The sequence below is a fragment of the Staurois parvus genome, unplaced genomic scaffold (assembly GCF_062004578.1).
Source record: "Staurois parvus isolate SC_StPar_1 unplaced genomic scaffold, SC_StPar_1.0 ptg000450l, whole genome shotgun sequence".
NCBI classification, from domain to species: Eukaryota; Metazoa; Chordata; class Amphibia; order Anura; family Ranidae; genus Staurois; species Staurois parvus.
Genome location: NW_028318246.1, coordinates 2,617,218 through 2,689,306, shown reverse-complemented (window position 1 = coordinate 2,689,306; position 72,089 = coordinate 2,617,218).

Genomic DNA, 72,089 nt, shown 5'->3' with positions numbered 1-72,089 from the left:
ATGGGGATGCCAATTCTGGTGGCCTGGGAGGCCTCAAGGGAGTCTCTTTATTTTCAGGGATTTCCCCAATGCCATGGGTTATAACCCTCTCTTACTCAATCCAAAATGAAAAAAAAAAAACATTTGTTTATAGTTCTGCTTTAAGAAAAGCAAAAACAGGGCGCACTCTGTTCGTGCATTATCGTGGTGAATTCGGAGTTTATTAAAATGCATAACAATTGCATACTCACAAACCAAAGGAGATCAAAACAGAGACAAAGAGTCAGTGGTGGCGGTCTTAAATGATGGGAGACCCTTGATGAAGTAGGCTGACGCATTTCAGGAGATATATTCCCTTCTTCAGAGCTAAGATATAGGCCTGCTACTCCTGAATTTATGAGCTCATATGCACCTCATAAATGCAGGAGTAGCAGGCCTATATTTTCGCTCTGAAGAAGGGAGTGCGTCTCCCAAAACGCGTCAGCCTACTTCAACAAGAGTCTCCCATCATTTGGGACAATCACCACTGACTCTTTGTCTCTGTTTTGATCTCCTTTGGTTTGTGAGTATGCGCTTTTATGCATTTTAATAAACTTGTGATTCACCATGGTAATGCTCGAAGAGAGTACGTCCTGTTTTTGCTTTTCTTCACCAGTACCAACTTTTCCTGAACTTTCAAAGGCCACACCTCAGTGAATGACAGTCACAGTACCCCTAGTCAGCATGAAGATTTGAGCATGAAGATGCAAATCCCACTGGAAGGGAGACTCTCTGTATAAGCCTAATGCGTTTCTAAGGGAGATCCCTTCTTCCTCAGAGCCAACGTGATAGAGATTGCCCACTTCTATATATATATGACATTTGTGTAAACACTCACTCCCATATGGGCTGGATATGTTTTGACATATCCAGCTCATAAGAGAGTGCTTACACAAATGTTATATATATATATATATATATATGTGTGTAAGAGGGCAATCTCTATCATGTTGGCTCTGAGGAAGAAGGGATCTCCCTTCGAAATGCATCAGTCTTATACAGAGAATCTCCCTTCCAGTAGGATTCGCATGCTACTTGAACTCTTGTGATCTACTCTTGGACATTACATACTTTTTATATTGCCACATTTGAGTATACATCTTATTTTAATAAAATCAATTTTATCGCTGAGGTAACACGCAAAGTTGGTGAGCTTTCTTTTGTTCTTATTTGCATGCTGTGCAGTGTGTTTGCATTATACGTATGATTGTTATTGTTAGCTGTCATATGGGTGGCATGAAACAAAAGATAGTACATTTGTTTGCCCAAATTTAAAAAAACTGTGAAATGTTACTCCAATAAATGGAGTAACATGCCTGACAATGGGGTCCTGCGTGGCTCTGAAACATTCCACTTGTTCCTTTGTGATGTGATCTTTCTGCAATAAAAGCCTTTTGGATGACATTTGGAGATCCTTGATGTGCTGGCGAATATGTGCATTTAATCCAATAAATGAAACAGTTTTAGCAGCATATCTCAACATCAGTACAGAGGCTGCCACAGAAGGAGTAAACATCTTACATTATTCTACATACTGAGCTAGGGGACATCATGGAGAAATATGAGCTTCTGCTCAATTATTAGCTTCCTAAAGGCTAGTGAAAAAATCTATTGAGCTGGATTCTCAACCTTGTGGGGAACATCACTGCATATTTTAGACCTAAATTTATTTTATTTAATTTTTTCATTGATTGGGCTTGTGCTTTTTTAGTTGTTTAAAAAATCAAAATGTGTCTGTATTCCTCTTTTTCCCTGGCCTTTCTTAGAATAATAACCCTGAGGTTTAACAGTAGAACATAGGTGGAGCACCAGGGGGTGATGGTCTATTTCAGGAGTTTCCATACTTTCTAAACAAATGGCCACTTTACTATCATTCAGACTTTAGGGGGGTGGACTGTGGCCAGCAGAAATAGAACATTTTTCTGGTATCAGCGGGAGTAAACAGTGTCCCATCTTTGGTATTAGGGAGAGGAAGAGTGTCCAATTGTTGATGTCAGTGGGAGGAATTATGCCCCATTGTTGGTGTCAGTAGGCAGAATAGTGTCTCATATCAGTGGGATGAATATTACCCCAAGGGCCAGATAAAGGCAAGCAAAGGTCTGAATCTGGCCCTGGACCACAGTTTGAAGACCTCTGGTCTAGTTAGTACTCAATAGGTCTGGCCATCTACAAAGTAAGCTGAATAAACTCCTGCTTCTGAGTAGACAGCTAATTTCAACTCTGGCAAGTGTTCAGAAAAAAGAAAAAGAATTGGTTCTTTTGTTATTCTAAATGTGATTTCAAAAGAATTTAGTACTATATGAATTATGTGAAAACCCGTCAAAGTCTGGTTTCAGCTTGCTTAAAGGATATCTAAACTCAAGAACAAAATTTTTTAAAATTGCAGCTTACCAGTCCTTACATGTGGTTCCTGCACTCCATAGTTCCATAGTTAATCTGGCTTAAAAAAGACAAAAGTCCATCCAGTTCAACCATTAAAAAAAAAAAGTTATAATTGTGACGGAACATGGCGCCCGGCCCCTGCCCTTCTCACCAATTCGTGACCAAAGGACCAGCGGATCTCACACCACGCTGTCACTTGTGTAACAATGCCACTCTCAGCTGCACCCTGCACAAAGATTTTCCAGTTCGCAGGACCACAATCTATGTGCTAGCAGCCTGAGAGCGATTGTTAATGGGTTAGGTTAATTACACACTTAACCCTTCACACTGCCACCACCACCACCTTTTTACAGAGAAGGAGGAAACTCACAAATCCTAGCAATAACACTATGATATTAGCATAAGGGTCTGCAACACACACTGTCACCACAGACAGGTATATTCAGAGGGTTATTACATACAGTAGCACTCTTCAAGAGACAGGGATTCTTTAGTTTGCATTAAAAGCTTTAGAGACAGTTTCAACACTTTTCAAACTAGGATTTATTACTAAAAAGGTCAAAATGGTGCAATTAAAATATTTACAGAAAAATATGTTACAAAGACATAAACAGAACAATAAAGCAACAGAGAAATAAAATAAAGGAATTAAGAAGGCAAAATACTTGCAAAGTCTTGGTTTAGCAGAGTCCAATTGTCCGAGCAAAAATGTTGCCTTGGCGCTCAAGTCCGTTAAGGTGTTTCTTGATTGATGTTAAACGAGTGCTCTCCATCACCAGGCCTGTCAGTCCTTTTCTATGATAATAAAGGGGTGTTACCTGAGAACAACTGACCAATCACCCGATTTAGGGGATGGGTTCTAGGAGGTCACCATGTTTATGACCAAGTCCCAACTACAATTTCATACTAATACTAATAACTTTCAGTATGTGCAGGTGGTATTCTAGCAACTGGCAGATTAATATTCAGAATTATATTTCAAACCCAGGGATACCAAACACAGTGTACCTTTGTCACCCAGGATGGAAGAGACTGCATTCTTCCCTTTCCTATGTGCTAACATAGTCATGTAGGACCTTGTTTGGCTCAGCATGAAATGATCTATCCAAACATATACCTAATATTAATGTGCTCAGTTCCTGTTGAATGTTATGAATTGTTGAATAGACATTTATGGCATGCTCTGCATTCCTAGCTCTAATGGCCTAACAAGTCATGTGTGACAGCTGACTGGGTTATTGTTTTACGATAGGGCAGACGAAAGTGTCTTTGCAAAATAGACATCATGCCAAGATTAATTATCAGTTTACAGCTCTGGAGCTGGCATCTATTTGTGTTTTATTTAAGATAAGAGGCTCTTCTGAAGTCCGTTACAACTTACAGCTTACAACTTACAAATTCCATTTCAAGAGGAGGGAGGAGGGGTGAAAGATGATTGTTCATGAAACACAAAATGGCTGAGACCTTAACAAGATGGCTGTCATGTACAGTTTCCATGTCTCTATTGCGCATAATCGTTACAATAATCCTATACCCACAGTTGATCCAGAGGAAGGCAAATAACCTAAGAAAGCATGATTCAATTTGCTTCTGCAGGGAAAAAATTCCTTCCTGATCCCCTGAGAGGCAATCGGATATTCCCTGGATCAACTTTACCTATAAATGTTAGTATCCAGTTATATTATGTGTATCTAAGAAAGAATCCAGGCCTTTTTTTAAAGCAATCCACTGAGCTGGCCAGAACCAACTCTTGAGGGAGACTATTCCACATTTTCACAGCTCTCACTCGTTAATTTTCTTATTTCAGGCTAAGTATCTTTTCTGGAAAAGTACATGTTGATCTTGACTGAAACTTTCTCTGCACTGAACTGATACCTCAGACAATGTTATCAGCATTCGCAGCTATGAACAAAAGACCACTTATGTAAAAGAAATGAGAAGATAGAGAACTTTTTATAGCTGTTGTCTAAATCAGGAGATCAGGCAATGATGACAATTAGAGATGAGCGAAGAAATGAAAAATTCGATTCGACTGATTCGGCGAATTCGTGGACAATATTCGATTCGAGTCGAATAAATTCGCTGTGAATTTAACTTAAAAAAGGGTGTTTCTAGGCTTCAGAGAGACTTAATATTAGTGCAGAACACTGTACCTTTAATTTAAATGCCCTTGGAGTCTGCTGGGGAAGAGAAATAATACTGTCTGTCAGTATGACATGCAGATGAGTGCCGTCGATCTTAGAATCACTGCACACTTCACTCCTTTGGCCAGTCACGGGGCCAAAACCAGTGTTTGGAGCCACAGTGTGGCGGTGGAGGCAGCAGCAATGGGAGGCCATACAGCAACCTATGACAAAATGTAAACCAGCAGGAGCGTGAGGAGACCTGAAAGTGGCACATGGCAGAGTGGGAGCAATGGGAGGCGGTACAGGGACCCAGGTCACACTGTGGGCCCAGCAGCAGCGTGACCAGGCGGTACGGGGGCCCATGGCCGATATGGGGCTTGGTGGCACCTATGGAAGGCCTGTAATCTGCCAGCAACCTATGACAAAATGGACAACCGCAGGAGTGTGAGGAGATTTCAAAGTGGCACATGGCAGAGTGGAAGCAATGGGAGGCCGTACAGGGACCCAGGTCACACTGTGGGACCAGCATCAGCGTGAACAGGCGGTACGGGGGCCCATGGCCGATTTGACCTCATTCATCCCATAGTCCTGCCGACTCACGAATAGCGTGGCCTCCTCAAAGGGCCTGAGCAAGCGCAGGTGTCACACATGAGCTGACAATGGCTGACATCTAAGTTACACAGGGAGTACCTTTATCCGCTTTTAACATCAGGAAATCTGTGATGGCCTTTAGCTGTTCGTAAAGGCGGTCTAACATATGTAGGGTTGAATTACACCTTGTTGCAACGTCACAGCATGAGGAGTCGGTACGGGGGCCCATGGCAGATTACATGTCTGGCAGCAGCAATGGGAGGCCCGTAATCTGCCAGCACCCTATGTCAAAAAATTTAACACACCAGCAGTGTGAAGAGACCTGAAAGTGGCACATGGCAGCAGAGTGTGGCGATGGAGACAGCAGCAATGGGAGGCCGTACAGGGACCCATGACAGACTCTAGACTTGGCAGCAGCATGAGGAGGCGGTATATAGGGGCCCATGGCAGATTAGGGGCCTGGCAGCAGCTATGTGAGGCCCGTAATCTGCCTGCACCCTATGTCAAAAAATTTAACACACCAGCAGTGTGAAGAGACCTGAAAGTGGCACATGGCAGCAGAGTGTGGCGATGGAGACAGCAGCAATGGGAGGCCGTACAGGGACCCATGAGAGACTCTGGACTTGGCAGCAGCATGAGGAGGCGGTATATAGGGGCCCATGGCAGATTAGGGGCCTGGCAGCAGCTATGTGAGGCCCGTAATCTGCCTGCACCCTATGTCAAAAAATTAAACACACCAGCAGTGTGAAGAGACCTGAAAGTGGCACATGGCAGCAGAGTGTGGCGATGGAGACAGCAGCAATGGGAGGCCGTACAGGGACCCATGAGAGACTCTAGACTTGGCAGCAGCATGAGGAGGCGGTATATAGGGGCCCATGGCAGATTAGGGGCCTGGCAGCAGCTATGTGAGGCCCGTAATCTGCCTGCACCCTATGTCAAAAAATTAAACACACCAGCAGTGTGAAGAGACCTGAAAGTGGCACATGGCAGAGTGTGGCGATGGAGACAGCAGCAATGGGAGGCCGTACAGGGACCCATGACAGACTCTAGACTTGGCAGCAGCATGAGGAGGCGGTATATAGGGGCCCATGGCAGATTAGGGGCCTGGCAGCAGCTATGTGAGGCCCGTAATCTGCCTGCACCCTATGTCAAAAAATTAAACACACCAGCAGTGTGAAGAGACCTGAAAGTGGCACATGGCAGCAGAGTGTGGCGATGGAGACAGCAGCAATGGGAGGCCGTACAGGGACCCATGAGAGACTCTAGACTTGGCAGCAGCATGAGGAGGCGGTATATAGGGGCCCATGGCAGATTAGGGGCCTGGCAGCAGCTATGTGAGGCCCGTAATCTGCCTGCACCCTATGTCAAAAAATTTAACACACCAGCAGTGTGAAGAGACCTGAAAGTGGCACATGGCAGCAGAGTGTGGCGATGGAGACAGCAGCAATGGGAGGCCGTACAGGGACCCATGACAGACTCTAGACTTGGCAGCAGCATGAGGAGGCGGTATATAGGGGCCCATGGCAGATTAGGGGCCTGGCAGCAGCTATGTGAGGCCCGTAATCTGCCTGCACCCTATGTCAAAAAATTAAACACACCAGCAGTGTGAAGAGACCTGAAAGTGGCACATGGCAGCAGAGTGTGGCGATGGAGACAGCAGCAATGGGAGGCCGTACAGGGACCCATGAGAGACTCTAGACTTGGCAGCAGCATGAGGAGGCGGTATATAGGGGCCCATGGCAGATTAGGGGCCTGGCAGCAGCTATGTGAGGCCCGTAATCTGCCTGCACCCTATGTCAAAAAATTTAACACACCAGCAGTGTGAAGAGACCTGAAAGTGGCACATGGCAGCAGAGTGTGGCGATGGAGACAGCAGCAATGGGAGGCCGTACAGGGACCCATGAGAGACTCTAGACTTGGCAGCAGCATGAGGAGGCGGTATATAGGGGCCCATGGCAGATTAGGGGCCTGGCAGCAGCTATGTGAGGCCCGTAATCTGCCTGCACCCTATGTCAAAAAATTAAACACACCAGCAGTGTGAAGAGACCTGAAAGTGGCACATGGCAGCAGAGTGTGGCGATGGAGACAGCAGCAATGGGAGGCCGTACAGGGACCCATGAGAGACTCTAGACTTGGCAGCAGCATGAGGAGGCGGTATATAGGGGCCCATGGCAGATTAGGGGCCTGGCAGCAGCTATGTGAGGCCCGTAATCTGCCTGCACCCTATGTCAAAAAATTTAACACACCAGCAGTGTGAAGAGACCTGAAAGTGGCACATGGCAGCAGAGTGTGGCGATGGAGACAGCAGCAATGGGAGGCCGTACAGGGACCCATGAGAGACTCTGGACTTGGCAGCAGCATGAGGAGGCGGTATATAGGGGCCCATGGCAGATTAGGGGCCTGGCAGCAGCTATGTGAGGCCCGTAATCTGCCTGCACCCTATGTCAAAAAATTAAACACACCAGCAGTGTGAAGAGACCTGAAAGTGGCACATGGCAGCAGAGTGTGGCGATGGAGACAGCAGCAATGGGAGGCCGTACAGGGACCCATGAGAGACTCTGGACTTGGCAGCAGCATGAGGAGGCGGTATATAGGGGCCCATGGCAGATTAGGGGCCTGGCAGCAGCTATGTGAGGCCCGTAATCTGCCTGCACCCTATGTCAAAAAATTTAACACACCAGCAGTGTGAAGAGACCTGAAAGTGGCACATGGCAGCAGAGTGTGGCGATGGAGACAGCAGCAATGGGAGGCCGTACAGGGACCCATGACAGACTCTAGACTTGGCAGCAGCATGAGGAGGCGGTATATAGGGGCCCATGGCAGATTAGGGGCCTGGCAGCAGCTATGTGAGGCCCGTAATCTGCCTGCACCCTATGTCAAAAAATTTAACACACCAGCAGTGTGAAGAGACCTGAAAGTGGCACATGGCAGAGTGTGGCGATGGAGACAGCAGCAATGGGAGGCCGTACAGGGACCCATGAGAGACTCTAGACTTGGCAGCAGCATGAGGAGGCGGTATATAGGGGCCCATGGCAGATTAGGGGCCTGGCAGCAGCTATGTGAGGCCCGTAATCTGCCTGCACCCTATGTCAAAAAATTTAACACACCAGCAGTGTGAAGAGACCTGAAAGTGGCACATGGCAGCAGAGTGTGGCGATGGAGACAGCAGCAATGGGAGGCCGTACAGGGACCCATGAGAGACTCTGGACTTGGCAGCAGCATGAGGAGGCGGTATATAGGGGCCCATGGCAGATTAGGGGCCTGGCAGCAGCTATGTGAGGCCCGTAATCTGCCTGCACCCTATGTCAAAAAATTTAACACACCAGCAGTGTGAAGAGACCTGAAAGTGGCACATGGCAGCAGAGTGTGGCGATGGAGACAGCAGCAATGGGAGGCCGTACAGGGACCCATGAGAGACTCTAGACTTGGCAGCAGCATGAGGAGGCGGTATATAGGGGCCCATGGCAGATTAGGGGCCTGGCAGCAGCTATGTGAGGCCCGTAATCTGCCTGCACCCTATGTCAAAAAATTTAACACACCAGCAGTGTGAAGAGACCTGAAAGTGGCACATGGCAGAGTGTGGCGATGGAGACAGCAGCAATGGGAGGCCGTACAGGGACCCATGACAGACTCTAGACTTGGCAGCAGCATGAGGAGGCGGTATATAGGGGCCCATGGCAGATTAGGGGCCTGGCAGCAGCTATGTGAGGCCCGTAATCTGCCTGCACCCTATGTCAAAAAATTTAACACACCAGCAGTGTGAAGAGACCTGAAAGTGGCACATGGCAGCAGAGTGTGGCGATGGAGACAGCAGCAATGGGAGGCCGTACAGGGACCCATGAGAGACTCTGGACTTGGCAGCAGCATGAGGAGGCGGTATATAGGGGCCCATGGCAGATTAGGGGCCTGGCAGCAGCTATGTGAGGCCCGTAATCTGCCTGCACCCTATGTCAAAAAATTTAACACACCAGCAGTGTGAAGAGACCTGAAAGTGGCACATGGCAGCAGAGTGTGGCGATGGAGACAGCAGCAATGGGAGGCCGTACAGGGACCCATGACAGACTCTAGACTTGGCAGCAGCATGAGGAGGCGGTATATAGGGGCCCATGGCAGATTAGGGGCCTGGCAGCAGCTATGTGAGGCCCGTAATCTGCCTGCACCCTATGTCAAAAAATTTAACACACCAGCAGTGTGAAGAGACCTGAAAGTGGCACATGGCAGAGTGTGGCGATGGAGACAGCAGCAATGGGAGGCCGTACAGGGACCCATGACAGACTCTAGACTTGGCAGCAGCATGAGGAGGCGGTATATAGGGGCCCATGGCAGATTAGGGGCCTGGCAGCAGCTATGTGAGGCCCGTAATCTGCCTGCACCCTATGTCAAAAAATTTAACACACCAGCAGTGTGAAGAGACCTGAAAGTGGCACATGGCAGCAGAGTGTGGCGATGGAGACAGCAGCAATGGGAGGCCGTACAGGGACCCATGAGAGACTCTGGACTTGGCAGCAGCATGAGGAGGCGGTATATAGGGGCCCATGGCAGATTAGGGGCCTGGCAGCAGCTATGTGAGGCCCGTAATCTGCCTGCACCCTATGTCAAAAAATTAAACACACCAGCAGTGTGAAGAGACCTGAAAGTGGCACATGGCAGCAGAGTGTGGCGATGGAGACAGCAGCAATGGGAGGCCGTACAGGGACCCATGAGAGACTCTAGACTTGGCAGCAGCATGAGGAGGCGGTATATAGGGGCCCATGGCAGATTAGGGGCCTGGCAGCAGCTATGTGAGGCCCGTAATCTGCCTGCACCCTATGTCAAAAAATTTAACACACCAGCAGTGTGAAGAGACCTGAAAGTGGCACATGGCAGAGTGTGGCGATGGAGACAGCAGCAATGGGAGGCCGTACAGGGACCCATGACAGACTCTAGACTTGGCAGCAGCATGAGGAGGCGGTATATAGGGGCCCATGGCAGATTAGGGGCCTGGCAGCAGCTATGTGAGGCCCGTAATCTGCCTGCACCCTATGTCAAAAAATTTAACACACCAGCAGTGTGAAGAGACCTGAAAGTGGCACATGGCAGCAGAGTGTGGCGATGGAGACAGCAGCAATGGGAGGCCGTACAGGGACCCATGAGAGACTCTGGACTTGGCAGCAGCATGAGGAGGCGGTATATAGGGGCCCATGGCAGATTAGGGGCCTGGCAGCAGCTATGTGAGGCCCGTAATCTGCCTGCACCCTATGTCAAAAAATTAAACACACCAGCAGTGTGAAGAGACCTGAAAGTGGCACATGGCAGCAGAGTGTGGCGATGGAGACAGCAGCAATGGGAGGCCGTACAGGGACCCATGAGAGACTCTAGACTTGGCAGCAGCATGAGGAGGCGGTATATAGGGGCCCATGGCAGATTAGGGGCCTGGCAGCAGCTATGTGAGGCCCGTAATCTGCCTGCACCCTATGTCAAAAAATTTAACACACCAGCAGTGTGAAGAGACCTGAAAGTGGCACATGGCAGAGTGTGGCGATGGAGACAGCAGCAATGGGAGGCCGTACAGGGACCCATGAGAGACTCTAGACTTGGCAGCAGCATGAGGAGGCGGTATATAGGGGCCCATGGCAGATTAGGGGCCTGGCAGCAGCTATGTGAGGCCCGTAATCTGCCTGCACCCTATGTCAAAAAATTTAACACACCAGCAGTGTGAAGAGACCTGAAAGTGGCACATGGCAGCAGAGTGTGGCGATGGAGACAGCAGCAATGGGAGGCCGTACAGGGACCCATGAGAGACTCTGGACTTGGCAGCAGCATGAGGAGGCGGTATATAGGGGCCCATGGCAGATTAGGGGCCTGGCAGCAGCTATGTGAGGCCCGTAATCTGCCTGCACCCTATGTCAAAAAATTTAACACACCAGCAGTGTGAAGAGACCTGAAAGTGGCACATGGCAGAGTGTGGCGATGGAGACAGCAGCAATGGGAGGCCGTACAGGGACCCATGACAGACTCTAGACTTGGCAGCAGCATGAGGAGGCGGTATATAGGGGCCCATGGCAGATTAGGGGCCTGGCAGCAGCTATGTGAGGCCCGTAATCTGCCTGCACCCTATGTCAAAAAATTTAACACACCAGCAGTGTGAAGAGACCTGAAAGTGGCACATGGCAGCAGAGTGTGGCGATGGAGACAGCAGCAATGGGAGGCCGTACAGGGACCCATGAGAGACTCTGGACTTGGCAGCAGCATGAGGAGGCGGTATATAGGGGCCCATGGCAGATTAGGGGCCTGGCAGCAGCTATGGGAGGCCCGTAATCTGCCTGCACCCTATGTCAAAAAATTAAACACACCAGCAGTGTGAAGAGACCTGAAAGTGGCACATGGCAGCAGAGTGTGGCGATGGAGACAGCAGCAATGGGAGGCCGTACAGGGACCCATGAGAGACTCTAGACTTGGCAGCAGCATGAGGAGGCGGTATATAGGGGCCCATGGCAGATTAGGGGCCTGGCAGCAGCTATGTGAGGCCCGTAATCTGCCTGCACCCTATGTCAAAAAATTAAACACACCAGCAGTGTGAAGAGACCTGAAAGTGGCACATGGCAGAGTGTGGCGATGGAGACAGCAGCAATGGGAGGCCGTACAGGGACCCATGACAGACTCTAGACTTGGCAGCAGCATGAGGAGGCGGTATATAGGGGCCCATGGCAGATTAGGGGCCTGGCAGCAGCTATGTGAGGCCCGTAATCTGCCTGCACCCTATGTCAAAAAATTTAACACACCAGCAGTGTGAAGAGACGTGAAAGTGGCACATGGCAGCAGAGTGTGGCGATGGAGACAGCAGCAATGGGAGGCCGTACAGGGACCCATGAGAGACTCTGGACCTGGCAGCAGCATGAGGAAGCGGTATATAGGGGCCTATGGCAGATTAGGGGCCTGGCAGCAGCTATAGGAGGCCCATAATCTGCCAGCACCCTATGTCAAAAAATTCAACACACCAGCAGTGTGTGAGGAGACCTCAAAGTGGCACATGTTTGAGGCATGATTCATGGCGGATTTAGTCAGTTGTGTCAGGAACTGGTGGTTTGAAATCCAGACTAATCCACGCCTGATTCATTTTCACAAACGTGAGTCTCTCCACACTTTGGGTGGACAGTCGTGTCCTCCGCGGAGTTACAATACCTCCTGCCGCACTAAACACGCGCTCCGATGCCACGCTACTGGCCGGGCATGACAGCCTTTCAAGGGCAAATTCAGCTAGTTGGGGCCAAAGGTCAAGTTTCGTTGCCCAGTAGTCAAGGGGATTGTCTACCTCGGTTGGCAGGGTGCTGTCCAAGTAGGCCCAAGCCTGTTGTTTGAGCTCCTGCTCCAGGTCCACCTGATGCTGCTGCTGCTGCTGCGGCTGGTTAGTAGTTTCCTCACTGCGCTGGTGAAGAAAGCTACTCATCATCGACTGCAGACTGAGGCAGCCACTGCTGGTGGAGCTGCCACTGCTCCTACCACCCCACCCCTCCCCTGCTGCCATGCCAGCGGAACGCGAGCGCACAGGGCCCACAGTGTCTGAGGATGGACGTTGGCGCACAAAGGCAGAGACCAACTGACTACATAGGTGGTTTTTATAGTACGTAATTTTGGCCTCCCTCTCAGCAGGTGTGAAAAAGGCCACCATTTTGGACCGGTAGCGAGGGTCCAACAAGGTGGACAGCCAAAAGTCATCCCTCTGTCTGATGGTTATTATTCGGCTGTCGCTACGCAAGCAACCGAGCATGCTATGGGCCATTTGTGCCAAGGAATGCGAGGGACTCCCTGCCTCCATCTCCACAGCATACTGCCACGGTGCGTCTGGGTCCTCTGTCTCCTCCTCCTCCTCCTCTACCAGATGCTCCTGCTCCTCCACTCCTGTCCGCTGAGTGGAAAAACCACCCATTTCACTCAATAATTCCTGAGCACAAATGTCCTCCTCTACCTCCTCCTCTTCTTCCTGTCCTGCCCCCACAGGGGTCATGTGGCATTGACATCTGTGCGCCACGTCTACCGCACCCTGACCAGCCATTGTTAACAGCATTTGTTCCAGGACGTGCAACAGAGGAATGACGTCGTTCATCCCATAGTCCTGCCGACTCACGAATAGCGTGGCCTCCTCAAAGGGCCTGAGCAAGCGGCAGGTGTCACGCATGAGCTGCCAATGGCTGACATCTAAGTTACACAGGGGAGTACCTTTATCCGCTTGTAACATCAGGAAATCGGTGATGGCCTTTCGCTGCTCGTAAAGGCGGTCTAACATGTGTAGGGTTGAATTCCACCTTGTTGCAACGTCGCAGATCAGGCGATGCTGTGGAATTCCGTTCTGCCGCTGCAGCTCAATGAGGGTGTTCTTTGCGGTGTAGGAATGGCTGAAATGCATGCACAGTTTACGTGACATTTTAAGGATGTCTTGCAGTGGGATGGTGGATTTTAGGAACCGCTTGACAACCAGATTGAACACGTGAGCCATGCATGGCGCATGGCACAACCTTCCTTGACGCAGAGCAGACACCATGTTCTTTCCGTTGTCAGTCAACATGGTTCCGATTTTTAGTTTGCGCGGAGACAGCCATCTGTCGATTTCTCTGTTCATTACACTCAGCAGTTCCTCCCCTGTGTGACTACGTTCGCCAAGGCATACCAGGTGCAGCACAGCGTGACACCGTTGCGCCCTGCACATGTGATATGCCGGTCGGGTAATGGGACTTGGCACGGGGGTGGCGGCTGAGGACACGGCGGAAAAAGAGGTGGTAGAGGCGGACATGCTTGCTGGACCAAGGACGTGCAAACGTGGAGGCAAAAGCGTCGTGACCTGTCCAAGTTGCTGGTGCGGCTGTGCCGGCACCACGTTCACCCAGTGGGCCGTAAATGACATGTACTGTCCCTGACCGTAGTTACAGCTCCACACGTCGGCGCTGCCGTGCACTTTGGCAGAGACCGACATGCTCAAAGACTGGCCCACCATCTCTTCTACATGTGAATGCAGGGCTGGCACTGCCTTTTGGGCAAAGAAATGACGGCTTGGCACTCTCCACCGCGGCGCGGCACAAGCCATCATTTCTCGGAAAGGTGCTGAGTCCACCAGTTGGAAAGGGAGGGACTGCAGCACCAGCAACTTGGACAGGAGGACGTTCAGCTTTTGCACCGTCGGGTGCGTGCTCGCAAACTGTTGTCTCTTGGATACGGATTCCAAGAAAGACTGTTGACGGAATCCGAGAAGAGGAGTAGCAGGAGAAGGAGCATCTGAACGAGCGGAAGATGCCAATGAGCGACAACTCCCCTCAGCAGAGGTGTTGGAGCCTTGACTGGCTGATAGAGGGCGATTGACGACGTCGGGTGACGGAGCAAGTAACGGAGCGGGTGATGGAGCGGGGGCTGGGGCTGGCAGAACCGCCGTATGTTTATCACGGTTTTCCCAGGCCACCGAATGGTGACGCTGCATATGCTGACGCAACGCTGTAGTCCCAACATGGGCCCCCTGGCCACGCTTGCATTTCTGGCCACATAGTCGACATACGGCTACGTTTACTTCCTCGGGCGGCTTGAGGAAAAATTGCCACACCACCGAGTAGGAAACTTTGCCCCCGCTACTCTTCACTGGCTGACTGCTACTTCCTCCGTGCGCACCGGCACCACTACTGGCCGTGGTGGTAGGCTGCAGTGGAGCTGGTGCTCTACTCCGTGGACGTTTGGCTCCACTGACACTGATGCGACCCTGCTGCTGTCTCCTGGGCAACCCACCGACTGTTTTGCTCGCTGCCAAGCTGCCACCCTCTTCTCCTGATGATGTGGAAGAAATTGCCTGATGACGACGAGGCTGCCAAGTGCGATCAACCTCCTCATCATCAAGTAGGGTCTCCGCCTCACTACTAGCCCCCTCGGCTGCGTCTGGGTCAGGAGACAGACCTGTCTCTAGACCGGCTACCGAGCCACTCTCCTCGCCAGTACTTGTTCGCTTGGCTGCTGAAAAGGCCGATGTCTCCCCCCGTTCCTGACCGCCCTCTGTTAGCTCTTCCTCACTGTACAGTGGGGCTGAGCCCACAGCATGCGATACTTCGCTTGGTGAGGGAACAGCAAAGGACAGGGGCAGGTAGAGGACACGTGATTTCAGTGGGCTTGGTCCCGGGCCATGCCAACTAACGGTTGTGTCTGACGTACCCACCGACCGTTGGCTGTAGGTGTCAGAGGTGACCTGGGAAGAGGAAGACGACCGAGCCAACCAATCAATGACGGCAGGGTTGTCGGTGGAGACACGACCGCTGGATGACACCGGGAGCACTGGCCTCTGGCTGCGAATACTGCTGCCTCGACCCCTTCCTCTGCTGCCACGTCTGCTCGCTCCTAAAACATTGCCTCCTCTGCCACTCCTCTGCATGTTGTCTGACATACTATTTAATTCAACGATTAGGTGTCCCTGAGTAACAATTCTCTGGCACTCAGTAACAATTCTGTCTGTCCCTGAGTAACAATTCTCTGGCACTCAGTAACAATTCTGTCTGTCCCTGAGTATGAATTCTGTGGCCCTGAGTAACAATTCTGTGTCTGTGCGAGTAACAATTCTGTGTCTGTGCAAGTAACAATTTTGTGTCTGTGCGAGTAACAATTCTCTGGCACTCAGTAACAATTCTGTCTGTCCCTGAGTAACAATTCTCTGGCACTCAGTAACAATTCTGTCTGTCCCTGAGTATGAATTCTGTGGCCCTGAGTAACAATTCTGTGTCTGTGCGAGTAACAATTCTGTGTCTGTGCAAGTAACAATTTTGTGTCTGTGCGAGTAACAATTCTCTGGCACTCAGTAACAATTCTGTCTGTCCCTGAGTAACAATTCTTTGGCACTCAGTAACAATTCTGTCTGTCCCTGAGTAACAATTCTCTGGCACTCAGTAACAATTCTGTCTGTCTCTGAGTAACAATTCTCTGGCACTCAGTAACAATTCTGTCTGTCCCTGAGTAACAATTCTCTGGCACTCAGTAACAATTCTGTCTGTCCCTGAGTAACAATTCTCTGGCACTCAGTAACAATTCTGTGTCTGTGCGAGTAACAATTCTGTGTCTGTGCAAGTAACAATTTTGTGTCTGTGCGAGTAACAATTCTCTGGCACTCAGTAACAATTCTGTCTGTCCCTGAGTAACAATTCTCTGGCACTCAGTAACAATTCTGTCTGTCCCTGAGTAACAATTCTCTGGCACTCAGTAACAATTCTGTCTGTCCCTGAGTAACAATTCTCTGGCACTCAGTAACAATTCTGTCTGTCCCTGAGTAACAATTCTCTGGCACTCAGTAACAATTCTGTCTGTCCCTGAGTAACAATTCTCTGGCACTCAGTAACAATTCTGTGTCTGTGCGAGTAACAATTCTGTGTCTGTGCAAGTAACAATTTTGTGTCTGTGCGAGTAACAATTCTCTGGCACTCAGTAACAATTCTGTCTGTCCCTGAGTAACAATTCTCTGGCACTCAGTAACAATTCTGTCTGTCCCTGAGTAACAATTCTCTGGCACTCAGTAACAATTCTTTCTGTCCCTGAGTAACAATTCTCTGGCACTCAGTAACAATTCTGTCTGTCCCTGAGTATGAATTCTGTGGCCCTGAGTAACAATTCTGTGTCTGTGCGAGTAACAATTCTGTGTCTGTGCAAGTAACAATTTTGTGTCTGTGCGAGTAACAATTCTCTGGCACTCAGTAACAATTCTGTCTGTCCCTGAGTAACAATTCTCTGGCACTCAGTAACAATTCTGTCTGTCCCTAAGTAACAATTCTCTGGCACTCAGTAACAATTCTGTCTGTCCCTGAGTATGAATTCTGTGGCCCTGAGTAACAATTCTGTGTCTGTGCGAGTAACAATTCTGTGTCTGTGCAAGTAACAATTTTGTGTCTGTGCGAGTAACAATTCTCTGGCACTCAGTAACAATTCTGTCTGTCCCTGAGTAACAATTCTCTGGCACTCAGTAACAATTCTGTCTGTCCCTGAGTAACAATTCTCTGGCACTCAGTAACAATTCTGTCTATCCCTGAGTATGAATTCTGTGGCCCTGAGTAACAATTCTGTGTCTGTGCGAGTAACAATTCTGTGTCTGTGCAAGTAACAATTTTGTGTCTGTGCGAGTAACAATTCTCTGGCACTCAGTAACAATTCTGTCTGTCCCTGAGTAACAATTCTCTGGCACTCAGTAACAATTCTGTCTGTCCCTGAGTAACAATTCTCTGGCACTCAGTAACAATTCTGTCTGTCCCTGAGTAACAATTCTCTGGCACTCAGTAACAATTCTGTCTGTCCCTGAGTAACAATTCTCTGGCACTCAGTAACAATTCTGTCTGTCCCTGAGTATGAATTCTGTGGCCCTGAGTAACAATTCTGTGTCTGTGCGAGTAACAATTCTGTGTCTGTGCAAGTAACAATTTTGTGTCTGTGCGAGTAACAATTCTCTGGCACTCAGTAACAATTCTGTCTGTCCCTGAGTAACAATTCTCTGGCACTCAGTAACAATTCTGTCTGTCCCTGAGTAACAATTCTCTGGCACTCAGTAACAATTCTGTCTGTCCCTGAGTATGAATTCTGTGGCCCTGAGTAACAATTCTGTGTCTGTGCGAGTAACAATTCTGTGTCTGTGCAAGTAACAATTTTGTGTCTGTGCGAGTAACAATTCTCTGGCACTCAGTAACAATTCTGTCTGTCCCTGAGTAACAATTCTCTGGCACTCAGTAACAATTCTGTCTGTCCCTGAGTAACAATTCTCTGGCACTCAGTAACAATTCTGTCTGTCCCTGAGTAACAATTCTCTGGCACTCAGTAACAATTCTGTCTGTCCCTGAGTAACAATTCTCTGGCACTCAGTAACAATTCTGTCTGTCCCTGAGTAACAATTCTCTGGCACTCAGTAACAATTCTGTGTCTGTGCGAGTAACAATTCTGTGTCTGTGCAAGTAACAATTTTGTGTCTGTGCGAGTAACAATTCTCTGGCACTCAGTAACAATTCTGTCTGTCCCTGAGTAACAATTCTCTGGCACTCAGTAACAATTCTGTCTGTCCCTGAGTAACAATTCTCTGGCACTCAGTAACAATTCTGTCTGTCCCTGAGTAACAATTCTCTGGCACTCAGTAACAATTCTGTCTGTCCCTGAGTATGAATTCTGTGGCCCTGAGTAACAATTCTGTGTCTGTGCGAGTAACAATTCTGTGTCTGTGCAAGTAACAATTTTGTGTCTGTGCGAGTAACAATTCTCTGGCACTCAGTAACAATTCTGTCTGTCCCTGAGTAACAATTCTCTGGCACTCAGTAACAATTCTGTCTGTCCCTAAGTAACAATTCTCTGGCACTCAGTAACAATTCTGTCTGTCCCTGAGTATGAATTCTGTGGCCCTGAGTAACAATTCTGTGTCTGTGCGAGTAACAATTCTGTGTCTGTGCAAGTAACAATTTTGTGTCTGTGCGAGTAACAATTCTCTGGCACTCAGTAACAATTCTGTCTGTCCCTGAGTAACAATTCTCTGGCACTCAGTAACAATTCTGTCTGTCCCTGAGTAACAATTCTCTGGCACTCAGTAACAATTCTGTCTATCCCTGAGTATGAATTCTGTGGCCCTGAGTAACAATTCTGTGTCTGTGCGAGTAACAATTCTGTGTCTGTGCAAGTAACAATTTTGTGTCTGTGCGAGTAACAATTCTCTGGCACTCAGTAACAATTCTGTCTGTCCCTGAGTAACAATTCTCTGGCACTCAGTAACAATTCTGTCTGTCCCTGAGTAACAATTCTCTGGCACTCAGTAACAATTCTGTCTGTCCCTGAGTAACAATTCTCTGGCACTCAGTAACAATTCTGTCTGTCCCTGAGTAACAATTCTCTGGCACTCAGTAACAATTCTGTCTGTCCCTGAGTATGAATTCTGTGGCCCTGAGTAACAATTCTGTGTCTGTGCGAGTAACAATTCTGTGTCTGTGCAAGTAACAATTTTGTGTCTGTGCGAGTAACAATTCTCTGGCACTCAGTAACAATTCTGTCTGTCCCTGAGTAACAATTCTCTGGCACTCAGTAACAATTCTGTCTGTCCCTGAGTAACAATTCTCTGGCACTCAGTAACAATTCTGTCTGTCCCTGAGTATGAATTCTGTGGCCCTGAGTAAAAATTCTGTGTCTGTGCGAGTAACAATTCTGTGTCTGTGCAAGTAACAATTTTGTGTCTGTGCGAGTAACAATTCTCTGGCACTCAGTAACAATTCTGTCTGTCCCTGAGTAACAATTCTCTGGCACTCAGTAACAATTCTGTCTGTCCCTGAGTAACAATTCTCTGGCACTCAGTAACAATTCTGTCTGTCCCTGAGTAACAATTCTCTGGCACTCAGTAACAATTCTGTCTGTCCCTGAGTAACAATTCTCTGGCACTCAGTAACAATTCTGTCTGTCCCTGAGTAACAATTCTGTCTGTCCCTGAGAATGAATTCTGTGGCCCTGAGTAAGAATTCTCTGGCACTCAGTAACAATTCTGTCTGTCCCTGAGTAACAATTCTCTGGCACTCAGTAACAATTCTGTCTGTCCCTGAGTAAAAATTCTGTGGCCCTAATAACGTTTCTGTGGCCCTAAGTAACAATTCTCTGGCACTGAGTAACAATTCTGTCTGTCCCTGAGTATGAATTCTGTGGCCCTAACTAGCGTTTCTTTGTCCCTAAATAACGATTCTGTGGCCCTCATTAACAAGTCTGTGTCCCTGAGTAATGGTTCTCTGTCCCTAAGTAACTTCTCTCTGTCCCCAATTCTCGTTTCTGTGGCCCTAACTCTGTCCCTGTCCCTAGTACAGAGCGGTCTGCCTCTGTTCAATGACTGCAGGCAAATGAAGATTTCCAAAATGGCCGCTATATATACCTCGACCATTACACAGTGCTGGCTGGCTGGCTGCTGATTGGCTGATGCGATCACATGTCGTTGAGGAATGCATTATGGGGCAGCGCGCCTTGTCTGCGCGCCTTCCCCGACATCCCCGCTCCGTCGCCGCACATGTCAGCCGCCATTTTCGGAAAAATTTCGATTCGCGCGTCCGAATTAGGCTGTTTTTCGGATTCGGCACGAATCGAAATTTTTCCGATATTCGACTCGAATTCCACTTCGGATACTTCGATTCGCTCATCTCTAATGACAATGCTGCTCTTGTACAAATGCAGTTAAACTGCTTGAAAACGTCTGACATGAAATATGAACAAAGTATACATCTGTATACTGTGTGCTTGCCTCAATCCAGAGCACTAAGCGTAATTTCTCTCTGCTGCCTCGATCATTTTTTCCTGACACCAAGAGGTAAAAAGTTGACAGGGGAGGGAACTTCAGCACACAGGCTGTGATTGACAATCTCAGCTTTATTTTTGTGTGCTGTGTGAAGAAAGTGTTTCCCTTTCCTCCACTCAGGTCTCAGCTCTCTTCACTGCGTAATTTCATCTCTCTACCCCCTGATTTCTAAAAGCTTAAGCAAGCTGTATAAATGCTGAACTTTGAACAGCTGTAGAGTACTGAAAGCTGCAGATAAACAGGTACAACTTATGTAGGAAGATTTGTTTCATCTCTGTGTATCACCTGAGGCCTGTTGCTTCCCTCAGTATATTTATTATTTATTTTTATTTCAGGTACTTATATAGCGCTGTCAATTTATGCAGTGCTTTACATGCATGTGTTATACATTCACATCAGTCCCTAACCCTCAAGAGGTGTACAATCTAAGGTCCCTAATTCACATTCATACATACACATACAAGGGCCAGTTTGGACATGAGCTATTTAGCCTACCAGCATGCCTTTGGAGTGTGGGAGGAGGCCAGGGTGCCCAGGGGAGGCCCATGCGGGCACAGGGGGGGCATGCGGACTCCAGGTGCCATGCAGGGGTGCTAACCATTAAGCCACTGTACTGCCCCATATATGTAGGGGTTGACCCTAGGGCAGGAAGTTGGCAGGATCACCAGGGACAGACAAGGAGAAAAAAAAACTAGAATAAAGCTAATGCAGCCACCAAATCTAAGGACAGATAAGCTACAATATATTCATTTTAAGTTTTTAGGTTTAAATATGCTTTAAAGGCTTCAAGAAAGCTATTATATTGACTAAAGCTTTGGAAAAGTTTTGTAGAACTTTTATGTACAGGTTGCTAAAGCCAATTTGAACCAAGCCTCTCTATGGCAGTCAGGGTTTTGTTGTAAACTAACTTTCTTGGATTCTTTATCTATTTCCTTGAAGAAACCAATAGGGGGCAGCCACACTGCAATTTCAACTTCACCAACAATCATTGTCTGGAGAAATGTATAAAGAATAAATCAGTAAAAATCAGGAGTCCACTGTGCTAACAATGTAAGTGCAAAGATCTCCCCGCTAAGCTAATGTGTTCTGACTAGGGAACTGCCTCCCCCCTCCCCAGAACACACAGGTCAGCGCTCGCAGCCATTGGCTGAAGTCGGATGCTGCCAGCTTTTGTCGGACAGACTGCTGTACACACTGGCCAGATATTCTGCCTGTGTATACCAGCCTTAAGTGCAGAGCAGTGAATAGGGCAGAGACATCTTCCTGAGTCTTGACCCACTCCGCCTCTCCGTACAGTGCAGTACTGTGTAGTCCGGGTGTCGGCAACCCGCGGCTCTTTTTCACCTTTGCTCCGGAGCACACTGCCCACCAGGTGACAGGCAATAGGGTTGCCGTAGCTCAGTGGTCGGCAAGCCGCGGCTCTTTACACATTTTAATGCGGCTCTTCTGTGTGCCGGGCGCCCGCTCCCCTCCCTCCTCTCGGGCGGCCGCCCCAAAAGTCAGGACTCTGCAGCTAGCCCAGCAATGGGCAAACTACAGCCCGGCGGACCTTTTAATCCGGCCCGCGGAGCGTGGCAAACATTGGCTGTCAGGATGTAGGCAGGGCAGCGTGACGAACTCCTCTCCTCTCACAGTCCGCCCTGAAGACCGGAACGGCGCGGGAACACTCCGAGAGGAACGCGCGGAGCAAAGGTAAGTGAATTGACACAATATGGGGAATGAATTACTATAGGGGGGATGAATTACTATAAGGGGGATGAATTACTATATGGGGGATGAATTACTATGGGGGATGAATTACTATATGGGGGATGAATTACTATGGGGGATGAATTACTATATGGGGGATGAATTACTATGGGGGATGAATTACTATATGGGGGATTAATTACTATGGGGGATGAATTACTATGTGGGGGATGAATTACTATGGGGGATGAATTACTATATGAGGGATGAATTACTATAAGGGGGATGAATTACTATATGGGGGATTAATTACTATATGGGGGATGAATTACTATGGGGGATGAATTACTATATGGGGGATGAATTACTATGGGGGGTGAATTACTATATGGGGGATGAATTACTATGGGGGATGAATTACTATATGGGGGATTAATTACTATGAGGGATGAATTACTATGTGGGGGATGAATTACTATGGGGGATGAATTACTATATGAGGGATGAATTACTATAAGGGGGATGAATTACTATATGGGGGATGAATTACTATGGGGGATGAATTACTATATGGGGGATGAATTACTATGGGGGATGAATTACTATATGGGGGATGAATTACTATGGGGGATGAATTACTATGTGGGGGATGAATTACTATGGGGGATGAATTACTATATGGGGGATTAATTACTATGGGGGATGAATTACTATATGGGGGATGAATTACTATATGGGGGATGAATTACTATGGGGGATGAATTACTATATGGGGGATGAATTACTATGGGGGATGAATTACTATATGGGGGATGAATTACTATGGGGGATGAATTACTATATGGGGGATGAATTACTATGGGGGATGAATTACTATGGGGGATGAATTACTATATGGGGGATGTATTTTCAGTTTTAAAAATGTGGCTCTCAAAATAAATTTAAATCGTGGTTTTGGCGAGATTTGGCTCAGTTGAAAAAAAAGGTTGCCCACCACTGACCTAAGGCTATGATTGTGATTATGACGATACACTGTGGCCCTGATTAACCCTTTGCTTACTGGGCCCTTAAACCCCCTTCATGACCAGAGCGCTTTTTGCAATATATGCAGTGTCGGATTTGTTTTAAATGTTGCAATGGTTTTGCGGCTCCCAGTCTTTTTTTCCCTCTCGGAAACGGGTCCAAGTGGCTTTTTATGTCTTAAAGGTTGCAGACCCCTGGTGTAGTCAAACAGTTCACTCGGCAGTATGGTGCAGGTACATTAATCTGCAGTTTTAAAAAATGATATACTGTTTGTGTGTGTATGCGTTTATATGTACTGTATGTATGTGTGTGTATGTGAGCTTATGTATGTATGTGTGTTTATGTACTATATGTACAGTAAGGTCCATATATATTTGGACACAGGCACAATATTACATTTTTCAGATATTTACCAAAATTTATTCAAGCTATAGTTATATAATGGATATGGTCTGAAAATACACACTCTCAGGTTTAATTTGAGGGTATGTACATCCAAATTGGTGGAAGGGTTTAGGAATTATAGCTCTTAAAGTGTTACTAAACCCAGGACCCTGCATTCACTATATCAGGTCTCCCACAGTACACAGAACATGGAAATACAATTATTTTAGTAAATATAAACTGCTAAATACCTTTTCTCATCAGCAGTTAGAGCAGTCTTGTGACTTCTATCTACAGTTGTGGCCAAAATTATTCAACCCCCAATGCTGTAAAGGGGTTTAGGGACTATAGTGTACATTTGGAATTGTATTCAGAATCAAATCCTACAAGGACGTTGTAACTACCCAAATGCAACTAAAATGACATCAATTGTTTATGTAATACAGTAGTAAATGGTTCTTATGTGGTTTCTTCATTGCCACAATTATTCAACCCCTTAAAGACTACCACTCTGAAGAACAGAGGTTCATACAGGTGCTTTCCATCAGGTATTGAAAACACCTGTGGATGTCACCGAGCAGCAATCAAGCATAATAAGCACCAATTAGGCAGCTTTAAAATGACTGTGATACTCAGCTCCTTCTAGACATTTACTGGTGTGGTTACAAACATGGTGAAGGCAAGAGAATGGTCCAGGAAGACAAGAGAAGAGGTGATTTCTCTTCACAGGAAGGGCAATGGCTATAAGAAGATTGCAAAGATGTTGAACATACCAAGAGACACCTTAGGAAGCATCATTCGCAAATTCAAGGCAAAGGGCACTGTTGAAACGCTACCTGGTCGTGGCAGAAAGAAGATGCTGACTTCGACTGCTGTGCGCTACCTGAAGCGTAGAGTGGAGAGAAGTCCCCGTGTGACTGCTGAGGAACTGAGAAAAGATTTGTCAGATGTGGGTACAGAAGTTTCAGCCCAGACAATAAGACGCACACTGCGTAATGAAGGCCTCCGTGCCAGAACTCCCAGGCGTACCCCCTTGCTGTCTCCAAAGAATAAGAAGAGTCGACTGCAGTATGCCAAAAGCCATGTGGACAAACCACAAAAGTTGTGGGATAGTGTTCTGTGGACTGATGAAACAAAATTAGAACTGTTTGGGCCCATGGATCAACGCTATGTTTGGAGGAGGAAGAACAAGGCCTATGATGAAAAGAACACCTTGCCTACTGTGAAGCATGGTGGAGGGTCAATCATGCTTTGGGGCTGTTTTGCTTCTGCAGGTACAGGGAAGCTTCAGCGTGTGCAAGGTACCATGAATTCTCTTCAGTACCAGGAGATATTGGATGGAAACGTGATGCAGTCCGTCACACACCTGAGGCTTGGGAGACGTTGGACCTTTCAACAGGACAATGATCCCAAGCATACCTCCAAGTCCACTAGAGCATGGTTGCAGAGGAAAGGCTGGAACATTTTGGAGTGGCCATCGCAGTCACCAGACTTAAATCCGATTGAGAACCTCTGGTGGGACTTAAAGAAAGCAGTTGCAGTGCGCAAGCCTAAGAATGTGACTGAACTGGAGGCCTTTGCCCATGAAGAATGGGCGAAGATACCCGTAGATCGCTGCAAGACACTTGTGTCAAGCTATGCTTCACGTTTAAAAGCTGTTATAACTGTAAAAGGATGCTGTACTAAGTACTAAGATTGAATGTCACTTGGGGGTTGAATAAAACTGATAATGCTGTGAGCACAGAAAAGACATTTGTGGTTATTTCATTATAACTGTTATGTTATATTTGTCTGACCTACAAGTGCCTCTTTAATGTAAATGTAAGCAAGATGACTGAATGATCAAAAGCAATGTCAAACTGGCCAAAACACTCAATTTCAGTGGGGGTTGAATAATTTTGGCCACAACTGTATGTGCAGCAGAGCACTAGTTAAGGCTTGTAGGAGGAGTTTTCTTTCTTCTCTAAGAGGATGCAAATCCCCTGACCTCTGTTTGGACAGTGTTTATTTATTGGCCCTGTGCTGATCACATGCACTCTCCCAAGAAAAAAAAAAAATCTCTATCAATGCACACTAAACTGAGCATGTGCATGTATACAGTTCAGTCTGGAGATAAGAGGTGGTCCCTTGAAAAAGGGGATGAGCAGAGAAGAAAGGATCAGACAGTCTTTTTACACAATTAACCCCTTAGGTTCCACAGTGAGTATACAAGCATGTGTTACTGCATATAGAGATTGATTTTACTGTTGTGGGTTCAGTAACACTTTAAGAGTAGCCTACCTCCCCCCCCCCCTTTTTCAAGGGACCAATAGTAATTGGACAATTGAATCAAAAGCTGTTTCATGGCCAGGTGTGGGCTACTCCTTCTTTATTTCTTCATCAATTAAGCAGGTAAAAGGTCTGGAGTTGATTCTAAGTGTGGTATTTGCATTTGGAATCTATTGCTGTGAACCTACATCATGCATTTCAAAGTGAAACAGGCCATTGTAAGGCTTCAAAAATGAAACAAATCCATCAAAGAGATAGCAGCAACATTAGGAGTGGCCAAATCAACAGTTTTGGTACATTCTGAGGAAAGAAGAACGCACTGGTGAGCTCAGCAACATAAAAAGGCATGGACGTCCATGGAAGACAACATAATCGCAGGATCCTCTCTATGGTAAAGAAAAACCCATTCACAAAATCCAAACAAGTGAAGGACACTCTCCAGGAGGTGGGCGTATCATTGTCAAAGTCTACAATCAAGAGAATACTTCATGAGAGCAAATACAGAGGGTTCACCACAAGGTGCAAACCATTCATAAGCTTGACGAATAGAAAAGCCAGATTAGACTTTGCCAAAAAACATCTAAAAAAGCCAGACCAGTTTTGGAAAAGCATTCTTTGGACAGATGAAAGATTAATCTGTACCAGAATGACAGGAAGAAAAAAGCGTGGGGAAGGCTTGGAACAGCTCATGATCCAAACCACACAATGTCATCTGTAAAACATGGTGGAGGCAGTGTGATGGCATGGGCATGCATGGCTTCCAGTGGCACTGGATCATTGGTGTTTATTGATGATGTGACAGAAGACAGAAGCAGCCGGATGAATTCTGCAGTGTTTAGAGTAATACTGTCAGCCCAAATTCAGCCAAATGCAGTGAAGTTGATTGGACGGCGCTTCACACTACAGATGGACAATGATCCAAAACACACTGCTAAAGCAACCCAGGAGCTTTTGAAAGAAAAGAAGTGGAATATTCTGCAATGGCTGAGTCAATCACCTGATCTCAACCCAGTTGAGCATGCATTTATTATTATTATTATTATTATTATTATTACTATTATTATACAGGATTTATATAGCGCCAACAGTTTGCTCAGCACTTTACAATATAAAGGGAGACAATACAGCAACAATACAGTTCAATGCAACAGGGACAGGAGGGCCCTGCTCCTTGGAGCTTACAATCTAGGAGATTTCACTTGCTGAAGGCAAAACTAAAGGCAGAAAGACCCACAAACAAAGAACAACTGAAGACAGCTGCAGTTTGAGTCTGGCAAAGCATCAGAAAGAGGAAACCCAGTCTTTGGTAATGTCCATGGGTTCCAGAATTCAAGCAGTCATTGCCAGTAAAGGATTCTCAACAAAATATTAAAAATGAACATTTTATTTATGATTATATTCATTTCTCCATTTACATTTGAGCCCCTGAAAATGGAGGGACTGTGTATAAAAACAGTTGCAGTTCCTAAAATTTGTACTTGATATTTATGTTCAATCCCTTGAATTAAAGCTGAAAGTCTGCACTTCAAATTCATTTGGATTGTTTTGTTTTAATTCATGCTGGTGGCATACAGAGCCTCAAGTATGAAAATTGTGCCTGTGTCCAAATATATATGGACCTAACTGTATGTGTGTGTATGTATGTCACTTTTAATCCTGACACTTAATCCTGTACAATAAGAACTGCTTATTTAGGGTTTGTTCACTATAGTAGTAGGGACTGGAACTCCTCTTCCATACTTGGTTTTGGTTTGGTTTTAAGCCTGGGTTCACACCGATGTGGTCCGGAATTTGCAGCGTTTTCTGTGTGAATTCTGGATCGGATCAGAATCGCACCCCATTCATGCGAACCACTGGTGTGGTATGTTAAGTTAACAACTCCCTGAAATCGGTCTGCAAAACGCAGTGAGATGTGCAGAACAGGGGCGGACTGTCCATTTGGAAACTCGGGCACTGCCCGAGGGCCCGGGGTCAGTAGGGGGCCCCATGAGATGCCCCTGGTTCCTTTTTCATAGGCTTTTTTGAGTTTGGGCAAGGACATATGGGCCCCATAATCCCCTATTGCCCGGGGGCCCCATGAGTTGTCAGTCTGTCCCTGGTGCAGAATCAAATGGCATAGTTGTGAATACCAATGCGATCCGATTCTAGTGCGGACCCAAAAAAGGGTCCTGCCCCTTTTTTGTGCGGATGCGGTGCGATTTGAGCCATACATAATGTATGGCTCAAATTGCACCGCACACAAATCGCACAGGATTTGCACAGGAATGTGGTGTGGTTCCTGTGCGAATCACATGCGATGTACTGCACTGCATGAGTGTGAACCTAGCCTCAGAGGCATTTGACAGATAGTGAGGAGCAAATACTAAATACAGCACCACTGTGCCATAACTACGGTTGCAGCACAGCCTTATTCACCTTAATGGATCACGATCAGGGGCGGACTGACCATTTGGAAACTCGGGCACTGCCCGAGGGCCCGGGGTCAGTAGGGGGCCCCATGTGATGCCCCTGGTACCTTTTTCATAGGCTTTTTTGAGTTTGGGCAAGGACAAAAGGGGCCCCATGATCCCTTATTGCCCGGGGGCCCCATGAGTTGTCAGTCCTCCCCTGGTCACGATCCGCAAGTGGCAGCGCCTGATGAATGCATCAGGGAGCATAATTCCTACTGTGGCCACAACATTGTATGACCCCAGCCAATTGAGGGGGAGTTGGATAGTGGTAAATATATGGCTACCATGTGTTTTTTATTGCCGCCCAACTTCAGGGGTGAATGAGTCCTTAGACTGGGGTGCCTAGAAGCAGAAAATAGTGACAACACTATAAATAGACATGCTTCTATTGGCAGAACGTGCATGTTTATTGATCAAGCAGGAGCACGCAGTGCCTTTCTTATAATAGTGGGGAAGCTAGCCAGTCTTCTGCAGAGGTTCTAGACATGCTTGTTTTTCTTGACCCAGCTCTAAATGGCCAGGTCGGCTTGTGTCTATAGGATGCTTTATGCATTGCCTTGGATATGCAACTGCTATACGTAAAGAAGTATGGAAAACTCAATTGCATTCAGGAAGCCAAGCATTTTTTTTTTAATTTCTAGTAACTAACTGCATGGGAAATAAATTAAACACATAACAAGAACAAAAAATGCAAATTACTGAATATGTTCATTTGTATGAACAGAATAATAAATTACCGTAAATGCAATACATATCCTTACTTAGACTAGGGTAGATGCACTTTTAGACACACAGGCCAGCATTTCAATTTTTTTTCCCAAACATTTTGTTTGGCAGCATTTGCATTGATAATGTATTCCCTTTTCATGATCAAGGCAGATGCAACAGCCACGCCACAGAGGGGAAGAATAGTGCATAATAAATGTGGCACCCAGATTTAGTACCGCCTTCTTAACTCAGAGATGCAGAATATGATGCCACTTTATAAATAAAATATAAAAGTTTCACCCCAGTATCATATACAAAGTAATGTAAAATGCATATCTGCTGAAAACGTGCAGTCTCTGTATATACACGTAATAAAGCACAGCTCTATGATCTGCATCTCTGGCTCTGGAGGATTATTAACTTTTACACTGGCCATAAAATTTATTTATCACTCCAATAATTAGCTTGGTGTCAGGAATCTCTCCTCTGCTGTTAGGATGTTCTTTAAATGATGTATTTTTAATTTAATGAGCCATGCAGGTCTCTTCATTACTGCGGAATTGATTTGAGCACTTCATTTTTATAATCCAGTTTTAAGAATCTCAATAGTGTTTATCTTTGTAGTTACTCAGTGATGTAACTTTATGTAATATGACAGTCTGATTTCCTCGGCACAGTTTTACAACAACCCGGTTAGGTTAACTCTGGAGCGTTATTCCTTTATAAACACATAGAAAACTAAAGGAGATGCATGTCAAAGCAGACACTAAAAGATACCCACATGGAAGAAAAATATATTTTAAATATATTTTTTAAATATTCTTCCCAAATTTATTGACATATATGCATGTATATACTGTATGTTGAAATGCATTCTTTATATATTACAAAATATATGAAAAATGTTTTTAAAATACATTCACAAAAACACTGTATGTCTTTGAAAATACATTCAATTTATAATTTTTGGAATGCATTGTAAGGCATATGTAAAAATATGTTAAAATGACTTTTTTATATGTTAAAAATATTTTTCATATATCTTGGAACATATAAAAAATAAATTTCAGCATACAGTATATATATATATATATATATATATATATATATAAATATATTGAATACGGCCAAAATTGTAGTACTTCAAATATATGTCAATATATTTGGGAAGAATATTTTTTAAAGTATATTTCAAATATATTTTTCTTCCATGTGGGTAGTGACATCTTCATTTGCAATATTCTTTTATGATTACATATATGTCTTTAAAGGAGGACAATCACCTACATCAGAAGATCAGCCAGTCATATTGAATTATATTAAAATTGTTAAAGTAGATCTAAAGGTTACATTTTTTTTGGTCTTTAAAATAATAAACATATCATACTTACCTGCTCTGTGTTATGGGTTTGCACAGGGCAGCCCCGATCCTCCTCTTCTCGGGTCCCCTGCCAGCACTTCTGGTCCCTCCCCCTTACCAACTACCCTCAGAGCAAGCTGGTTGCCCTGGGGACACTCACGCGTGCTCGCTCCTGAGCCAGATTTGTTTGTCTATGGGAAATACAGAGCATGGCTTAGTCCTGCCCCCCGCTCCTTCCTTGCTGACTGTGATTGACAGCTGTCGGAGCCAATGTGTCTCAGCCATTGAGGAGACAGAGACCCAGGAGAGCTGATGCTCTCGTGCACATCACTGGATCAAGATCAGGCTCAGGTAAGTGTTAGGAGGGCTGAGGGGGGAGCTGCACACTGAATGTTTTTTACATCCTATGCAAGAAAGTAAAAAAAAATTCACCCTTTACAACCACTTTAGATGCACTCACCAGTATTTAAAATGTTCCACAATCAGTCAGCTGTTAAGGTGTCTGTAGATATCACATTGCCTGTTTATGAACTGTTACAGGGAATTGACCATATGTATTTGAGCACTCTGAAATGTGTACAGGCAATCTTTGGACTCTGTAATCTTGGGGAACGCATTACTGAAATGGGGGTTTTCAGCTTTTCTCTGATATTCAAGAATTAGAGCAATTGTTTAGTTTCTCACCAGATCAAAGAGATCTTGCAGAGCTGAGGAGGGTCATAGCAAGAGCAACTCAAAAAGACATGTGAGGCAGGGTAAAGCACAAACAGTATCTCCCAGAAGTGAGTACACCCCTCATGTTTGTAAATATTTTATTATATCTTTTCATGTGACAACACTGAAGAAATGACACTTTGCTACAATGTAAAGAAGTGGGTGTACAGCTTGTATAACAGTGTAAATTTGCTGTCTCCTCAAAATAACTCAACACACAGCCATTAATGTCTAAACCGCTGGCAACAAAAGTGAGTACAACCCTAAGTGAAAATGTCCAAATTGGGCCCAATTAGCCATTTTCCCTCCTAGGTGTCATATGACTCCTTAGTGTTATAAGATCTCAGGTGTGAATTTTGTGTCGCCCCTAATATTTTCCAGCACTGCTTTAACCCTCTTGGGCATGGAGTTCATCAGAGCTTCACAGGTTGCCACTGGAGTCCTCTTCCACTCCTCCATGATGACATCACAGAGCTGTTGGATGTTAGAGACCTTGTGCTCCTCCACTTTCCATTTGAGGATGCCCCACAGATGCTCAATAGGGTTTATGTCTAGAGACATGCTTGGTCAGTCCATCACCTTTACCCTCAGCTTCTTTAGCAAGGCAGCGTTCACCTTGGAGGTGTGTTTGGAGTCATTATCATGTTGAAATACTGCCCTGCGGCCCAGTCTCTGAAGGGAGGGGATTATGCTCTGCTTCAGTATGTCACAGTACATGTTGGCATTCATGGTTTCCTCAATGAACTGTAGCTCCCCAGTGCTGGTAGCACTCATGCAGCCCCAGATCATGACACTCTCACCACTCCCACCACCATTCTTGACTGTAGGCAAAACACACTTGACTTTGTAATCCTCACCTGGTTGCCGCCACACACGCTTGACACCATCTGAACCCAATAGGTTTATCTTGGTCTCATCAGACCACAGGACATGGTTCCAGTAATCAAAGTCCTTGGTCTGCTTGTCTTCAGCAAACTGTTTACTGGCTTTCTTGTGCATCATCTTTAGAAGAGGCTTCCTTCTGGGACGACAGCCATGAAAACCAATTTGATGCAATGTGCGGAGTATGGTCTGACCACTGACAAGCTGACCCCCCACCCCTTCAACCTCTGCAGCAATGCTGGCAGCACTCATACGTCTATTTCCCAAAGACAACCTCTGGATATGATGCTGAGCACGTGCACTCAACCTCTTTGGTCGACCATGGTGAGGCCTGTTCTGAGTGGAACCTGTCCTGTTAAACCGCTGTATGGTCTTGGCCACTGTGCCAATCTTCTTATAGCCTAGGCCATCTTTATGTAGAACAATAATTCTTTTTATCAGATCCTCAGAGAGTTCTTTGCCATGAGGTGCCATGTTGAACTTCCAGTGACCAGTATGAGAGAGTGAGAGCGATAACAGCAAATTTAATGCACCTGATCCCCATTCACACCTGAGACCTTGTAATACTAACAAGTCACATGTTACCCAGGAAGGGAAAATGACTAATTGGGCCCAATTTGGACATTTTCACTTAGGGGTACCTTTGTTGCCAGCAGTTTAGACATTAATGGCTGTGTATTGAGTTATTTTGAGGGGACATCAAGCTGTACACTCACTACTTTACATTGTAGCAAAGTGTCATTTCTTCAGTGTTGTCACATGAAAAGATATAATAAACTATTTACAAAAATGTGAGGGGTGTACTCACTTCTGAGAGATACTGTGTGTGCTGAATAAGCAGAATGCAGCATGAGGTGAGCAGCAGGGTACAGACATTGCACTGGATGACAACTGTTATAAGCATGGAAGTAGAGATGATTCTGTCAAGTGTTAGTTTAGTGGACCAGTCAAGCTGCAATTGACAGGTTTTCTGTGCCAAACATACTCCCCCAACACAGTAGCAGTGCATCTGTCATCAGATAAGTATCAAAGAAGCATTATAGATTGACACACACTGTCGAAATTTTGCATCTGTCACTTGTACGAGGCGTTTCCTCTGTTGTTCTTTTGGAACTGAATGCTAACACTGAGCAGCAATATTGTAATATGTTGAAATGTATGCCAAACAGCCAAGAATTTGTGACCTTATTGTTTGATGATTTCAGTAAATTAACAGGGGCAGACCCATACAGCCTGCCTACAGTGAGCCTGTACAACTTTGATCACTGAATTTTCCTAAATGCTCACTTTTGTCCTTCCACCATAAGGATGCAAGGAGTTGTCAATTCTGTATGCAAACATAAATGCCAAATTAACACAAATGTGCATGTTTATGAACATAATCATTCAGTGATTGATTGGATCTTCCAACTGTTCAACTGTATAGTTACAATTGGTTTCTGTAACATGCGTAAACTGTTTTTGTGTCTTCCCTAGTTCACGGGCATTTACTGATGGGTATTAACCATTTCAGCTTCCATACCTGTATATACCATATGGACCAGAGCAATTTTTACATTCCTCTATGGGCATGCTTATATGGTGATAACTTTTTGATTACTTAAAGTGTTACTAAACCCACAACAGTAAAATCAGTCCGTATATGCAGTAAAGCATGCTTGTTATACTCACTGTGGAGTCTAAGGAGTTAATCCTCTGCATTGTGTAAATGTTTGATCCTTTCTTCTCTGCCCCTCCTCTTGTTGAAATGTCCACCTGATACAGACTGAATCCTTAGTCACATGCACAAGGTCAGTTTGGTGTGTATTGCTAGAGAGGTTGTTTTTTTTTCCTGGGAGAGGCATAAATTACACATCTAATTTCCTGTCTACCTATCACATTTTAGGAGGCCCAGACGTACCTCCTAAACACCCACAAAATGACCATTTTGGAAAGCAGACAACCCAAGGTACTTACCTGGAGGCATGTTGAATCTTTTGAAGATTTTATTTTTTTCCACAAGGTTTTGTAAAATAATGAAAAAAAATATTTTAAGTTGCTATTTTAAAGGGATATTTATCATACAGAGAATTACACCCCAAAAACACATTCTGTTTCTCCACCTGAGTATAAGTATACCATATATATTAAAGTGTTACTAAATCCACAACAGTAAAATCAGTCTGTATATGCAGTAAAGAATGCTTGTTATACTCACTGTGGAACTTAAGGGGTTATTCCTCTGCATTGTGTAAAAAGGCTGTTTGATCCTGACTTCTCTGCCCCTGCTCTTGTTGAAATGTCCACCTGATACAGACTGAATCCGTAGTCACATGCACATGCTCAGTTTGGTGTGTATTCTAGAGAGGTTTTTTTTTCTTGGGAGCGTGCATGTGATTAGCACAGGGCCAATCAGCTCTGTCCACACAGAGGGCCAGGACTTTCACATCCTCTTAGAGCACAAAGAAACCTCCTCCTACAAGCTTTAACCAGTGCTCTGCTGAAGTCACAAGACTGCTCTAACTGCTGATGAGAAAAGGTATTTAGCAGTCTATATTTACTAAAATAATTGCATTGCCATGTTGTGTGTACTGTGCGAGAGCAGATACAGTGGGGCAAAAACGTATTTAGTCAGCCACCAATTGTGCAAGTTCTCCCACTTAAAAAGATGAGAGAGGCCTGTAATTGGCATCATAGATAGACCTCAACTATGAGAGACAAAATGAGAAAAAAATCCAGACAATCACATTGGCTGATTTGGAAAGAATTTATTTGCAAATTATGGTAAAAAATAAGTATTTGGTCAATATCAAAAGTTCATCTTAAAACTTTGTTATATATCCTTTGTTGGCAATGACAGAGGTCAAACGTTTCCTGTAAGTCTTCACAAGGTTGGCACACACTGTTGCTGGTATGCTGGCCCATTCCTCCATGCAGATCTCCTCTAGAGTAGTGATGTTTTGGGGCTGTCGCTGGGCAACACGGACTTTCAACTTCCTTCAAAGGTTTTCTATGGGGTTTAGATCTGGAGACTGGCAAGGCCACTCCAGGACCTTGAAATGCTTCTTACGAAGCCACTCCTTCGTTGCCCGGGCAGTATGTTTGGGGTCATTGTCATGTTGGAAGACCCAGCCACGTTTCATCTTCAATGCCCTTGCTGATGGAAGGAGGTTTGCATTCAAAATCTCACGATACATGGCCCCATTCATTCTGTCCTGTACATGGATCAGTCGTCCTGGTCCCTTTGCAGAGAAACAGCCCCAAAGCATGATGTTGCCACCCCCATGCTTCACAGTAGGTATGGTGTTCTTTGGATGCAACTCAGCATTCTCTCTTCTCCAAACACGACGAGTTGTGTTTCTACCAAACAGTTCTATTTTGGTTTCATCTGACCATATGACATTCTCCCAATCCTCTTCTGGATCATCCAAATGTTCTCTAGCAAACTTCAGATGGGCCCGGACATGTACTGGATTAAGCAGGGGGACACGTCTGGCACTGCAGGATCTGAGTCCCTGGCAGCGTAGTGTGTTCCTGATGGTAGCCTTTGTTACGTCGGTCCCAGCTCTCTGCAGGTCATTCACTAGGTCCTCCCATGTGGTCCTGGGATTTTTGCTCACCATTCTTGTGATCAATTTGACCCCACAGGGTGAGATCTTGCGTGGAGCCCCAGATCGAGGGACATTATCAGTGGTCTTGTATGTCTTCCATTTTCTAATTATTGCTCACACAGTTGATTTGTTCACACCAAACTGCTTGCCTATTGCAGATTCAATCTTCCCAGCCTGGTGCAGGTCTACAATTTTGTTTCTGGTGTCCTTCGACAGCTCTTTGGTCTTCACCACAGTGGAGTTTGGAGCGTGACTGTTTGAGGTTGTGGACAGGTGTCTTTTATACTGATAACAAGTTCAAACAGGTGCCATTGATACAGGTAATGAGTACAGGACAGATGAGCCTCTTAAAGAAGAAGGTACAGGTCTGTGAGAGCCAGAAATCTTGCTTGTTTGTAGGTGACCAAATACTTATTTTCCACCATAATTTGCAAATAAATTCTTTCCAAATCAGCCAATGTGATTGTCTGGATTTTTTTCTCATTTTGTCTCTCATAGTTGAGGTCTACCTATGATGCCAATTACAGGCCTCTCTCATCTTTTTAGGTGGGAGAACTTGCACAATGGGGGGCTGACTAAATACTTTTCTGCCCCACTGTATAGTGAATGCAGGGTCCGGGGTTTAGTAACACTTTAAGATAACAAAGAAATACAAACATAATTGGGGGAAGTTTTACAATTTACTTTCACATTTCACCATCCTGTTCAGTGCAGGGTTTACAACTGATTTTATTTTTTGTCTGAGGCTCTTATTTCTCTTGTATTATTTATTCATTTGTTATCTAAGATGTTTATGTTCTTATTCTATGCAGCCAAGTATTATACTCTTTATTTGTATTTTGTAATGTTCTTCTGGTTCCTACTGACAAGTTTTATTTTGTCTATTTTATTTTATTTTATCTTCTAAGTCATTGTTTTTCTGTAGATTTTTTCTGAAATCTAACAAAGAGTGTTTTTAAAACAAAGCAAAAGAATGATGAAAGTTCCATTTACATAAACTCACACAAACAATACTGTATCGGGAAAGGCGGGGTTCTGCTCTTCATCGTGTTCTCCATACATTTTATGCATGACTGCACTTACTTAGTAATTAAATGTTTTCTGATGTTGGATCTTGTCTATATCATCTCTGTAGAAATATATATATATTTTTTAATATCTACAGTTAGCTGTGGAAATAGAGCTACAAATAAAAACAGATACACCTTTGTAGGCCCAATGGCCTATGGTATACATGTCATACAACTGTGTCATTATGCTATGGAAATGGATGGGGACTTTTTCCCACAATGTACCATTAAGATCATAGTATTCCATGCAAAAAAGTTATTTATACTTTTAAATGCTCAGTTTTAGAGTTGTCCCTTGATATTGACAGCTTTGCCTGGTTCTTCTTTGTCACTATCCCCACTTAAACTGTATGTCAAGTGAAAACCTTTTTTTCTATTTTTTCATATAGTGGGGGGGGGGGGGGATTAAAAATCCTTTTGTGTCCTACTGACAATGGTTTTCACCAGGAAGTAAGAAAAATATTTGGCAGAAAAACATGCAGAAATACAAATCAATCTGATAGGGGTTTCCCTACTTTTCTAAGATAGCATTTTTCCTGTACGGTAAAATGTTGACAAAGACAGCAAGTAAAGACTAATCACTCTAACAGAGCCCTAGATAGCATTTCTAACTCTTCCCTCCTTCATCCAAAACTAAGGAAAAAAGATTTGGCTGGACATACACTTTAATGTAATACCCCTATAAATATAGGGATTAAGACTTTTACTGAGTTACTAAAGGCCCTTCTGGTGTGAATTTTCTATTAGTGTATGATCAGTAACTACATTGGCAATAAATATAATTGATTCTCAAGGAAGTAGAGGTCCCACAAAGCAACTCCATATTTTTACTCAACACAGCAGCAATTCCCTAACTTTGACTCCTGTCCAGTGGGGATATTGCTAGAGTTTCATACTCAAACTTTAAGGCAAGCTGCCAGAATTGGCCCCATTGGCTCCAATCACAGCCAGTAGGTCAATGAGGAGAGAGTGGGGATGGGGACGAGCCAAAGCTCTATATATTTCCCTGAGGGCACTGCTAAAGTGGGAGGAGCCAGGAGCGCCAATGGGGGACCTGAAAAGAAGAGGAATCAGGGCTCCTCTGTGCAAATCCACTCCACAGAGCAGGTAATTATAGACATGCTTGTTATTTAAAAAAAGGAAGCTTTTGTGTCACTTTAAGCAGCAATGAGTAATTTAATTGATGGGGTTTCACACTAGCTTGCATTCTGGAGCCATAAAGTTACCAAGATTCCCATACATAATCAATAATCAATTGTTTAATTGATGGAGGCTTATACAAAATTCTTTATTAAGCTGAAAACTCAGAATCGTAGGTTATATCCTAATAGGAATGAACACTGTAATTTGTAACCACTTGTAAATGGATAACAAAATACTGTGAATGTTTAAGGATACATGCACATGTTATCTTTTATTTGCTTGGTCTTGGTGTCTGGCTGACTCCTAGCTTAACTTATATCAGTATTTTCAAGGCTCAACGAGGCCATTAGGCAAAAAGTCCACTGTAACAAATATGCAGTTTTATAAAACTAATCATGCCTTATCTATTCCCTAAGTGGATGAGGAAACTTTCCTATAAAATACATAACTAGCATGTAAGATGTAATGCAGATGTTAGTTCAGGTTATGTAAGTAGTTTGATCTATACCGTTTACCACTTGTAATAACATTGTGCTCCCTCAACATCAAAAATATATTAATTATTAATTTAGGAAAATCTTTCATTTTAAGAAGAACTTTGATCTAACAGAAAAAGTATTGTTGCTGAGAAAGGGGATGATGATAAAGTTGCTGAATGTAATAATTTAACACATTTAGCTACTTTACTTGCAGTTGGAGATAAGTTCCTATGTAGCACAGGGCTTAATATCGTGAGATGGAGTATGTCACCAGTTTTTTCAATTGATCGGTGGTTAGTTTTGGTGCCAAAGGTGCTTAGCAGAGTTTTTCTTGAATGCTTGAGTTAGATATGAGCAAGCATTGTTACACTGTCTATATATATAGAGATTATGGCTACAGGCCCACGAAGCAGAAGCACATTTACTTCCTTTTTTTAAATTACTTCTGATGGGGAACAACAAAAATGGAAGAAATAACACCAGGCTTTGAAGTCTGTACTTTTACTGATGTTTTTGTGATCATCAAGTGTCCAGTTTTGATGTATATTAAGACCTACGTTGACCATAAAATGACTAAAAAAGCTGTCCAAAATGTAAAGATAACAGTACTCAGTATCAGTGTGATCTTAGGTCCCAACATTTGTGATGTTACATTCATTACAACAATAACAATGCTGACTGCTATGTTCAGTACTCAATGTAAGAATATTTGGTATTATGTAACACCTACTGTATATGGAATATATGGTCTGCTATATGATACAGTAGTAGAATTGAAAAATCTAAATGTAAAGTAAAATAGTAAATAAACACACAACACCATGATAAAGTCATTTAATGAAAACAAAATGCCCTGCAATGTAAACAATCATCAAATACTAGTTCAGTGATGTAGTAGATGCAAGTCAATCATGATGAAGGATGCCTGCTGAGATGATCAGACCCCGACAGACTTTCACTGCAAATTACATTTCCCCAGACTGCAGATGGCTGTAAACAAAGGGTGGGCGTGGTGGCTGATGTGTTTGTCCAAATATGGTCATATTTAGTCAATTATGTCACCCGGGATCCCCCCCTCAATACAGAAGACTGTAGGTGCCTCCAGAGGCACCAGTTTTGTATTAACACACATTCATCTAAAGGACCAACTTCTCCCAAAGCTGGTATTTCAGTAGCAGTTAGTTAAAACATCTCTCAAAGACTCTAGCAGTAAGATTTCCCAGTACTAGTTTGAGATGTTACAGCTTCCATAAAGCTGTAATAGCATTGTCATGCTCTTGCATCTGGACTTCCTAATTTATTTAATAATAATTAATATTCAGCCCCTTTACTCTTATACCCCTAACTAGCATCTAGTGAAACCAATTGCCTTCAGAAGTCACCTAATTAGTAGAGTCCACCTGTGTGTAATTTATTCTCAGTATAAATACAGCTGTTCTGTGAAGCCCTCTGTTCTGTGAAGGTTTGTTAAAGACGATTAGTGAACAAACAGTATCATGAAGGCCAAGGAACACACCAGACAGGTCAAAGTTAAAGTTGTGGAGAAGTTTAAAACAGGGTTAGGTCTTAGAAAAAATATCCCAAGCTTTGAACATCTCATGGAGCACTGTTCAATCCATCATCCGAAAATGGAAAGACTATGGCACAACTGCAAACCTACTAAGACATGGCTGTCTGCCTAAACTGACAGGCTGGGCAAGGAGAGCATTAATCAGAGAAGAAGCCAAGAGGCCCATAGTAACTCTGGAGAAGCTGCAGAGATTCGCAGCTCAGGTGGGAGAATCTGTCCACAGGACAACTATTAGTTGTACACTCCACAAATCTGGCCTATATGGAAGAGTGGCAAGAAGAAAGCCATTGTTGAAAGAAAGCCGCCATAAAAAGTCCCATTTGCAGTTTGCAAGAAACAATGTGGAGAACGCAGTAAACATGTGGAAGAAGGTGCTCTGGTCAGATGAGACCAAAATTGCACTTTTTGGCCTAAAAGCCAAACGCTATGTGTGGTGGAAAACTAACACTGCACATCACCCTGAACACACCATCCCCACCGTGAAACATGGCAGTAGCAGCATCATATTGTGGAGATGCTTTTCTTCAGCAGGGACAGGGAAGCTGTTCAGAGTTGATGGGAAGATGGATGGAGCCAAATATAGGGCAATCTTAGAAGAAAACCTGTTAAGAGTCTGTAAAAGGCTTGATACTGGGGCAGAGGTGCATTGACCAGCAGGACAAGGACCCTAAGCATACAGCCAGACCTACAATGGAATGGTTTACATCAAAGCATATTCATGTGTTAGAATGGCCCCGTCAAAGTCCAGACCTGAATACAATTGAGAATCTTTGGCAAGACTTGAATATTGCTGTTCGCAGACACTCTCCATCCAATATGACAGAGCTTGAGCTATTTTGCAAAGAAGAATAGCCAAAAATGTCACTCTCTAGATGTGCAAAGCTGGTAAAGACATCCCCAAAAAGACTTGCAGCTGTAATTGCAGCGAAAAGTGGTTCTACAAAGTATTCAATCAGTGATGCTGAATACAAATGCACGCCATACTTTTCAGATATTTGTAAAAATTTTGAAAACCATTTATCATTTTCCTTCCACTTCACAATTATGTGCCACTTTGTGTTGATCTCACATAAAATCCCAATAAAATACATTTACGTTTTTGGTTGTAGCATGACATAATGTAGAAAACTTTCAAGGAGTATGAATACTTTTTCAAGGCACTGTATATATAGTTCCCTTGGCCGATGTGAGTCATGTGACGAAGGGGCCTGCCCCAAAACATCTGACTCCACCGGCCTGCGTTCTACACTGTCCACATGCCCACCATCCACCACTGAGGGTCGACTCATGGTCCGGTCCCAGCCAAAAGTGTTTCCAGTCCTGTATGGAATGGCAGTACATCATTGACTGGTGCCCTTACCACTTCTGTCCTTATTCTGCATCACTTCCAGTCCTCTGCTGACGTTGCTTCTGGCCATGGAGGGTGGAGGATTGGAGTCCCCGGTGATTGGTGTCACCGCTGCCCACCGCTCAGGCCATCTGGCGATCTCTCTGTTCATCCTTGCCACACTGGGCATTGGTACCTTCCACCCTGCGGGTTTGAGATTTCCATGTATGCACTTTTGTGGATTTCTTCATGTGGTATGTGGTTGTTATTGCAGTACCGGAAGTAAAAAAAAAATAAATATACCATCTGGCCTCAGTGAGTATGAATATTAAAGTGGAACTTTGGGCACAATTAAAAATGGGCAAACAGGCAGGAATTTTCATACATAAGAGACATGCTTTGTCTTTTTTGCATTAAAGTTAAAGTAAAGAAATGTAGCAGAATATATGTTGGCCTAAATTATGAAGAAAGATTATCTGTATAAGAGAAAAAAAAAGTTTTATTTTTTTTTAAATTGTTGGTATTTTTTCATTTATATACCAAAAAAATATAAAAACCCAGAGGTAATTACATCACCAAAAGAAAGCTTTAAAAGTGTTGCATGACTGAGTAATTGTCATTCAAAGTGACGGTGCTAAAATCTGAAACATGGTATGGGCAGGAAGGGGGTGAAAGTGTCCGTTACTGAAACAGTTAAAGTAAAATGCACCTCATGAAACTAATAACATACATCATAGGAAAACATCCGGAATGCTCCACAACTTCCCTTGTATGAATGTGTACACCAATATATCGGGGAACCACATTTTACAGACTTTGTAGGTGGAAATTTTCTCAAAGAAATAATACACAATCCTCAAAGAATAATTTGATTTAAAAAATAGCCTTTATACCATCCAAGTTTAAGACCATAAGGTCCTAATTTTGGTAAAAGGACTAAAGGGGCATTAGCATTAAAATCATTGAAGAGCATGGCAAGGGTGCACATTATGATAAATCACAAATCAACCCCTTTTAAATATTCATCCCAACAGTAAATATACATATATTATGCCAGTCAACAGCCACCCATTCCTCCAGGGACTACCCAATCCCTGTGGATGATGTTGTAATTTGTCAACTGTTGATGAATCAAGGTATCCAGTCCAATCACCGTACTGTTTCTTCAGGTAAGATTGCACTTCATGAAATGTAACTTTAATTTACACTGCAGATTTAAAAAAAATGCTGGAATTCTGCTTTAAATAACACTTGCTGGTCTTGTCCCTCCCCAGACTGTGACTGTAAAAGGAGAAGCAGCAGACCGATGAGCTAATACATCTGTTAATATGCCCTGTCCTGTTATCAGCATGTTCCATGTCAGTACATAAACACGGCAGCACAGCTAACTGGCTTCATGTGCTCCTTCTACTTCTTGTAGTCTGGGCTCTGATGTACAGTGTACGCTATGAAGCTGATATCAGGTCTACATTGCTTGAAATAAATAAAACATTTAATTCTGTATTAACAAAAAAAAAAAGCAGCATGAATGTGAGTATTTTACAGTATTTACCTGCTGTTAAGCTTTAAAGTGGAATGCACTACTACACAGATGAGCCAAATATGAGCATTCTATGCATCTTACCTGCCAAACAATCCTCTCTAGCACTGTGGTGTCAGTGCTCTCAGCTTTCATGGGTGCTGTCATTTTTTCCCAGTCCTCCATCCCTATTTGAACTCTTTGGCCTCTTGACTGGCCAAGCTGTGATGGCGTCACTCCCGCACAGGTCGTAAATGCCATGTGGCTCACTGTGCAGTAACATTCGCAGGCTAATAGAACCACTTATGACAGTAGAGACCAATAGGGTCTCTTCTGTCATAAAAATTTCACCTTTCAAAGTTTATTTTTCAGAGTTTACTTATGATTTAAATAAAGAGTCTCTTTGCCCAGACATTCTATGCGTGGTCCATTTTCTTTGTATTGTCATCCTTTGATGGCATTTAACAGAACTTGGCTGTCAAGTTCTTGAGAAACTAAAGAAACCACAGCTTGATTCCACTTGTTTACAACAGCATAAAACTGAAATAACAGTTTTGTATAAAACTGGATTTTAATCTTTTTGTGTTTATCAGCGCAACCAAAGCAAGAGTTTTAATACATTATATATTATAAAACTGGCATGACAGGTAAGGGACTTAATGTAATACATTGAGTACAAATCAAAAGCACGCTACTGTACCTTCACTAAAGTGTTCATAATGGTATCTCATAATTTATTCAGAAAATGACAATGCCTGTCAATAGAAAGCACCCTTTCAGACCTTTCCTGTAAAACAAGATCATTAGCACTTTCTAGAATGTTTTATGAAGGACATTGCAAAGTGTTTGCCTTTCAATAAACAGTCAGAGTACATATATACATGGTATAAAGTGCCAAGCTGTTTAAATGCATTTAAATCACTGTACGTGTTATTGGAGAGTTATGTAAATTCTATTAACATACAATACAAAAATAGTACATGCTTTACACATATCAATAACAAGCTGACTTTTAAGGTCATAGTGTCATTTAACAATGAGAAAGTACATCAGACTACATCTTTTTATGAGTCTATGCAGAAGTTTTTACATGTTTTCAAATACAAAAAATACCTATTTCTAAATTTATAGAATCTTGCCAAGGAAAGGAACATAGTTTGGTAACAAGTCCCATATTTAACGGCAGCAGACCAATAACATACTGGCCATATGCAACCTTACTTTAAGTACAAAAACCCATAACAACTAATCAGAATTCAAACTGCTGAAGTCAGATCAGTACATAATGCATTCTAATTGGGTATTTTCCAATATACCTTGGCTCTGCCACCCCAAATACGGTTCACTTCCCTATCTTGAGTTGCTGCTCGCATCTTACATTCTTATTGTGTATATATGTATAAATCAATCAAAAACAGTGTAGCACTACTCCATAAGAAGCTTAAAACATAAAATACCAATTACAAAAATATAAATCAATAAACATATATACACCCAACATGCAATGTGACAACATGTTTCTCTCTGTTTCTATTCAATAAACATCCCACATCCAACAAAAAGTCTTTTTGTGGATTTCTTCCAAGTGTTATTCCATGATATCTTGCGTATCCACACATCCAATGCTTGAACTACTTTCCTCCACCACCTTGACAATCACCAGGTGCTCTCACATTCTTTGTATGACCCACTTATTATATTAGGCCATATATAGCATGTTTCCCCTTCTCGGGGTCTCCAGGTATTAATTCTAGCAAGTCCCTTTCTTCTCCTTCAGTCCCTATACCATCATGGCAAAAATGAAGAAAAACACTATATAGTGCTTTATCCTCTAAAATGTTATTAAAAACTCTCAATCCATTAAAAACATTTACATAATATAGTGCACTCTGCAGGGCACGCAAGTTTCACAACGTGGTTAACAACAAGCCTTAGAACATTGGCAGCCGGTATACATACAATACTCATAGCTACTTCCGGGTTCCTATTGTGTGATAGTGATGTGATGATGTCACCCCATAGCTCTGCCCAAAGCATTTTATCATCAATCATGTGACTTCCTCAGTGGTGAAAAACTGGTATTTGATGTTTTAGGTAGTAGCGCTGCACTGTTTTAATTGATTTACACATTCAAATTGGCTGTTATGGCTGTTTTTGTATTTAAAAAATTTAACCTAATGTAGAACTCTGGGCAAAAACCTATTTACATGTCCCTGTTGCTGTTTCCCTACCTTCAATTCTTTGCTGTTTCCCTACCTTCACTGAATATGTCATCCATCTCCTGGTTCACTCAGTAGTTGCTTTGAAATAGCCTATTCTTTTTCAAATGAAACTGTTAATTCTCTTTGGGTTCCTGTTTGTAAGACCAGTGGCTGCTATGCCTCCTATTCCCCCAGCCACCGGTCTTGGCATATCGCTTCTGTAGTTCTTTCTTCAGGAAGCAGTGATGTAATGCAGCCCCACTTGCAGTGGTGGGCAGACTGGGACTCTCAGACTCTCAGACACATTCAACATGTACAGACCTAGTGTACCCACCCACATTCACTACAATTACCTGTGGCTGATGGGAACTGTAATTTCCTTTTACTGTAGAGAGAGAGGAGAGGATATGATGTGATCCCTGCTGTTATATCTCTTCCTTGGCAGAGCAGATGCTGTTATCTTTTGAATTAGAGAGACAAGGTAATGAAAATTCAATTAGACTTTTCTCCTAAATGATGAGGATTTTCAAAATTGTATGAACTGTTTAGTGTTTTGTGTAGGGGGGTGTACTAATGGGTGATTTTTTTTTTGCCTATCCTTGAATTCTTCTTTAAGAATATAAACATTTGATAAGGCCACTGGTATGTGCTTCTCTGCAATTTAACATTTAGAGATTTTTGACTGTGCCCTTAAATACTTCAAATCTATGACAGTAGTGAAAAAATGAGTGAATAATTACAGTATTTCCCCAGTGTTTCAGGTTCAAGCTACTCTGCTGACTGTAATAACTGAATTTGGGCACGCTTTACTTATATTTTGCAGCTCTGATAGTATATATACATATCCTATCCTGGAAATAAAATAAAACCTATATCTGGCAACACTGAACCCTAAGCAGTGTGGAAGAATAAATGAGTTGAGGTTGAGGGCCACATCAGAGGGCTCTGAGGGCCACAAGTGGCCCACAGGCCATGGGTTGAGCACCAGTGCTTTAAAAGATAAGTAGGCCTTTTTCTTTTTTTCCCCATTTATACTTACCTAGGTGGACACAGCATCGGTCCAATACTCACTACGTGCTCACAGCCGCTCTGAGCATAGAGCAGTTGACTACTCTGACCCCCCAGTGCTCACTGGAGCGCTAGGCTGTGGAGGGGGAGGGAGTGGCTCACTGAGAGGCTGAGCCAGATGCCGCTCCAGACTCAGGGATGGATTCCCACTTTGAAGTCAGGATTTTTATCCAGCCTGGATGGACTGAGTGACATCAGCTGACAGTTGGCTTCAGTCCACTGTCTGCTGAAAATGGGTCACAGGAGTGCAGAATGAACAGCACTCCTGTGATCCAAAGGAGAAATAAAGCCAGAAGAGCTATGGCTGTACTTCTCTTTTAATGAATCAAAAAGTCAAAGGATTTCTGATTGAAAGTATGTACCTGGTGCTATCAGGAATGGACTGGCCAGCAATAGTGGGACTCACCTGCCTTATAAGCTGCAGTACCAGGGCTGGCCAGCGGGTGCTCCCAGCAATCAGAGACTCAACCTTGCAGCCAGTCAAACACCTGGAACTAATTATACTGGTGTATTTAAGGGACATTCAGACCTGCAGACTCTGCCTTGGTGTTGTGTTTCTCCTGGGCTCTGTTTCCTGTTCCTGTTCCTGTCTGATTCTCTGCTGACCCTGCTCTGATCCCTGGCTTGTCTGACCACTCTCCTGCTCCTGATCCCTGGCTTGTCTGACCATTCTCCTCTGCCTGACCCTCTGTACCACGCTGCCCGCTACCTGCTGAACCTGGCTTGTGACCCCGACCATTCTCCGCTTGCTCCCCCTGCCCGATTGATATTGACCCGGCCTGCCTGACGACGCTTGCATTGTATGTACTGTTATCTGTGGGTGGTTGGTTTGGTTTGTTTGCACTGTGTTATGTTTTAGTATTGCACTGCGTTTATGTTTGTATTGTTAGTGTTAATAAATTACATTGTTTATAACATATCTGAAGTCTGCGTTTCCCTGCGTCAGTCACACACCTCTGGTCACACCCGGGAGCCCTGACATTACACCAAGGCCAATCCTGACCAGAAGTGGCTGCACAGGGAAGCCATCTTGGCTTGTTGATGGGAAGGATGGATCTTGATGAGGTTGTGTATTTATATCTGCTAGTGTTTGATGACAGAGAGTATGCTTATCAAACTCTGAAGGAGTATCCCCGGGATGAACTGCTAGAATGTATACGGCTCGCTCATGTTCTAGTAGATCAGGGCACAGAATTCTCTGAGGTGCAGCCATTGATTCAGGTTTGTGCGGAGTTGGTTTCATCTGGTACCCCCGAATGCAGGGATGAATTTTTGCCGCCATTTAGTGCCGACCAGGTAGAGTCCCTGGTATGGTTATTAGAGGATGATGTGGATTGCTTCTTGGAGCATTATGCTGCATGTTCACCACAGATACTAAGAGATTGTATAAACGCAGTGCAGTCATTGACCAGACAGGCTTTGTGTAAACTGAGCTTTGTTCAACCCATACTGCAGACATGGACAGATTTGTTGCACCCAGCCTCAGTCAGCTTACAAAAACCCAGTCCTGCTTCTAATCTATTTCCTCAAAGCTCTATTCCTGCATTCCCAACAGCTCCTCCTGCCCTGCTATCTACCGCATGTCAGTACCCTGTTCCCACTCGCTGAACCTATCCTGCCTTTAACCCTGTAAAAAAGCCCTCTGTAGCAACTGCTCCCTCCCCTGTTCCATCCTCCAGCTCTTCTCTGTCTCCAGCTGCTCCATTCGTTTGCAGACCTGCGTTTACTTGCAGTGCTCCAGTAGTTAAAACCAGAAAAAAGCGAAAATTCTTTCCAACCAATACCATCCTGCCAGTATCCAAACAGGTGAACCTGCCTTCCGTGGTTCAGCCTGAAGCCTCTACTCAGCCTGAAGCCTCTACTCAGCCTGAAGCCTCTACTCAGCCTGAAGCCTCTACTCAGCCTGATGCCTGTACTCAGCCTGATGCCTGTACGCAGCCTGATGCCTCTCTTCAGCCTGAAGCCTCTACTCAGCCTGAAGCCTCTACTCAGCCTGAAGCCTCTACTCAGCCTGATGCCTCTACTCAGCCTGATGCCTCTACTCAGCCTGATGCCTCTACTCAGCCTGATGCCTTTACTCAGACTGATGCCTCTACTCTGCCTGATGCCTCTACTCAGCCTGATGCCTTTACTCAGCCTGATGCCTCTACTCAGCCTGATGCCTCTACTCAGCCTGATGCCTTTACTCAGACTGATGCCTCTACTCAGACTGATGCCTCTACTCAGACTGATGCCTCTACTCAGCCTGATGCCTCTACTCAGCCTGATGCCTTTACTCAGCCGGATGCCTGCATTCAGCCTGATGAACTGATCCAGCCTGACGATCCTATTAGGCCTGGTGACCCAATGCCCGCTGTCGAGCCAGACAATCCAGTACCTGATGACCCGGTGCCCGCTGTCATGCCAGTTGACTCAGAGCCCGCTGTCGTGCCTGGTGACTCGGTGCCCACTGCCTTGCCAGATGACGCGGTGCCCGCTGGCGAGCCAAATGACCTGATGCCTGGTGACCCAGTGCCCGCTGTCATACCTGGTGACCCGATGCCCGCTGTCGAGCCAGACAATCCGGTACCTGATGACCCGGTGCCCGCTGTCGTGCCAATTGAGTCAGAGTCCACTGTCGTGCCTGGTGATTCGGTGCCCGCAGTCTTGCCAGACGACTCGGTGCCCGCTGTTCCGCCAGTTGACTCGATGCCCGCTGTTCCGCCAGACGACTCGGTGCCCGCAGTCTTGCCAGACGACTCGGTGCCCGCAGTCTTGCCAGACGACTCGGTGCCCGCAGTCTTGCCAGACGACTCGGTGCCTGCAGTCTTGCCAGACGACTCGGTGCCCGCTGTCCCGCCAGTTGACTCGATGCCCGCAGTCTTACCAGACGACTCGGTGCCCGCAGTCTTGCCAGACGACTCGGTGCCCGCAGTCTTGCCAGACGACTCGGTGCCAGCAGTCTTGCCAGACGACTCGGTGCCCGCTGTTCCGCCAGTTGACTCGATGCCCGCTGTTCCGCCAGCCGACTCGGTGCCCGCAGTCTTGCCAGACGACTCGGTGCCCGCAGTCTTGCCAGACGACTCGGTGCCCGCAGTCTTGCCAGACGACTCGGTGCCCGCAGTCTTGCCAGACGACTCGGTGCCTGCAGTCTTGCCAGACGACTCGGTGCCCGCTGTCCCGCCAGTTGACTCGATGCCCGCTGTTCCGCCAGATGACTCGGTGCCCGCAGTCTTACCAGACGACTCGGTGCCCGCAGTCTTGCCAGACGACTCGGTGCCCGCAGTCTTGCCAGACGACTCGGTGCCAGCAGTCTTGCCAGACGACTCGGTGCCCGCTGTTCCGCCAGTTGACTCGATGCCCGCTGTTCCGCCAGACGACTCGGTGCCCGCAGTCTTGCCAGACGACTCGGTGCCCGCAGTCTTGCCAGACGACTCGGTGCCCGCAGTCTTGCCAGACGACTCAGTGCCCGCTGTTCCGCCAGACGACTCGGTGCCCGCAGTCTTGCCAGACGACTCGGTGCCTGCAGTCTTGCCAGACGACTCGGTGCCCGCAGTCTTGCCAGACGACTCGGTGCCCGCAGTCTTGCCAGACGACTCGGTGCCCGCTGTTCCGCCAGACGACTCGGTGCCCGCAGTCTTGCCAGACGACTCGGTGCCCGCAGTCTTGCCAGACGACTCGGTGCCTGCAGTCTTGCCAGACGACTCGAAGCCCGCTGTTCCGCCAGTTGGCTCGGTGCCCGCAGTCTTGCCAGTTGACTCGGTGCCCGCAGTCTTGCCAGCTGACTCGGAGCCCACTGTCGTGCCTGGTGACTCGGTGCCCGCCGCTCCGCCTGGGGGCCCGAGACCTGTCGCTCCGCCTGGGGGTCCGGCGCCCGCCGCTCCGCCTGGGGGTCCCCGCCTGGGGGCCTGAGACCTGTCGCTCCGTCTGGGGGCCTGAGGCCTGTCGCTCCGTCTGGGGGCCTGAGACCTGTCGCTCCGCCTGGGGGCCTGAGGCCTGTCGCTCCGCCTGGGGGCCTGAGACCTGTCACTCCGCCTGGGGGTCCGGTGCCCGCCGCTCCGCCTGGGGGCCCGAGACCTGTCGCTCCGCCTGGGGGTCCGGCGCCCGCCGCTCCGCCTGGGGGCCCGAGACCTGTCGCTCTGCCTGGGGGTCCGGCGCCCGCCGCTCCGCCTGGGGGCCCGATGCCTGTCGCCCCGCCCGGGGGCCCGATGCCTGTCGCCCCGCCCGGGGGCCCGATGCCTGTCGCCCCGCCCGGGGGCCCGATGCCTGTCGCCCCGCCTGGGGGCCCGATGCCTGTCGATGCTCCGCTTGGGGGCCCGATGCCCGTCGCCCCTCCTGGGGGCCTGGCGCCCGCCGCTCCGCTTGGGGGCCCGATGCCTGTCGCCCCGCCTGGGGGCCCGATGCCTGTCGCCCCACCAGGGGGCCCGGTGCCCTTCGCCCCGCCTGGGGGCCCGGTGCCTGCTGCTCCGCCTGGGGGCCCGGTGCCTGCTGCTCCGCCCGGTGGCCCGCTGCCTGCTGCTTCGCCTGGTAATCCGATGTGCCTCTGCCCGGAGTCCAGCCCGATGTGCCTCTGCCCGGAGTCCAGCCCGATGTGCCTCTGCCCGGAGTCCAGCCCGATGTGCCTCTGCCCGGAGTCCAGCCCGATGTGCCTCTGCCCGGAGTCCAGCCCGATGTGCCTCTGCCCGGAGTCCAGCCCGATGTGCCTCTGCCCGGAGTCCTGCCCGATGTGCCTCTGCCCGGTGTGCCGCTGCCCGGAGTCCTTCCCGGTGTGCCAGTCTTTGATATCCCGCCAGTTACCAGACCCGGGCGGTGGAACATTTTGCCCAGCTAGGACTGTTTGGAGTGTCCTGAGGCCGCTCCTTGAGGGGGGGGTACTGTCAGGAATGGACTGGCCAGCAATAGTGGGACTCACCTGCCTTATAAGCTGCAGTACCAGGGCTGTCCAGCGGGTGCTCCCAGCAATCAGAGACTCAACCTTGCAGCCAGTCAAACACCTGGAACTAATTATACTGGTGTATTTAAGGGACATTCAGACCTGCAGACTCTGCCTTGGTGTTGTGTTTCTCCTGGGCTCTGTTTCCTGTTCCTGTTCCTGTCTGATTCTCTGCTGACCCTGCTCTGATCCCTGGCTTGTCTGACCATTCTCCTGCTCCTGATCCCTGGCTTGTCTGACCATTCTCCTCTGCCTGACCCTCTGTACCACGCTGCCCGCTACCTGCTGAACCTGGCTTGTGACCCCGACCATTCTCCGCTTGCTCCCCCTGTACCTACCTGCCCGATTGATATTGACCCGGCCTGCCTGACAACGCTTGCATTGTATGTACTGTTATCTGTGGGTGGTTGGTTTGGTTTGTTTGCACTGTGTTATGTTTTAGTATTGCACTGCGTTTATGTTTGTATTGTTAGTGTTAATAAATTACGTTGTTTATAACATATCTGAAGTCTGCGTTTCCCTGCGTCAGTCACACACCTCTGGTCACACCCGGGAGCCCTGACAGGTGCATAAAAAGACCCAGTTTGAGGCAGGACCAAAAGATATGCAGTAAGTCTTCTGAAGAGGATCCACAGCTCCAACGTTGGGCTGAAGATTTAGGGAACATTGAAACAAGAGGGATCATGAAGTCCTTATATGTCTGGGGGACTTTATAGCAAAAAGGAGGGAATGTGTTTAGCTGGGCAAGATCTTTACCTGGGTTCTAGAAGCCCGGAGGGAAAGACAAGTTCCCTAAGATCAGGGTTTAACAGTGAAGGATAAGATGATATACTTCCCTCATTAAAGGGAGTCAGGGTTATGGATCATGTAGGTTAAATAGTTGTGTACTGTTTAATAGTAGGTGTATTTGTCATTCCAGACCAGGGAAATGCACTAAGGGGCACGGAGGAGAAAGTCAATTTAATTTCAGTAACACAGAATTTAATTTTGTAGTGTCTGCACCACTCTACTATCCAGGTATGGTGGACTGCAGAATGGTAGAGACTTATGTTTGAAAGGAACATTCTTCTGTCTTTGTTTCGCAAGTTATAGTATCCATAGTATCCTGTGTTATACCCCTAGATAGCTTCTTGGCCCAAATAAATTTGTTCAAAAGAGTCTGGGTTGTTTTAAGAAAGGAGTGTGGGTGTGTATATTGGTAAGCTTGCAATGGGTACAGCAATCTAGCAGTAAAACTGCTACAGAATGGTTGGCAAGTAGTTAATATTAAAAATGAATTAAATAGCGTTTTTGGTTTGTGGTGCTCAGCTGCAGTGTATTTCTGCTTTAAGGATCCAGCGGCCGCCACGTCCCTAACAACCGTGACTTACCCTGCTGTCAGCAGAATATAAACAAAAGACGAAAAATAAAAAACACAGTGTGGGGTCCCCTCCAAACCCTTCCAGTCTGGTATGGATCTTGAGGGGAACTCCACACCAAAATAAAAAAAAAAACAGATTGGGGTTCCCCCCCAAAATCCATACCAGACCCTTAGGCCTGCTACTGATTTTAAGGGGAAACCCATGCCAGCATTTTTTTTTAAATGGCATGCTCCCCCCTAAAATCCACACCAGAACCTTATCTGAGCATGCAACCCCAAAACACCTTGTCCCCATGTTGATGGGGACAAGGGCCTCTTCCCCACAACCCAGGCTGATGTTTAGGGGGTCTGTAGTTGAAGGGCTTATCAGAATCTGGAAGCTCCATTTAACAAGGGGACCTCCAGATCCAAGCCTCCCCATGTGAATGAATATGGGGGTACATACCCCTACTCATTTACCTAAAAAAAAAATCAAAAAGCCAAAAAAAAACAAAACACAAACACAGTTTTTGACAAATTCTTTATTAAACCTCCCCAAGAAAATAAATGTCCCTGAAGTAGATTCAAAGTCAATCACGATAAACATTGACCTGCATGAAAAAAAAGCCCACCCACCAATTACGACTTGTTATCAGCATTGTGATTGATGATTGTGTTGGATCTACTGTGGGGGACATTTATTTATTTAATAAAGAACTTGTCAAAAACTGTGTTTGCGGTTTTTTTTTACATTTTTGTCACTTTTTTGGTGAATGAGTAGGGGTACTATGTACTATGTAAGCCCTCGCCAGCAGATCCCCCAAGAGTCCCCCTCCCCCAAAGTGCCCCTTCCATGTTCAGGGCATGTGGCCTGGTATGGTTCAGGGGGGGGGGGGCGCTGGGCTGCATGCTCAGATAAGAGTCTGGTGTGAATTTTTTTGGGGGGCTATTTTTTTTTAAATTTAGGCATGGGGATCCCATCAAAATCCATACCAAACACAAACGGCCTGGGGTGACTCCTACGCTGTTTTGTTTTTTTACCACCACTTGTTTTGTTTACATTCTGCTGACAGCAGGGAATCTAGCTTAACCAGGCACTGGTTAGCAATGTTAGAGCAAAAGATAAGCCCCTTTTTAATAAGAAATATCAATTAGAGTGTTAATTCAAAGCCAGCATCCAGCTGTTTACTGTGCCACTATGTTAGATGAAGAGATGAGGCAGCTTTTATTGTGGAAAAAAAGACAGTTTATTATATCAGAGTTAAAATCCAGAAATATTACATTGACATGCTGCACAACATTTTTACAAGGACATAATGGAAATGGGTTACACTGGGTAGATCTTACCATAAATTAAAAATGACAGTATATGCTTTCTAAGGCTAAACACTAAAAATTGTACCGATTTGCTGGATGCCATGTGCACCATTTTTACTATAATACAATGCTACAACACATGGAAGAGAGCAAGCAGATTTAATTTGAAAATAAAAGATGACAGTGTACATTTTTTAAACGGTTAACATAAAAAGTGTACAGATTTATTTGACAATATGTACTCCTCTTTTGCTAAAATGCAATTTCAGATGGCGCTATCAAGAAGATTTCACCTGAGAGTAAACAATTACAGTAATTTTTTTCTGAATCTAAAGATGGAAAAATTTAACAGATTTATAGTACATGATGTACTCCTTTTTTGCTCAGATGTAATTTCAGAGGGAGGAATCAAGCAGATTTAATATGGAAATAAAACAAAAACGTTTAAGAGAATTGCAGTACAGTATGTAATCCTGTTTCACTAGATTGACATTTAAGATGGAGAGAACAGGCAGATGTCATCTAAAAATAAAACAATTATAGTGTCTAGTTGCTGATTTGGAATATAGAAAAACTGCATAGTATATACAGTACTTTTTTTTGCTAGGATACAATTTCAAATAGAGAAAGCAGGCAGATTTAATTTGAAAGTAAAAAAATTACAGTGTCTATCTGTTGAGCCTGAAGACAGAAAAATATACATATTTGCTGAACAGTATGTACTCCTTTTCTGCTAGGATGCTATTTCAGAGGGAGAGAGAAGACAAACACTATTTGGAAATGAAAAAGTGTCTTTTTTTCTGAGACTGAAGACAGAAAAACTGTATGGATATGCAACACAACGTTTAATCACTTTTGATAGGCTGCTACTTTAGGAGGAGAGAGCTAGCAGATTTCATTTTTAAATTTAAAAAAATGAGTTACACCATAAGGAGCCACTGATGGGGTGAAAAAAAACAGATCCCCTGATGCTGTTATTATACTATGTTTGCACAAATACTTGTTGGTTGTTTGCTGATGCAAATGCAGCTGCTGGAGTATGGTCAAGCAGAAGTTCAGGCAGTTTGAAGTCAATAGGAGCCAAATGTTAAAAACTGGTGTAGCACTACCCCCTTAGGAATTACAAGATATTTTTGTCACCTTACAGTTCTACACAGCCAAGCATCACACATTTCCTTATTCAAACTTGCATTAGGAGACAGAAAACAGTCCTTGAGCTTGTTTTGAAGTTTTATTAGGGTTTTTTTTTGGAATGCCCAAGGGAAATGGAAACTGAGGAAAAACTCCTTAGCAACTATATACAAGTCTCTACAGCAAAGTTTCTCTTCTGGAGACCTAGCCAGCATCTCCTGTAGTACCACCCCAGACCCCAGATGGCTCCTCTCCTTATCCAGCTGTACTGGATGAATCCCTGGGCTGGGTATCAAGTGACTGCTACTGCAGCATGAAACAGTTCCAGGTAAGATAACAAATCCAGTTTCCCACTATTGCGCTCCTTTCCCATTACGAGCTTAGGGGGTGTAGGTTTATTTACTTGGTGCCTCTCCTGTGCTGCCGGTGCATTGGTGGCTGCTACCAGGCCTGTTAGCTGGGCTGCTCCTTCCCTGCCACACAGTTGGTCCTCTCTCAGGGGGCTGGTAAAGTCCAAGTTTTTCACCCTCCAAGGTCCTCCGCCTGCAGGTAAGCCCCTCTCCATCTGGGCCCCCTTATCTCCATCTGGGCCCCCTTACAGGCTCCTGCAACTAGCCTCACATCCTCTTTTTTCCCTCTCCCCTCCAAATCTCCCTGCTGAGCAGGCCCTTTGCCAAGCCTCCTGTTTGGGATTGGCCAGACTCCCTCCAGAGTATAGGCTAGCCACTCCTCAGATCCACCCACTGCTTCTAGACCTTCCTCTAAAGCTCTAGAACATGGATAAATTCCAGAGGGTCTGACCTGCAGAGCCTCTCAGCCCTGACCAGAATTACACCCAGGCTGCTACTTAGCCCTCCTCTCTAACAATCAGGACTCTAGCTCCCCCTAGCTAACTAGGAGGGTGGTACATGGTAATGACCATTTTGCAGTCTAAAGTAAGGGATTGAAAATAATTGGCATGGAGAGCTGGGCCCTGCCCTTGAGAGCATCTATCAAAGTGAAAATTTGTTGTTACACTAAAAAAAAAAAAAAAAAAAAAAAAAAGCACAATTCTGTTAACCTTTTCACTGCCAGAAGTGTTTTAGAGTTCTTTTGTACACGTTAGAAAAACCAATTTTTAGGCCTGAATATTACATAACCCCCCCCCCCCCCAACATTAAATATTGGCTGGAAGCAGACAGGAGGGGAAAAAAGTGGTAGTTCCACCTTTTTTGGTGGGTGAGTTTAAGTGCTTGGATTGAACTTTAATTTTTGATTAAAAAACATTTTTTGTTGTTTAACATTTTTTTCATCTCATAGTGAACAAAAAGTCCCTAAAAGAATTAAAAGCGAAAAGAATTGACATATCACTTCTGGGTCAGTAAGAGTAAGGGGAGGGCAGTGAACGTATATTCCATAGGTACCAAACCCGTGAAGAACTGAACCCAGGCGATCTCACTCTTCACTACTCAAATGTTATTATCTCTTTTCCTCACGCACAAGCAATTGATCTTTACTAACAGACAGTATCATATTTCAAATTGTTCAGACATGGCCTTACTTTCTGTTGGAGGATGTAATTTATAAGCAGGCAAGGAACACAGGAAGGAGGCTTATCAGCTGTTCATTTTCAAAATATGTACTATTTAGGTACAGATCTATACAACATGTTCTTCATATGGTCAGGGCCATATTCTTCTTGTGTTGAATCTGAAAATTGGCTGATGGCAAGTTCACCTCACATTGATTACTATCAGATTACATTTAGCAGTGTTTTTTGTAATCTTTTTTGTGTGTTTTTTCATCTTTTTTATAACAGACTTTTTTATATATATATATATATATATATATATATATATATATATATATATATTATAGACAACTAATTAGTTGAATACATTATTAGATGATATTATTGACAGTAATTGTAATATGTTTCATTCTCTCTGGCAATAATTACATTACTTTATCACTGCTGTGGCCAAGAATACTGCCACCACCACAAAGAATAGAAAAGACCCTTAAAGTGTTACTAAACCCACAATAGTAAAATCAGTCTGTGTATGCAGTAAAGCATGCTTGTTATACTTACTGCGAAACCTAAGGGGTTAATCCTGTGCATTGTGTAAATATGCTATTTGATATCTTCTCTGTCCCTCCTCTTGTTGAAATGTTCACCTGATATAGACTGAATCCGTAGTCACATGCACATGCTCAGTTTGGTGTGTATTCTAGAGAGGTTGTTTTTTTTTTCTTGGGAGAGTGCATGTGATCAGCACAGGGCCAATCAGCACCGTCCAGACAGAGGGTCAGGACTTTCACATCCTCCTAGAGCAGAAAGAAAACTCCTCCTACAAGCTTTAGCCAGTGCTCTGCTGAAGTCCCAAGACTGCTCTAACTGCTGATGAGAAAAGGTATTTAGCAGTTTATATTTACTAAAAGAATTGCATTTCCAAATTGTGTGTACTGTGGGAGACCAGATGTAGTGAATGCAAGGTCCTGGGTTTAGTAACACTTTAATGGAGGAATATCTAAGTATATTTAAAAAAGATAGATCAGGGGAGCTTTAGTAAATGGAAGCGGGCTGTGGGTACTGGGAATATAGAAGCAAGAGTTGGGTTTTAAACATGCATTTATCCATCAGGTGCTAAAGGGGTGAAACCACATATTAACACTAGAAATTCTGAAGGACCTTCTGCACACTGGTATATACCCTCTCCAGCAGAATTTGCAATAAAGAATAGGGATATTTGGTTCACACATATTGGAATACATGCTTAAACTGTCCAACAGCATCAAAGTAATCCCTCTATGGCCAGTGCTACTCTGCTCTGCCTACGCAAATGGTACTGTGGACACAATGCCAATATAGGGGAAAAGACAAAGTGGGGGAGAGCTACCAGGTGCTAAAGGAGTGTGACCACATATTAACACTAGAAATTCTGAAGGACCCTCTGCACACTGGTATATACACTTTCCAGCAGACTTTGCAAAAAAGAATAGGGATTTGAGCACAGGTATATCTTGTTTGTTGTATTGTGGGTCACTAGCCAGACCTAAACCTGGTAGCTTTCCCTCACTTTGTCTTTTCCAATATATTGGCATTGTGTCCACAGTAGCTTGTGTAGGCAGAGCAGAGTAGGACTGGCCATAGAAGGATTGCTTTGACGCTGTTGGCCAGCTTAAACATGTATTGCAATATGTGTGAACCAAATATCCCTATTCTTTATTGCAAAGTTTGCTGGAAAGGGTACTTCAGAATTTCCAGGGTTTTAAACACAGATACACAGTGATCTTGGTCTGGACTTAATAATATATTTTTATCACATATACTCTCTAAAACCAAACAGTGAAGTGCACAGAGAATCTATCATGATCTGGAAATGGATGGTCCTTAGAATGGGACATGGCTTTTAAAATGAACAAAGCTAATTTGGGGTGAGATCTCAGCTTTAAAGGGCTAGCATAGGAGTCAAATTTCAACAAGGTCCATTGACTCTTCCATCACTACAGATAATTAAATTACAGCACATATTTCCTACGGGTAAAGAAAAATGTTCAGCACCAGTAGTGTGAGAATAAAAAGTGCTATTGATTCAGGATTTATACACTGGATTGACCTGACAGGACTGTGTAAAATACACTACTCAGTATTTTCAAAAAGACAGTGCCTTCTTAAACAAGGACAAACTGATATATTAGGAAGGGGTCTCGTCAGATGTCTACATCCATTAAGTCTCCATTAACTCTTTTTAAAAAAAAATCCTTAGTGGTCAATCTTTAATACAGCTCAATGCACTGAACACCTAATGAATAAAGCAGGATATATTTATTTATTTATTGCTATAGTGTGGGGAAATTCAGATAAAGCTCCCCATGTCTTAGTAATTAATATTAATAAATGCTGATTAAATGCTTTGTATGTATTTATTCAAAATAGAATTATGTGCAAACTCAAAAAAACATCTATGATGCAGTCTTTCCCTAGCATTAACTACATTTTTTTTGCTTCTGAGTCCCCCAAGTAATATAGTTTTATTACCTGTTAATCCTGCTAATAGATATTTTCTTTACCAGGGTTACAGCCCTGTTTATTCTGTAGCGAAATTGCACAGCATTGTTGTCACCTTGTGAACAAGGTAGTCTCAGATTGACATACAATTTTAAGTGGACATTTCAGGCAGTTACAGCAACCACTTTTTTCTTTTTGAAACAAGGTTTAAATATTAGGAACAAAGGCTGACCTTTGTAAGAAGTACTGTCAATGCTTCATGGCTAATCCCAGTGGTCTTCAAACTGTGGCCCGAGGGCCAGATACGGCCCTTTGCTTGCTTTCATCCGACCCCTGGGGCACTATTTCATCCACTGACACCAACATTGAGGCATAATCCCCCCAACACAAATGAAGCAGCACAATTTCTCCCAATGACACCAATGATGGGGCCCAATGACACCAATGATGAGGCACAATTCCTCCCAATGACATCAATGTTGGGGCATTGTTTTTTCCAACTGATGTAAGGAGCTTTTCTGCTCCCAGTGGCCCTTTGTTTAGAATGTTTGGAGGCCCCTGGCTTATCTCAACACTCTAGTTGTCTCTTTTGGTGGGCAGCGTAGTCTGCATGGTAACATAAAGAAAAATATAAACAAAACCTGTAAATAAAAAGAAACCCATATACTACATACAGGAATTTGGATGGATGACATGCACAGTTATTGGTAAAGAGGATATGGCTTCAGCTATACACTTTTTTTCCCTAAAGGGTAAGTTCACCTTTTGTAATGTTACATGTTACATCCATATTCAGAGTGTAATATGTAACATGTTATGATTGGACCGGCCCCTGCACCTCCCCATCCCCATTGTGATAGCTAGCGGGGGACTTTCTCCAAAAAATACATCGCCATGCGGGGATAAAGCAATACAGGGTGTGCTATACAGCAGGAATGCAACGCTCAGGTCTTTGGAGCTGGTTTTGGTGAAATCAGCCTACATAGAAATATTGAACTTGCTATTTTCTTTTAAGGCGCATACTCCTTGTCCTTGTTTTAAATAAAAACTAAAAAAACCATTATAAGGATTGTCTTTTGAATATACTGTTCATAGAGATAGGCCTTTTTCCATCCTCTGTTACCCTTTGTAACTAAATGCTGCTATTAGCACACAAGCAGAATGTATACCATTAAATTCCTACACCAGCATGGACATGTTCACACAGCCCATCCTTTGTTTTGTCCTATTTGTACAATATTAATAAACTTTTTCATGCACTAAGGTCCATTGCATTAAGGCAGCTCACTAATTATAATCGGCTGTCAATGCACATAAAAATGCACCTGCGCCAGCATGGTGCGGTGTGCTAAAGCACATGTGTGTTTGATTTAATATGTACCATGGGGTACAATTCAAAATAAAAAGCAGCATATACAGGAGTACCTCGGTTTACGAATTTAATGCGTTATGTGGGACTTTTAGTATTACAAATAATTTGTAAACTGAAATGCGGTTTCCCATAGGAATGCATTGAAAACCAATTAATCTGTTCCGGAGATCAGAAAAAAAAGTTAAAAAAAAGTTTTATCTGTTCAAAACTCTTTATACAGTGCATTTTAAAGGCATAAAGGGACATGATTAAAAAATAATCGCAAATGCATTGAAAACCAATTAATCCGTTTTGGAGGTCAGAAAAAAGTAAAAAAAAGTCTTATCTGTTCAAAACTTTTTATAAAGTGCACTTTAAAGGCATAGTACTGTACAAGGACATGATTAAAAAAAAATCATAAATGTATTGAAAACCAATTAATCCGTTTGTATTGCTAAAAAAATTGGTAAACCGAGGCATTATTTTCAATGGATTTTCATTCGTAAACTGAAAATTTACGTTAACCGAGGTGTTCGTAAACCGAGGTACTCCTGTACTCGTATGTTAGTTGCAATGCGCTAGTCTAAATACAGCCTTATTGTTGGTAAACAATTGTAAATAAATGGTTACAAAAGGGTTTAAATAAAGGGTTACAAGAATATTATTTTCAGAATCGCAAAATTGGGGCAATTCAAACTAAACATATGTTAAAAGGCTTTAGCAGCAAATAAGTACAATTTTTCATGGGTCAAAGGGATCAGCCAATCCACAGATAAAGGCATTTTAAATAATTTTTTCTGTAAAACTGTACATGGTTTTATTCTTTCCTCCTGCCTGATCACTATCATATACAAGAGCCAGAAATTAGGCTCAGGAGATAGAGGGTAGGGCTAAGTTCAGCTTGCAATTTTTTTATTGCACTGGATGTCTGAACTTACTAATTATTTTGCCACTCATTTTTCATTCTTGTAACTGCTGTGCATGAATGTTTTTATTATATCTTTGTTGTTTTGGGCAGCACAGTGGTTTGTTGGTTCTAATCTCAACCATGGAGTTTGCATGTTCTGCCTGTGTGGGTTTCCTCCTGGTACTCCTTTTTCCTCCCACAATCCAAAGACATGGTGGTAGGTGAATTGGATCCTGTCTAAATTGGCCATAGCATGTGTAGGTCAATTGGATCCTGTCTAGATTGGCCCTAGTATGTGTATGTATAAATGTAAGCTAGGGACCTTAGATTATATGCCCTTTGAGGGTTAGGGACTGATGTGAATGTGCAATATATATGTATAGCGATGCATAAATTGACGTTTCTATATAAGTACCTGAAATTAATAAATATTGTGTTGAGTTTCCCAGGTTTGTGACATCGGTAAATACTTTACAGGTTACACCAACTGTGCAACGGCTTTTATATAATATATTTTTATTTCAGTTTTTCAAATTTCAGAGTGATAGACAAAATACTGTATAAAAAAGTAAGATAGGCACCAACAGGCAGTCCGGTGTTATAGTTACAATGCAATATTTCAATAAGCAGTGTGGACTTCTATGTAACATCTACAACATGGGTTCTACACCTGTGGCCCTCCAGCTGTTGCAGAAATACTAGTCACGTGAGACATTTCAAGTCAAAAGTATGACTTCCAAAGGCATAAGCATGATGGGACTTGTAGTTGTGCAACAACTTGAGGAACACAGGATGAGCTACGGACCTTCGGACACGACCACCAAACATGATAAGCTGTCCCAGAAACACTTAGAGGAAGCATCTGGTATCCACTAGGCTATCCTGGCTGGTACCATGTACCACCTCAGTAAGACTTTGTAATTAGCCTCAATTAACCATTTGACGCCCGGCCAATAGCCGTATGGCGTCCGGAAAAATACACTAGCTTTCCGGGAGGCCGCCATATGGCGTACTCCCGCGCATGCGCAGTTCGCACGCTTGCAGAGCCGCGCAGCGGCGCGATCTGTCACAGGCCTTGTACCTCGGACACGGCCGATGACAGATCTGAGTATCGGCCCCGTTGCCGGTACCATGTGACCAATCACAGCAGGTCACATGACAGTTGTATACAATGGATGGCTTCATTCATGCCATCCATTGTATACTAGTGTCTAGCTGTGAATGGTCACAGCTAATCACATGCACATGTCATGTGATTAGCTGTGGCCAAATCACCGTTAAGCACAAAAAAAGATAAACCCTGAATGAATCGATGTCATTCAGGTAAATGCTTGCTTATAGCAAAGCAGTTCTTTTCTATAAGCAAACAATGTAAAAAAAAAAAAATACTGATCACTTCCCCAAAGTAGTACAATGTTACCATGGTAAAATTGTGCTACTTTGGACATATGAAATATGAAAAAAAAATCTTAAAGAAAAACAATGTAATAAAAAATTTTAAATAAAAAAAAAATATATATATATTTTTTTTTTCACACTGTCACCAGTCAGTGTCCCTGATCACTTCCATGCTAGTTATATGATGACGCTGTACTGCACTGGTGACAGTATGTAAAAAAAAATAGTGAAAATAATTTGTTTTATTTTTTCATTTTCCGAAAAATTATGACAAAAAAAATTCAACTTCAAAAAACTCGCCATGCCTCTTATGAAATACGTTGGATTGTCTACTTTGCAAAAAGGGGTTATTTGGGGGATATCTGTACTATTCTGACATTTTTGGACCTCAAGAAATTAGATTGGCTGTCAGTACTTCAGGATTGATCAATATTCAGATCTATACCATAGTTTGTGAACTCTATAACTTTCCTACAAACTAAAAAATACATCCTAATTTGGGTTATTTTCACCAAAGACATGTAGCAGAATACATCTCGGCCTAAATTTATGAAGAACAATTATTTATTTGTAAACTTTTATAACAGAAACAAAGAAAAACGTGTTTTTTTTTCAAAATTTTTGGTCTTTTTTTGTTAATTTAGCAAAAAATAAAAACCCCGGCGGTGATTAAATACCACCAAAAGAAAGCTCTAGTTATGTGAAAAAAATGATAACATTTTAGTTTGGGTACAATGTTGTATGACCGCGCAATTGTCATTCAAAGTGTGAGAGCGCTGAAACCTGAAAAATGGCCTGGGCAGGAAGTTGTAAAATTGCCCGGTATTGAATTGGTTAAAGTTGTGTTCAAATTCGCTTTGGCGGCCCCAAACCTTGCAGGTTCAAGGGACTCGTTCATATCCTGCTCCCATCTGGTCATATACGGAAGTTTGCCATCCTGAGAGGACAAGATAATGTATACCTTTGAAATGTAACGTGAGCATTTATCAATATTCAAACATAAATGTTCCATAGGAGTAGTAGATCTGAGATCGGAACCCCGTTTCAATGAGGATATAAAATAAACTATTTGGGTATAACCATACTATTCAGTGGGTGGTAAATCATATTTTTCTTGGATGGTCCTGATCCCTCTATGGTCATAAAAATCTGCTGTACATAATAGCCCTTTGTTTTTCCATCATGTAAATATTGGGGTGAATGCGGGGTTTGCCAATAATGGCACGAGTGGTGTGTGGGCTGATTAGTGTAAAAATAATAAAAAAAAAAGCAAAATAAATAATTAAAAAAAAATTCACCCCCCACCCCTATCCCTGTGCAGCGGTCCCGTGGCAGAGTGTAAACAGAGATTGCACCATGCATGTGAGGTATCATCGCGAATGTCAGCTCAAGGACAGTAATTCTAGCACTAGACCTCCTGTGTAAATCTAAAGTGGTGACCTGTAAAGGCCTTTAAATCATCGCCTATGGATATTAAAAATGTACGTAATTTGACACTGTGGCACGGGCGTGTGCAATTTTAAAGCATGCCATGTCTGGTATTTATTTATTTAGCATAACAGCATAGTTTATAATGTATCAAACAATTGGGCAATATATTGTGTTTTTGTGCATTAAAAGAAAAAAAGTGTATTTTTTTCAAAAAATTTGCGTTTGAAAACTCGCTGCACAAATACTGTGTGACATAAAAAATTTCAACACCCACCATTTTATTCTCTAGGGTCTCTGCTTTAAAAAAAATATAATGTTTGGGGGTTCAAAGTAATTTTCTAGCAAAAAAACAGTTTTTTCAAATAAACAAAAAGTGTCAGAAAAGGCTAGGTCTTCAAGTGGTTAGAAAAGTGGGTGATGTGTGGCATAAGCTTCTAATGTTGACCCTGAAAGGCCAGGATAGTAGAAATACCCCCTCCAAATGTCCCCTTTTTGGAAAGTAGACGCTCCAAGGTATTTGCTAAGAAGCATGGTGAGTATTTTTCAGATATCATTTGTTGCCACAAGTTTTTGGAAAACGAAGAAAAAATGAAAAATTATTTTTTCTTTTCTTTTTTCCTTTTCAAAACCCTGTGACAAAAATATCTGCAAAATACTCACCTTGCCTTTCATCAAATTCCTTGGGTGTCTACTTTCCAAAAAAGTGGTCATGTGGGGGGTGTTTGTACTATCCTGACATTTTAGGGCCTCCGAAACTGTTATAGGTAGTGAGGAAGTGATATGAGGAAATAGGTCTTTTGAAAGCCTGGAGGTGGTCCTTGGATTTTTGGGGGCCTGTATGTAGCTAGGCTGCCAAAAAGTCTCTCACATGTGGTATCCCTGGTATCCCCATACTCGGGATAAGTAGCAGAATGTGTTTGTGGTGTTATTCTACATATACCCATGGCATGTGTGAGCAATATATCATTTAATTGACAGCTTTGTGTAAAATATTTTTTTTTAAATATGATAGGCAGTGAGAAAGTAAAAGTTGTGTAAATTTGAATATGTATATACATTATATATATATCATAGTTTGTAGACGCAATAACTTTCACACAAATATACATGTATTTGGATTTTGTTTTACCAAAAACATGCAGCAGAATACACTTTGACCTAAATGTATTACTAACTTTGAGTTTACTGGATATTTTTATAACCGAAAGTAAAAAATATTTTTTTTGCAAAATTTTAGGTCTTTTTTTCATTTATATCAGAAAAAATAAAAAACCCATTGGTGGTCAAATACCACCAAAAGAAAGCTCTGTTTGTGTGAAAAAAAAGACATACCTGTACATTTCGTTTGGGTACAGCTTTGACCAATTGAAATAGCACAGTGCCAAATAGCAAAAAATTACCTGGTCATTAAGGGGGGGGGGGGATTTTCCAGAGGGCAAGTAGTTAAATATGTATTAATGGGTTTACCTTGGCATTATTGCTTTCTATTTGTTGGATGTGGTTTGTTTTGTATTCAGATGTTTTTCTATGGAGTATGTGTTTGTTGGAAAAATGTTTTCAATAAATAAGGTATGGTTTAGAAAAAAAAATTGCCAGAAGCCATTCAAGCTGTGTTACTAAAGGATCTGAGAATTTTTACACAAAAAAGAAGATGCACTTCATTATACAATCATGTGAAAAGCAATTTCTTGTTTATTTATTTCATCTGTACATGATAAAATAATGGAAGCAAATATTCACTCTTTTTGTGTGAACATTCTCATCTTCTTAGCAAATCAGAATAATTAAGCTGATAGTAGAATAACTGACTGTATTTTCTTAAAATTTTATATAAATCCTAACAATGACTTTCTCTCATTTGTTGCCTGTTCGTCTGGAAAATATACCATGAAATATATTTTTGTTATATCTGTTTGATAAGTACCAAAAATATTTGTCAATCATGTAAAAATTGTAGGACAAGTCCTATGTTCTGTGCAAGGAGTATAATTCTCCCTCTTAGTTCTTGAGCTGTACAGCAGTGCAGGGGGGGAGTGCAACTGCGCTTTCATCCATTCCTGTCTAGACCTACAGGTAGTGACCATGCCTTAACAGCATACCATGGGCACTGGGCCCCTCAGAGGAGCTATCCTACTCTCCCTTGCAGGCCCGCAACTACAGGAGTCGCAGGGGTTGCATTTTCGCCCTGGCCCTTTGCTTCAGGGGGTAGTGCGACTCCCCTGTACATCTGTTGCCCCCCAATACTTATCTGAGCCCCATCACAATTCAGCAATGAGCATGAGAACCTCGGCTCTCCAGGGACTCTCTCTTCTCATTGGCTGAGACAGCAGCTAGTCAATCACAGCCAGTGAGCCAATGAGGAGAGAGAGGAGGCAGGGCCGAGCTGCTTCTCTGTGTGTGAATGGACATGCAGAGAACTGACTCGGGAGCAAGTTTGCTTGGGTTCCCCCATAGCAAGCCGCTTGCTCTGGGGGCACTTGGCAGGAGGGAGGGGCCAGAATGCTACATGAATCATCTGCCCTTACTCAAGGTGGCCACAGCCAGGAATGGTAAGGGATGTTTTTCAAAGGGATTTGTCAGCAAAACAAAGCTTGGGGACATGGATGGGTGAGAGTGCTTTGAATATTAAAATGAATTAAATATTGTTTTTTTGTTTCTAATGCTCAGATGTAAGGTAGTTCCACTTTAACCCTTTGGCGTCGGGGCCTCTCGACCCTTTAAGGGGTTTGTGACTCTGGGAGGTGGGTCAGGGCTTAAGGTCATGTGACCATCATGATTGGCTGTCACGACAGCCACATGATAGGAAAGCTCCCGACCACAAGTATCGATCGGGATCTTTCTGTGAGGTACCGGTAAATGTTGCGGGAGCATGTCGGGAGCACACAGGCACATCCTTTTCAACTACAGTAGCGTAATGATATCTAACAGTAAAACCAAATCTAGTGCCTGCTCAAGCCTTAGGAAATAAACGTCTTAGCCTCATCCTTTCTTAACTCTAGTGGCCTAAATCCCAACTTTATAGATAACCTAACAATGTAAAAACTATTTTTTAAAGCCAAACTGTCATTCCCTGGAGTTTAATATATACTAGAGAAGCCTGAGAGAAAAAAAAAACCTTCCTCTTGTGTTCCAGTGCTTCTCTCACAAAACACATTCTGATTCTCCCTTTGTCTGCACCAGTCATCGATCGAAACTGTAACAGTTAAAACTGCCACAATTCTAAAATCACACAGATCAAGTCTGTAAAAATTAATTTTATACAGAATCATTTAATTTACAAATGAAAACATCAATCAGTCTAAACACCAATAGACTCTATGGCTAGAATTGGATATGAACACAGACTGAATTAGAAAAACTACAGATCTTCAGAAGTTCAATTAAAATTGTAATGGGTTTTTTAATAAATCCAAGGTCAAGATGTATGATGAACCCGTTTTCCAAAGTCTGCAATTATTTGGTTAACTTTCTCCTCCAGCTGAGACTTTTGTAAAGTAGCCAGCAGATGGAACATTTTAAAATGGCATTGATGGTTTGGAGGAAGAACAAACTACGCCATATATAACCACGCCAAAACATATGTACCAGCTCGATCAGAAGAATTTATAAGATTGTGTCCATTTACTAGCGCTAGTTCACAATTATCTTGTGACTTGAATTTGTGACCTCAGTAATTTCTTTTAAATTATTACTATATATACTATTTGTGCAATTTGGTCTGCAAATGATGAGCGATATTGAAAAAGAAAGAAAATAACGAAACAAAAAAACAACGTATACGCATAATGTAGAAAATAAGACCTCATGCCAGTATGCATTCTCTGCGTTCTGGCTCCAATAATGCCTCGCACCATTCCTCTGAAGAGCAAGTGGGTTGAAAATGGACACCATGGATCTAAGCTGTGACAAACAATCTGCCAATGCACAGATCTGCAGTCTTTCTGATTGTAACTCATGTAGCCCTAAAAGGACACTGCTAGGCACTGGTTGGGCCAAAGTGGGGAGAATGATGAAGCCTGGTGTGAGGTCTGTTTTTTATTTTTATTCATGTTAGGAAAGGTGAGCTGTGATATATTTTCAAATAAACCTTTCACAATGCTGAGAAGTTCAAACTAAACCTACAATATACTGTATATTAAAAAAAAAATAACAAGAGATCACCTATAGTTCAAAACTATGTGACTAAACAATCAGTTGATACAAAGACATTGGCATCTAAATTGATATGAAAATGTAAAAATCACATTTGTCCTCACCCCTTTCCCAGTAGTCTCGCTATTGGTTCTTTAAAAAGGCTGAGGAGAAGAGAGGGAATGGTCAAGCTTTCCATTTACAAGAAAAAAGTAACATGTTCCTTAAGCACCTTATATCTCTGGACCTACTGTAGCACTACCCCCTTAATGGTTGCTTAGTATTTTTCAGGTTCCCTGTCAATCTGGACCTCCTTCTGAAAGCCCAACCTCTGCTGACACCGCCGTATTCTTGTGACCAGAATAAGTCACCACTGAAAAATGGACTCACACATGTTAATATAAATCAATATTAGGTTTATATTGAATGTGAACGTAGCTTGGTAAAAAAGCACAAAATAACATTGTCATATGCAACAAATATAATCACTCTTGTTAACTTTAAGTAAAAGTACCAACATCCACAGTAAAGTACCAATTACTGTTAGCAGGCCTGCTTTCAGGAGTAATCCACTACCTCCAATCTGAGTTAACTATTGAATCCCCAGTGAGCAAGAACAAGAACTATCAAAACAGTCAAGGCTAGCACACTCTGGGCCCTCAGGACCTGATGGCAGGGATTTAGCCTGAAATAAAAAAGCTCTATTCCCCTCACTCCTTTTTGGAAAGTGGTCGGAGGTGTTCAGTAAGAGGCATGACACGTTTTTTGAAGTTTTAATTTTTTTTCACAATTTTTGGAAAACAAAGAAATAAAAAAAATGTACATACAGTCACCAGTGCAGTACAGCGTTGTCAGTTACCTGATGTGGCAGTGATAATGGACACTAGCTACAGTATGTAAAAGAAAACCTTTTTTTTTCAATTGTTTAAATATTTATTTTCTTTTTTTTTACTTTTTTAAATACTTTTTTTTATCATACTTTGACTAGAGCAATACAGTGTTACCATAGTAACACTGTACTACTCTGGGGAGGTGATTGGTATATATTTTTTTAGACACTGTGATCGCTTATAACAGTGAAAATAACTTTCAGAGAAACCATTTTTTCTAAATGGAATCTATTCATTCAGTGTGTACTATTGTGAATAGCTGTTATTGGCCACAGCTAATCACATGGTACAGATTGGCTGTGACCAATCACAGAGATCAACACAATAGTACACAATGAATGGCATGAATGGAAGCCATCCTTTGTGTACAATTGTCATGCAATCTGCTGTGATTGCTCACAGAGATCATATGGTACCAGCAGCAGGCCGATATACTGATCTGTCATCCACTGTGTCTGATGGACACAGCAGGTGACAGATCGCACTGCAGCACGGCCCATGGCACGCATGTGAGGCACAATCTCAGGAGGACATCATATGATGTCCACCCAGAAAGGGGGACAGCTCCTGTCTGGCCGTCATTTGTCTATAGGCCGGGTAGGAAGCTGTTAAATATATAGTGTGTATGTATATTATCGATATAGGGTTTCTTAGCTCACGTGGTAGATGCATTTTTATTGACATTCATGCCACTCTGGACTGTGTTATAAGGGCTTGTTAGTCCACTTTTATTTAAATAAACAGCAAAGTCTTTACAAAGTTGCCCACACAGAGTTTCAATTTCACACAGTAAAACAGGTAACAGAAAATGTAGTTACCTGGCTCACTCTTCAGCAGCACTGCTGCTCTTGTCACTGATCTCTCAGTCCTCCTGGCTCATTGAACTCTCTCTTGGCTCACTCAACCTTGATTACAGCACTTTAATGTACGGGTCTACTCTTGGCCACTGAATAGGGGTTATTTTGATGCCCCAGGCTCTCTCACTTCTCTGATATTTACATATTCCTTTGGCCCCCTGGACTCTAGTTGTTCTGGTTTTCTGTCAGCCTCCCTGACTCGCTTAGCCGCCCCAACTCTTTCAGTCCAATGGACATTGAATCCTTCAACATGGAGTGCTGTCTCTGGAGTTGAGCACCTCTGTCTCCAAACAGGATAACCCACCTGTCTTCAAAAGGGAGCATGCCTCCCTTCTGGCTCCCTGGACTTCATTATAAAGGGCTGTGTGCACCTGAACACACACTGCTAAGATCTGGATACTGGGTTGGAGATTTCTTCTCTCCCTAAGCACTTTGAAATTTCCAAACTACAGAGCCCAATTTAGGAATAATAAAATCCAGAGAAAGCTGTAAAAGAGTTTTCTATACAATATTATTAATATTCATGATTATTACATATACTGGTTCCATTCCAGATAAAACGAAAGATTTTTTAATGCATTTCTCCTGAGCAGCACAAACTAATGAGAAACAATGAAGTTTGTCAAGACTAAAGACCACTTCCCATCTATGTTGTACAAAAGATTAGAAGGTGTTCTGTAGTCCTGTTATAAGGTAACAATAGTGCTTCTACATAGATTGAATATAGTGAATGAATGTTGTCCCTCTGATGGACATATAATGGAGCGCTTCTTCTTTCAAAGGAGCTGATCCATAAGAAAAGGTATAGAGGTATAGTCTAGGACAGGTCAGTGATCTCCAAACTGCAACCTGTATGCGGCCCTTTGTTTGAATTTATCTGGGCCTTGAGGCACTATTTCTCCTACCGACACCAATGATAGGACAACATTCCTTCCACTGACATCAAAGATGGGACACTATTCCTCCCACTGACAACAACCCAAGGATAGGGTGCTATTCCTTCAACTGACATCAGCGGTGGAGCACCATTACTCCTCTTACTGACCACAAGTGCTATGTCTTTTATTTACTCCCATTGAACACCAAGACTAAAACCTTGTCTACTCCCACTGATGCTTGGGCATGTACTACTCCCAGTTGTCACATAGTCTGGCCCATCTAAAGTCTGAAGGACAGTAAACTGTATCTTTGTTTAGAAAGTATGGAGATCCCTGGTCTAGATGGACCTTGTTCTGGCCTAGTGGCTGCTACCTCTCTGAACAAAATTGAAATGACCAGTCCACCTCACACAGCATAGCAGCAGAAGTCATCTGCCCCCAGTCTGGCCAGGAAAGGAGCAGCCAATCATCTGAAATTCTCTCTGCTTTCCTACAGTGACAAAACCCGACGCATGAAAAAAAATTGTGCCGCCACACCCCTTCTCCTGTGACTAACAGACTAATTAGGAGTCTCATACATGGACATGAGAGAAGGGGACATGTGTCTGAAGCAGGGGCAGACTGACCATTTGGAAACTCGGGCACTGCCCGAGGGCCTGGGGTCAGTAGGGGGCCCCATGAGATGCCCCTGGTACCTTTTTCATAGGCTTTTTTGAGTTTGGGCAAGGACACAGAGGTCCCATGATCCCCTATTGCCTGGGGGCCCCATTGGTTGTCAGTCTGCCCCTGGTCTGAAGTCTGAAGAAATTTTGAAATTAACCCCATAAGCACTGGGCAGCATTTTAGGCACAGGAGACTGCAGACTTTCATAGGCTGGAGGGAACTGTCAGAAATTATTCAGCGGGGACCTGTGCTTATCTCTACTAACAATGGAGGAAGAGGGGGATACATGCTTTCACAGGTCATCATTATCAATGAAGGGGAGCCAAATAGCCTCACACAAGTTTAACCGCACAGCTGCCAGGAAGAGAGCTGAGCAGGAGGATCACAATGAACCCCTAAAGGGCTGGACACTTTTACTGTAGTGCTCTACTTTCAAGTAGTGTCCACTAGTTACACAGCAAAAGTGCCCAGCTATTTTGGGAGCGATCTGTATAGATGGCTGCGGGACCCCTTCTTTCATGTTCATGCGTGAAACTCATTAGTCTGTCAATCACAGGAGAGTGTGTAGCAACACCATTTTTTTTCATGTGTCAGGTATTTTCTCTGTAGGAAACCAGAGAGGATTTACAACTGGCTACTCCTTTCCTGGCCAAACTGGGGACAAAAGACTTCTGCTGTTATGCTGTGTGAGGTAGAATGGTCATTTAAATTTTGATTTTTTTGAGTTTACAGTCACTTTAAGGAGCACCTGTTACAAAGTTCATATCACAGCATAACACTTGATTTACTAAAAGCAAATAGACTGTTCATTTTGCAAAGTGCAAATGAGGTAAAGTTCTACTTTGTAAAGAATACCCAATCACGTGCTACGAGAATTTAAAAAAAACAGCACTTTTGCTTGCACATGATTGGATGATGGAACTCTGTGATGGGAGTCACTTTGGGTGGGGGGCCCATGGAACACAGCCCCCTCTGAAGGGGTGGGGAGACCCCTGCCTCAGCTCGCCATATCCCTCTTATGTGTAAGTCACCCTGTGTCTCTAAGAGACAC